The sequence below is a fragment of the Eleutherodactylus coqui genome, chromosome 6, assembly GCF_035609145.1.
Source record: "Eleutherodactylus coqui strain aEleCoq1 chromosome 6, aEleCoq1.hap1, whole genome shotgun sequence".
Classification (NCBI taxonomy): Eukaryota; Metazoa; Chordata; class Amphibia; order Anura; family Eleutherodactylidae; genus Eleutherodactylus; species Eleutherodactylus coqui.
The window spans coordinates 177,230,951-177,303,039 of NC_089842.1; the positions used below are offsets into that span (position 1 = coordinate 177,230,951).

At 44.2% G+C, this 72,089-nt stretch overlaps 1 protein-coding gene across 1 annotated transcript; it reads left to right on the forward strand.

Moving 5' to 3' along the window:
* Positions 1-21,611: 21,611 nt before the first annotated feature.
* On the forward strand, positions 21,612-44,647 carry LOC136631551 (transmembrane protein 151B). The gene is made up of 2 exons (XM_066605832.1): positions 21,612-21,710; positions 43,214-44,647. Exons 1-2 carry the CDS (start codon positions 21,612-21,614, stop codon positions 44,645-44,647), a joined length of 1,533 nt encoding a protein of 510 aa, XP_066461929.1.
* Positions 44,648-72,089: the final 27,442 nt, after the last annotated feature.

Below are 72,089 nucleotides of genomic sequence, written 5' to 3' on the forward strand. Positions count from 1 at the left end.
CTCTTTGGTTCTGCAAGAGAGGAGAGGGGAGGAGGCGCTGCTGCGGGCACACACACTTCGGCCGGTGGAACAGCGGCGCTATGAATACTGGGAGGAGTGTAAATATGTGGGTCTTAGGGGAGCGCAATACTATTGGGGCTACTGTGAGGGGTCACTACAATTGCTGGGGCTGGTATAGGAGAGTACTAATACTACTTGGGCCCCTGTGGGGTCACTATTATTGCTGAGGCTGGTATAGGGGAAACGATTACTAGTGAGGCTACTCTGCACGTGGCAGCGTACCTTAAACTTAGAGTATGTTTACACATGGCGATAATGCTGCAGAATGTAAAAAAATCTCCACCACTGGTACAGATATTTGCAGCTAATTTCACACTATGTGGCGCTCCCCTCACCTCCTCCGAGGGCTTCCCACTGTCAGCGCTCCCGGGCTTCCGGTTCCCTACAGCCTGCCTAGGTGTGGCGCCACTAGGCCATTGGGAACCACAAGCCGGGGAGCGCCGACAGTGGGAACCCTACGGAGGCGGCGAGGGGAGTGCCGCATAGTATGAAATCAGCTGCGGATATGTGGCTGATTTCCAGTCAATATCTGCAGCAACAGTACGTATTTTGACAGTTTTTTGGATGTAGAAATGTTGCAGAATTTGCTCCCAGTCTTTTTTTGATCCAGCCCTGTACTTTTTATAACAACGGAGGTAAAATCATACGCCGTGATAAGCCCCGCCCTTGGCCACACCTCTTTGTCCCGCTTTGACCCTGGGAAAATCTGGTCACCTTACTTTCATTCATCCATTCCCACTTGTGTATATATTTTGCGTATAATACACACGTAAAATAGAACGCAGTATTTCTATATTACCATGTATTGCGCACAATAGAGCTCTATTGTTCTTAATAGGAGCGTAATAAACACGAAAACACACAATTACATCGCGCATGTGCAGCGTTTATACGTAACGTCGCTAAGTGACAGAGCAGTAAATTTTTTTTAAAAGTCAGACTATGCATGACAGCGTGTGCACAGTGCCACACTCAGCCCATCTGTGGTCCCTACTGGCAAAGTGTATTTGAAAATCTGCAGCTTGACTTACGTTTAAGATTTTTTTAACTGTAAGGGCTTATTCACACGACCGTATTTACGTATGTATGTAGCCGCGTAAACATTCACCCAAAAATCGCAACCATGCGAACCATTGGATTTCAATACATTCAGAAGAACATTTAAAAAATTGCGCTAGTAAACATAGCACATACACGACCGTTTTCAGTCGATGATTTTATACGCCGTGTGAAAAGATAGGTTTGCAGAAATACACAGGAAGCTCCCATAGACTTCAATGAAAACTGGAAAAAAGGAAGGGAGAGGGAATTACCCTGATTACAATGCTGGGAAAAGAAGACAGCTGGCCCGATTTCAGTATTAGGGTGACTACCCACTAGCGTTTTTTTCACTGCGAAATGCGCAGCGTTTTTGTTTTTCTACAGGGGGTCTATGGGACTTGTAATGTTAAAATCGCGATCGTGCAAAATCGCGATTTACCGTGAAATCGCGATTTTAGCTTTACAAGTCCCATAGCCTAAAGACCCCTGCAGAAAATAAAAATGCTGCAAATTTCGCAGTAAAAAAAATGCTAGTGGGTAGTCACCCTTATTGGTCATTCCGAGCATTTTACAGCGATCGATGGTTTTCATAATTTCTGCGCATTTTTTTGCCGATACGCAGCAGCCGTCCATGTGAATGGCTGAAAATCTGTGAATGAAGATCGGGACTCGATCGTGGGAAATTCTTCATTTATGCGATTGTACGGTGCGTACGCGTGAAATATAAATGCATACGGTCGTGTGAAGGAGGCCTAGGGCCCAATATCACGCTCACTTAGATGCGATTTCCCCATGGACGTGAAGCGTTTTTATATCAAAACTGCCTCGCATCACTTCGAAGAAGTAGCGATCCTCAGCCATCTTTAGCCAAGCACGCACATTTGCGCATATCCATTGATTTCTATGGGGACTTTTGGTGTGCAAATCCACCGGAAAGTAGAGCAGGCTGCATTTCTTTTTTGTGTGTGACTGAAATGTACAGGAAAATAGACACATGTGAACGAATCAATTGAAATCACACACACACAAATACCTGTGTGAATCCGGACTTAGGGCTCATTCATACCTGCACTTGGGCTCTGTTAAGACTTCCCATCTCTATCCCATTTGTGGAGCACAGAAACTGAATTAAAACGAAATTAAATGCTTCCGTTTATTTTCGCCATTGATTTCAATGCTGTTTTTTTTAAACAAAAACAAAAAAAACAAGGAAAGCCAATAGAAAGCTCTCAGTTGGCTTCTGTTGCATTGGAGTTCTGACTGCCCTATTTGTGCTGTTAAAAAAAATAGAAACCTAACAGAACAGAAGCGCACTGAAAGCTTTCTCTTTGCTTTCCATTTTTTTGAAAACTCATTAAAATCAATGGGGGAAAAAATGGAAATGTTTAATTCAATTTTAATTATTTTTCCCTGCTCCAAAAATGGAAGAGAAAGACAGAAAGCCCTCATGCAGGTGTGAACGAGCCCTAATTTACATGCAGCACACGATTTGTTCAAAGTGGTTTTCTTTGGGCTAATTTCACATGGGCAAGTGCGATATTGGCCCGTGATTCACGGCCCGATATCACGCTCGCCAACATGTGATTTCTCATCGGATGCAAGGCATTTTTATATCAAAACTACTGGCCCCATTGAAAGCAACAGACGATGCAATGCAAGGGGACACCCAAAGACAGGACACGTCGCAATTTTTTTCTTGCGCTATAATCTCAGCTGTGTGAAACTGGCCTTAGGGTTCTTTCACATGAGCGGATTATTTCCACAATCTATTCCGACGTGCGTATATCGGCCAGGTTTTCACGCCACTGTTTGTAATGGAGGGGTGGGATGGGGGCAGAGCTAAGTTCCACCCCATCCCGCCCCCTCTTTTTACTTTTTTTTATAGGTAAGGCTGATTTTCAGGGAAGGGCTTATATTTCAAGCCCTTCCCCGAAAATCATCACTGCGGGGTTTGCCTGCAATCCACTGCTTTCAATGGGCCCGCAGTAGGGCCGGCCCCATTGAAAGCAATGGGATAGCATCATGGACTTCTGCCACAGCTGTGACATCTGTGGTAGAGGATTACTTCATCCCTGCGGTCCCCGGTCACAGCTGTGGCAGACGTCCATGATGCTATCCCATTACTTTCAGTGGGGCTGGCAAGGCTGCTGCCAACCCCATTGAAAACAATGAGCGATATTGCAGCGTTTTCTCTGCCCTGTGAAGCATTAGATCTCGCATCGCTAGAAAAAATATCGCTAGTGGATAGGTACCCTCAGTATTAGTGTATCTTGACTCCACCTGAAGCTAGGGGTTTGACAGGAGGAACGCCCCTCTCACACCCCTAGCTTCGGATTGGCTCAAGAGCTGAAGGTCCTAGTACCCTGCATTTGTAGCAGAAGCCGGTGGGGCTCTGTGAAATAGGCTACGTTCTGTTCTCCTCACCCCACCCCCGTCTCTGCTCCCCGCTTGCGATGCTCACCTCCCCCGGCTGCGCTGAGGGTTACAGTGCTGCACTTAAAGGTTCATGTCACCCTGTCTGAGCTCCAAGGGTCGGCGATTGCACTGCTCACCTTACCACCGTCTGCTCTGCAGCCTCCGGGGGTGCACTTACAGGCATTCCTCAGCTCCCCTCTACCTCCACTTGTCTGTGCTGCACCAGTCTCTTGCGGCGGCTCAGCGCCTCCACTCCCCAGTCCTGTGCAGTGTGCCGCTCTGTCACCCGCTGCTCTACACGCTGGACGCTCTGCCGCTGGGTTCCGGACTCTGAGGTGGGGCCGGCTGCAGTCTCCCCTGTGCTCTGCTGCAGCCTCTGCCGTTGGTATGTCCACGGTGCTGCTCCCCACCGCCGCTGTGCCTCCTCGCTCCTCCGGCCCTGCAGTGCCAGCCCTCAGAGAAGGCCCCCATCGCAACAAGAACAGCACCAAATGGAGCCGCGCGGTAACAGAGACCAACGAGGTGGCGGGCTGGTGAGTAACACTGCTGCGGGGGCACGGCCCAACACAGTGACTAACAGCCAATGCGGAGGTAGGGGTGTGACAGGGCCATCGTCTATGTAAGCCCTGTCATACCCATACCTTCCGGTGGCATTAAGATACACTAATACCGGCACCCTCATGGTATAGATGAAACATTAAAACGTATGACTACAAGAGTAACCAACAAACAATACAGGGCTATATCATCTGAGAATTTTCAAAGCGACTGAGTCCATGGGAAATAAGCTCCTATTCATGCTACCCTGGGAATCAGATCTAAATATCTCCCTCTCCTTACCTCGATAGCAACACTGCTGTACTTTCATATCAAAAGACAGCCATCAAGTAACTCTCACTGAAACATCATTAAAAATACTGCATAGAGCATATTTAGTTTCCTTGATAATCCATAAATATTCCCCAAGTACTTCACTTGCTTTAGAGGTTGTAACTCCTTGGGATCGACCTCTCATATTTGGTGGACATGTCCGGTGGTAAGGTCTCTCTGGAGGTGGGTGGCCAGCCTTATATTTAGAGTCCTTGGCAAACCATTCCCCCTCTCTGTCTTCTTGACTCCTGGCCGACAAACCCATGGGGTTCAACATTAACAGTATAAACTTTCACAGTACATTTGTATAGCTGCTGAAATATACATATATTGCCTCTCAATGGCTCTCTCCCATCCTTCTAATTAATCCAATTCTTCCTAGGGTCTCAAGAATGATGCTATATGAAAAACTGTCATCCATGAGAGAGGTTAAAATGGAGTTACTTCTTAAAACTTGGCAACTATTGTCTGCTTTCTTGGAAATACTGGTTTATCTCGACTATTCACTATATAATAGAAAGCAAGTGATGATCGTCAGAAACTAAATTTATGACCCTAGTTTTTCTTTTTGTGTTTTTTTAATGGTATTTTTTATACTCTCCCCAAAAGGAGAGAAGGAAGTTATAAAAGAAAACAATAGAAATACTCAGCAGGTTACTTGTGATCGAAACCTTGTGTAGATGTAAACAGTTCTGTTTATACAATGAAGTACAGTAATACACCACCTGCAATGGGAATTTTTTGGCTGATTAGCCTGTACTGATATGCTTATAGAATCATAGAATGGTAGAGTTAGAAGGGACCTCCATGGTCATCAGGTCCAACCCCCTGCTCAATGCAGGATTCACTAAATTATCCCAGACAGATATTTGTCCAGCCTTTGTTGGAACACTTCCATTGAATAAGAACTCACCACCTCCTGTGGCAACCTGTTCCACTCATTGATCACCCTCAGGACTCCCACACACTGGCGTTTGCGTTTTTTGTTAACGCAATTGTTAATGGGACTTTCTAATGTTAAAAACGCAACGCAGTGCAGCTTGCGCTTTTGGTGCATTGCGTTGCGTTTTTAATATTAGAAAGTCCCATTGACAATCGCGTTAACAAAAAACGCAAATGCAAGTGTGTGGGAGCCCTCACTGTCATATGTAATTTGTGTCTCCTCGCTTTCAGTTTCACCCCATTGCATCTAGCCTTTCCTTGTACAAATGAGAATAGGGCTGATTACTTCACATATTTGTAGACAGCTATTAGGTCTCCTCTCAGCCTTCTTTACTAATGCTGTCACCTCTGTTCTCATCCTTGCTGTCAGTTTCAGAACCTCTCTCAAATGCCCACCTCTGGGGCACTGTATTCACATCAGCCCCTCTCTTCTGTCCTCACCTATGCACAGCTTGCATGCACTCTTTACTTTCTTACTTAGCCTCAAACCCCCTAATGCCACTAACATAACAGTCACCTTCATAAATCTCCTAACCATCTGCTAACCCTTGCTATTTTGCTTCTACTAGCAGCTGGCGATATCTCTCCCAATCCTGGCCTACCCTCCACTGCTCCTAACTATTACCCCCTGCCTGACTCACTAAGAAAACCCTCAAGCCCAACTGCTAGCCCATGCATACCCTCCCCTGACTCTTTTAAATGTGTGCTCTGGAACTGCCAATCAACCTGTAATAAACTCCCCACTGTTAAGGACCGCTGCGCGGCCACATAACCTTTCAAGTCTTGAGGTCCAAATTAGTTCGTACCTGGATGCATCAAGGAAGCCAAAAACTATATAATTTATAGTTATTAGTTCCCACAGATACGTAGAGTTGAGCCGCGGCAGATATACAGCTCACTCTGCTTAAGGCGTGCGTACTCTGAGCGTTTATTGACTTGGTATAGTTCTAATACAGGAAAGGAATACGTCATTAGTCACGGGGTTAATCTTATTGGGTTAGAAAAACATTAAGAATCATATATTGTTCAGCAATCAGCGTAGTGAGAATATATCTGTTATGTTCTCAAGTGTCTGTTTCTCCCAGCGTTATCTGGTCCTCCCTTGTATTCACTTTGTGATTCAGGTGGCTGTAGTACAGTCAGTTCCTTTGTCCAAGTCTCCGAATGGAGGCGTGGGAGGGTTTCTTCTGATAAGAACTGTGTCCAGACTTGTTTCTCATGAAAAAGAACAGAGGCACATCATTAGACATTGTACCGAATCTCATGCTCTAAAGCTATTTCTGCTTGAATTATTGTTTCACTACACACAAGCTTATTTACATCTTATAATGCTCCATTTTGTATCTAAAGGCCATTTTGAGACAGATTTTTCCATTTTATGAGCCTGTACTTTCTCAATTCCCCCTAGAAACTGTCTCAAAATAAACGATACTTTATAACTTCTACAGGGCGGGGTAAGGTTTGCTTTCCCTATCTCTAGCTTATGATCTATGCCCTACCTATCATTGTTGGTCAGCTGTGCAAGGGCTAATCCCTTCCCCGACGACTAATCCTAACTAACTAAACACGAAGACCTGATGGACACAGAAGGGATCTACAACACACATGCTACTCTATTCTAATGGCTGGGAGACTAGAGTGGTCACCCCTGCTTCTGCTGAGACAGCTCCATATGGGGGTAAATCGCTCTATTGTATTATAGGCATATAGCCATTGCCTGGGGTCTGGCCTTGAACTCATCTGGCACCCCCCTTGGCACTCCTATTGCATCTATATATATATATATACATGTGGATCAAACCTGCCACCTGGATCGTCAATTTATCTCTTAGCACGATGCGGTGTTGGATTCTCACCCTCAGTGTAGTCTTATTGTACATTTGATTGTATTAATTTAAAACAGGTGGCTAGTGTACAGCAGTTAAAGGTGTGTGACGCTCGTCTGTAGGACCTGGGAGAAAAGCAGAGACTGCAGAATGCGTTATTGACAATTTTTTGGAGAGACCTATGACAAAATTAACAAGAGAATCATTTCCCAAACTCGGCCACTGTGGCATGTACCCTCCGGAGAAAAAGAAAAACTAATGGAAGACACTCAATTCAAGATTTGCCCGTTTCCTCCATTGCCTTTTGGATTTACTTTCCCACTACTCAGTGGATGGTAGAGTGTGTGAAAAGCCTGGGATATACCCAGAGCAGACATGATGCGTTGCATTATTTCACCTGTGAAGTGTGTACCTTTGTTTGACTCAATCACTTCCGGTGCCCCATATCTGCAGATTACTTCATTCATGAGCTTCTGTGTGGTTACCTGCTTATTTACTTTGGTAACAGAGTAGGTCTCCAACCTGAAAAACATCAACAACAACAAGCACATATTCATACTTCCCAACAAGTGGGAGCTGAGTGTAGCCAATTTGCAATCCCTGAAATGGGTAGAGTAGTCTAGGCAAGTGTTATGTGGCAAATGTACTTCTGCCCTGCTGCTTACGGCAAAGATCATGCAAAATTGGACAAATGATGCAGCAGCTACAGAAAACCCAGGAGCCACCCGTCCTCGTTCAAGCGTCGACATCATTGCTGCTTTGAGAGGTGCGTCTTTCCGGGCATCAGCTGGGCCATCATGGGGCACAGGGACTGTGGTGGGCAAGTTCTGTTGACTGTCCGCCATACGCCGCCCTGTTCTGTTGCTCCCATATTTAGTCCATTTGTCTTTTTTCTTCATTGCTGGCTTGTAACTGTAAAGTCTTTAGCATATCAAAGTCCAAAGTTTTTATCAAAGTCCAAAGTTTTTATCAAAGTCCAAAGTTTTTATCAAAGTCCAAAGTTTTTATCAAATCCTTCTTTTCTTCCACGGCTTGAGGGCCGCTGCCTTTGCTGTGTGGTCTGTGATGGCGTTGCCTCTTGCTTCTCCGGTGTAGGAATCGGTGTGAGCTCTCCATTGCCAGGTAGTAGTAGGGCTTCCATGAGACTCTGCACCGCTGCACCATTCTTAATTGGCTGTCCTGCTGAGGTAAAAAACTGTCTGGCCTTCCATATTGGGCTGTAATCATGAGCTATGCCAAATGCATACCGGGAGTCAGTGTAAATGTTTGCCGTCTTACCTTCTGCCACTCTACACGCCTCAGTGAGGGCCTTCAGTTCCGCTTCTTGTACTGAGACATGCGGAGGCATTCTGCTTTTAGGACATCTTGTTGTGTGACCACTGCATATCCAGTGTGGAGTCGTCCATCCTCACCCTGGGACCATCTATAAAAAACAACTCAAAATATGCATTGTTAATAGGGGCTTCAATAACCTCTTAAAACTTAAATTTTCTTGTTGCATCACTGCTAGACAATCATGCTGATATTCTATTTCAAATAGATCAGAATCTTGTTGGGAAAAAAAAAATTAAAAATAGCTGATCTGCAATATCTAGATCACCTATTTCTCCTCCTCCCCCCTTTGAACCAGGATACTCAATTGGAAGAAGAGTAATCGGGTTCAAAGTAGTAGCAACATTGGAAAGAATGAAAAGAGCACTTTGTAGCCGGATCTGACAGGCCAGAGATAAGTGCTTGGGTTGCACTTGCGTGAGTATGCTCCGAATGACATGAGGGGTGAGGACCACTAAGGAATGGGGTGTAGTCCAATAGCAACTCAGAAGATTTGTCAACCATTGCCTGTACTGTTGCCACCGCACAAACACATGAGGGAGCTCCTCGAGCCATTGGATCCAGCCTCATGGAGTAGTATCCAAATGGCCGTGGTCGTCCTCTGTGCTTTTGTGTCAACACTGTCGTCACATGGCCAGAAAGTTCAGTACAGAAAAGAGTAAAGGGTAAAGTGTAGTTGGGAATACCCAAGACTAGAGAGCTGCTTCAGGGATAAGAGAGAAAAGAATGATTGAAAGACAGTCATAGAGTGGTTGCATGAGAGAGGAAACCGAGTGGATCCATGGGCGGCAGTATGAAACAAGGCCCAGAAAGGTGCAGACTTTGGCAACGGATGTAAGTACAGGTATGGCCGGGACAGCAGCCTTTTGTTCCTATGTCAGATGTCCAGTTCCTTGGGCTAAGCAATGACCCAGGGAAACAACCTTTGTTTTGCAGAACTGAAGTTTGTCTTTAGAAGCTTTACAGACATTGTCTGCAAGAAAAATTAACAGTGAAATTCTGGCTTGTTGGCAGGCTTCCAGATCATCAGCACAGACCACCTACATGCGGGTAGGTGGTTGACTGACACCTCATCAGCACACAGCACCTACATCACACAGCGCCGACAGCACACAGCACCTACATGCGATAGGTGTCTGGCTGACCCTTTAGTGTCTTTTCTGGACTGGAAAAAAAGAGGGGTGTTTGTTGGAGCAGTTAGTTTACAAAACTCTTCTGAACTGGCACCTGAGGTCTCAACCCGTACCGATTCATCCGGTGAGAATTTGATGGATGCAGATAAAGCCTGTAAGATATCAGTGCCAATAACAGAGACATGAATTACATCAGGGCAGAATAATCTACAAACACCTATTAATATTTGCAATGTGACATTCTTCAAGCAAATTCATTATTAATCTGATCCTGCCTGCAATGTCTCATCAAATTTGAGGAAACAAAAAAACTTTTACTAGCTGCTCAAGATTCTCAACCCCTCCCATTACGTACTTTTACATCATCTAGCTCCACCCCTTTGATACTGGCCGATTGCGTCTTTCTTCACACTTTCGTTCAAACTCCACAGTCTGCCCATCCACATCACAAACAAGCAAAGTCCTATGCAGAAGGAGAAAAAAAACAAAAACCACTTTTATCCCCAGTCAATATCTGCATCACACATCTTACATTCATCACAGTCCAAACACGGGGCATTAAAGGGGTTGTCCCGCGCCGAAACGGTTTTTTTTTTTTTTCAATAACCCCCCCGTTCGGCGCGAGACAAACCCGATGCAGGGGCTTAAAAAAAAAAAACGCACAGTACTTACCCGAATCCCCGCGCTCCGGTGACTTCTTACTTACCTTGTGAAGATGGCCGCCGGGATCTTCACCCTCGGTGGACCGCAGGTCTTCTGTGCGGTCCATTGCCGATTCCAGCCTCCTGATTGGCTGGAATCGGCACACGTGACGGGGCGGAGCTACGAGGGCAGCTCTCCAGCACGAGCAGCCCCATTCAAAACGGAGAAGACCGGACTGCGCAAGCGCGTCTAATCGGGCGATTAGACGCTGAAAATTAGACGGCACCATGGAGACGGGGACGCTAGCAACGGAACAGGTAAGTGAATAACTTCTGTATGGCTCATAATTAATGCACGATGTATATTGCAAAGTGCATTAATATGGCCCTACAGAAGTGTATACCCCAACTTTGTTTCGCGGGACAACCCCTTTAACTCTCATCCGTTCATGCGGTCAAATCTGTCTCTCTCATTCAAATGTTAGTAAGAGTTCACACAAGACGTAACGCGTATGATGCAACTGTCCTCATCTTGCAAACAAGTGCATTCAATCACCTCTCCCTGGAATCAGTCAAACTTTAACTGTCTGTAATACTAGAGATGTACACCAGATTCCACAACAACCACTTCATCACTAATATTTTCCATAAAAGGAACACACATTTAGCAATTACACACACGTCCAACCAATCACAGAACTGACATTTACACAAAGAACAGCAAAAATATACCTTAGAATTCCCACCTTTCCTATTGATTCACTAGATTCATTACGGGTTCTATTCTGTTCAAGCAAGCAATCAAAGCTACTGTCCAGGGCTCTCCACTCTAATCTTTGGCCTTGAGAAGCACACATTCCTTCTCTGGGAAGTCAAGGCTTTCACTTCAATCTCATTTAACTCTGAAGGGAAGGGGGGGGGGTGACAAGGGGGAACAGAGCTTTACACAAATCAAGTGTTAACCCTCTATCTATTCCTATATATATATATTATCACGTATTGACCCTCTCCTTCCTTCTGTAAGCTTTTCTACTGCCGTTTGTGATCCTAGCACCTTTCTTCTCAGCAGTATCTGACTTATGAGATATGGACAACACGTACAGCAATGACACAATGTTAGGACATTAAAATATACAGGACAAACAGGACGGTGGTTAATTGCACATAATTGTCTGCAGATTCTGCATGAACTCGCTTCATGTCATAGGGGGACACAGACTAGAGGATACCCTTTCTCCTCCATTTTCCCCCTTGCAAAGTGGAAAAGATTTTTTTTTTTTCAGCAACAACTACATTTGTGGGCAGTTTTAAGCACAAACCTACTTGGGATGGGGGTGCTAAACACAGACTGCAGAACAGATAATCGGGAGAAGGCTGTTTGCAGGCGCCATGCAGGGGATTTGAATATCCCTATGCAAAATTCAGAAAAGGCACTCATCATTGCAGTGCAAAGAATTGGTATGCCGGGTAAAAACATACATAGATGGGAGATGAGAAGCCAGCTCATTTCTGCTGCGGAGCTAAGATGACGTCTGAGCGGTAACTGAAGGTATTATTGCAACAGATGCTAAAATGGCTGCTGGGCCATGGCTGGCACTGAAATGGCCACCAAAGGTGTGGCCTGACTGGGCGATGGTGACGGGAGGGTCCAGGAATACTACATACTAGACACGTATCAAGATATATCGACTGGTATTGGCCCCAATAACAACACGGCCATCTAGGGGCAGAGCAAAGGGGAGAAAAACATCATTCATGACACGGCCGGGGTGGTGCCCTCAGATGGTGAAGAAGGGCTGCCTTCCTTTGTCTTCAACTCAAAGCATATGAATAATCGCCATCTTGAAACTGCAATTATCTTACTTCAACTTTACATTACTTATTGACTCTACATACTACCAACTGGGTATGCCTAGCCCTATGCTCAATGACACATTGGGAAGTATATCTCTAAGTGCCTGAGCCTTTTGCTCAATCACTATACCAACAGTTTCACATAACTTCTTGACTTTCTTCACATACTCCTTCCCTCCTCTACATGACACCAAGTGGACAGGATCAAACAGACCACTGTCAGGTACCTTAATTTAAACATGTTCCGAAACTAAACTCTGAGCCGTCTCTCAACCGGGAGTCCGAAGCCGTATGCTCAATCACGTGATCGTACTTGTCACGTCCGATGCCGTCTGCTCAATCACTCCCTGAGAAGTATGCTCAATCTCGAAGCCGTCTCTCAACCGGGATCTGAAGTCCCTGAGAAGTATGCTCGATAAACTAAACTCTCGAAGCCGTCTCTCAACCGGGATCTGAAGTCCCTGAGAAGTATGCTCTATAATACAATTTATAACGTCCTAAAAGATTCTGTCCCCTGGTGTCATAGACCACTCAAGACCTGAGGTAAACTTATTTACTGATGACAACTATAATACCAAACATCAAACATCCGACTGACATGGGAATCTGTCAATCGACTGAGCCAAACAGACCAACGGCAGACATCATATAATAAATATGACACTTACTGGGCTGTGTGTGAGGTTGATCAGTCCTCTGGTTTGGCACAGTGGATATATGTCCTCCCAGTCCGATGTCGTCGTCCGATGAGTGACACAAGAGTCAATCAGTAAATCCTGCCAACTACGCCAACTGTTAAGGACCGCTGCGTGGCCACATAACCTTTCAAGTCTTGAGGTCCAAATTAGTTCGTACCTGGATGCATCAAGGAGGCCAAAAACTATATAATTTATAGTTATTAGTTCCCACAGATACGTAGAGTTGAGCCGCGGCAGATATACAGCTCACTCTGCTTAAGGCGTGCGTACTCTGAGCGTTTATTGACTTGGTATAGTTCTAATACAGGAAAGGAATACGTCATTAGTCACAGGGTTAATCTTATTGGGTTAGAAAAACATTAAGGATCATATATTGTTCAGCAATCAGCGTAGTGAGAATATATCTGTTATGTTCTCAAGTGTCTGTTTCTCCCAGCGTTATCTGGTCCTCCCTTGTATTCACTTTGTGATTCAGGTGGCTGTAGTACAGTCAGTTCCTTTGTCCAAGTCTCCGAATGGAGGCGTGGGAGGGTTTCTTCTGATAAGAACTGTGTCCAGACTTGTTTCTCATGAAAAAGAACAGAGGCACATTATTAGACATTGTACCGAATCTCATGCTCTAAAGCTATTTCTGCTTGAATTATTCTTTCACTACACACAAGCTTATTTACATCTTATAATGCTCCATTTTGTATCTAGCGGCCATTTTGAGACAGATTCTTCCATTTTATGAGCCTGTACTTTCTCACCACCATCCACGACTTTTTTACTGCTAAATCTCTAAATCTGCTAGCTCTCACAGAAACATGGATACAGCAGTCTGACATGGCCTCCCCTGCTGCACTGTCTTACAATGGCCTGCAGTTCTCCCATACCCCAAGACCAGACGACAGGCGCGGTGGTGGAGTAGGTGCTCTTCTCTCCCCAAAATATACCTACCAGATCATCCCCTCTGTACCCTCACTCACTTTTCCATCATTTTAGGTACATACGCTACGGTTTTTCCGCCCGCTGTCCATGCGAGTACCAGTTATCTACCGCCCCCCAGGTGCTCCTCTCCTGTTTTTGGACCACTTTGCTGCCTGGCTCCCCCACTTCCTATTCTGCGTAATTTCAACCCTCATCTTAGTTGATTTTAACATCCCACTAATGACCCTATCTCTCCATCTGCCTCTCAGCTTCTATCACTCACCTCCTCACTTGGTCTCTCTCAACTCACAGCCTCTCCCACTCACATGGAAGGCAACACTCTTGATCTGGTAATCCTCTGTCTCTGCTCTGCTTCCAACTTCACTAACTCCCCTCTTCTGCTCTCGGACCATAACCTCCTTTCTTTCTCTGTCATGCTCCCTAACATCTCTCCAGACCCACCTACCTACCGTACCTATGGGAACCTTCTGGCCATTCTCACACAGGACTCTGCTGAGTCCCTACAGTCCTCTCTGTCTCCTATCTTTCTCCTCTCCTGCCCCAACCTGGCTGCCGCTCACTACAACACCACTCTCAAACATGCCCTGGATTAAGAGATGCCCCCAAAGACCCGAGCCATCCGATGTAGAACACGGCAACCCTGGCTCACGCCTCAAACACATTTCATCCGGCGGTGCTCTAGAAGTGCTAAAAGGCTGTGGAGGAGATCGCAAAAGTTCGCAGACTTCCTTCAATATAAATTCATGCTCAGAACCTACAACCTCGCCCTCCACCATGCCAAACAAGTCTACTTCCCCTCTCTCGTCTCCTTACTATCGCACAACTCTAAACGGCTCTTTGATGCTTTTCACTCCCTTCTCAACCCTAAACCGCAGCCCCCGGTGATGGATCTCAGTGCTGTAGAGTTGGCTGCCTACTTCAAAAAGAAAATTGGTGACATCCATCAGGAAATAACTTCCAAATCCCAGACTAGCCCTGACCCTAGTCTTGTCAGCACTGCATCTAGCTCCTGCTCACTGTCTGTACTCAGACCAACAACGGAGGAAGAAGTCTCCAAATTGTTTTGCTCTGCTCGCCCCACCACCTGCGCTAGCGACCCTCTCCCCTCACACCTCCTCCGATCCCTTCTCCCCAGTGGTCATCTCCCATCTCACCACTATATTCAACCTCTCTCTGACCTCTGGCATCTTTCCCTCTTCTTTCAAACACGCCATCATATCCCAACTGCTAAACAAGACTCTTGACGCGACTGATGCTGCAAACTACCGACCCTTCTCTAATCTCCCCTTCATCTCCAAACTACTAGAACAACTAGTTTACTCCCGCCTTGTAAGCTATCTATCAGAGAACTCTCTCCTAGACCCCCTGCAGTCTGGCTTCAGACCCAAACACTCGACAGAAACTGCCCTTACATCAAACGACCTCCTGACAGCTGAATCGAGGGGCGATTATTCCCTAAAGGACACTGCTCTCTCCTGGTTTTCCTCCTACCTACCTGACCACTCATTCAGCGTCTCCTTTGCTGGCTCCACCTCCCCTCCTCTTCCTCTTGCTGTTGGGGTCCCCCAGGGCTCGGTCCTTGGCCCCCTCCTCTTCTCCATCTACACAGCCCCTTTTGGACAAACCATCAGGAGTTTTGGCATCTAATACCATCTCTACACTGACAACACCCAGCTATATACTTCTTCCCATGACATCTCTGCACCTTTCCTCCAAAACATCACCGACTGTCTGTCCGCTGTCTCTAACACTATGTCCTCTCTCTACCTAAAACAAAACCTCTCTAAAACTAGCCTACTGGTATTTCCACCCTCCACTAACCGACCTCATCCTGACATCTCCATTGCAGTGTGTGGCGCTACCATAACTCCCAGACAACACGCCCGCTGCCTTGGGGTCATATTTGACTCCAATCACTCCTTTACCCCCTACATCCAATCTTTTGCCAGAACATGTCAGCTGCACCTCAATAATGTAGCAAGAATCCGCTCTTTTCTCACCATAGACACGCTAAAAACGCTTATTGTTGCCCTCATAAACTCTCGGCTTGATTATTGCAACTCGTTGCTGACTGGCCTCCCCTGCACCAGACTCTACCCTCTCCTATCCATCCTGAATGCGGCAGCCAGGCTCATCTTCCTGTCCAGCTGTTACTCAGACGCCTCTGCCCTGTGCCAATCACTGCACTGGCTGCCCGTTAAGTACCCGGGCAATCCAGGACTCACAAAACTTCAGGCGTGCTCTAAAAACGCACCTCTTCGGGGAGGCATACCGCATACCCTAAACTAACTCCTCTGTACGCCGCCTGATAACATGCTCCCTGGGCTACTGACTGCAATACTTGGCAGCCACCATCAACTGCCCTTGCAGTCATACCGATCCTGCCATCACACGGCTAAATGTTTGACCATTGTCTATGTGTATAGCATCCCTCACTCTCCACCTCGCCATACCGTGCACATCTCCAGCCCCTTTACCTTCTGTATCACCCCATTACTTGTAGTATGTAAGTTCGTTGGAGCAGGACCCTCACCCCTATTGTTTCCATCAACTGATTACTATATGTAACCGTGGTTCTGTAATTTTTGTACTTTTGTCTTTCTCTATTCCCCCTGTCTATTTAATCTTTATACAAATAAAGATTATTATTATTCTTTATGGCAAGCTAACCATTCCCAGATCCTTTAACCGTTCCTCGTAGGACATGATTTGCAGACCGCTCACCATCTTGGTAGCTCTTCTCTGACTTTGCTCCAGTTTGTCTATGTCTTTTTTTAAAGTGGGGTGCCCAGAACTGGACGCAGTATACCAGATGAGGTCTGACTAAGGAAGAGTAGAGGGGGATAATGACCTAACATGATCTAGACTCTATGCCTCTCTTAATACATCCCAGAGTTGGGTCTGTCTTTTGCCTGCTGCATCACATTGTTTACTCATGTTCAGTCTACGATCTATTAGTATTAATTAGTCTTTTTCACATGTGCTGCTGCTTAGCTCAATTCCTCCCATTCTGTCTGTGCGTATTTCATTTTTCTTGCCCAGATGTAGAACTTTGCATTTCTCCTTGTTAAATACCATATCTTTCAATAAAACCATTTGAGACCAAAAAAATTGATTCATGCGCTAGGTTTCATGTATGAGGTTGTCTGCTGTATATATAAATATTAGCAAGACAAATAGTATGCAAAGTTAGGAGGATGCATCGCAGTAATCCAGGGTGACCACAACCTATCAAAAAGATATCTAGTGTCTGTAACAATAGCTAGATTTTTTTTCAAATAACACAATCTAATTTATTTGATTTACAACCACCATGTCGGACAAAGTGGTGAACCTCTACTTATGGCAAAATGAATGTGAACAGCCAGAATAAATTGTGTGAGCTTATAGTGTAGATTTCTAAGGCCCTACAGTCTCTCTACAAGAATATAAACTGGGGGATAAAAGGGATGACTTGACCTTTGTAATTAGCCAGCTAACATCCCACAATAATAGGTCTACTCTCCCGCATGTCCACCAAATATGTAAGGTAGAGTCCTGCAGTGTGCTTTGTCTAAAACAACACAGGAAATACTGTATAGGTGTATAGTGGTTAGGTTGTATAGTGGTTACATCACCTATGGGATCCTGCCAGGCAGACAGATGTGGGTCCACTTTGCCACACACTGGTGACGGCACTCTGTGCACTAACTGAGATGGCAGAACTTTGGGAACCCCGATTTTCACACTTAACCCCTCCAAGCAGGATACTTGCTTAGCTGTGGGTTTCCTAAGCCATTACACAGTCTTGGTTGTGTGGCTGCTGATGCTGCGCTGGGTCAAGGTGCGGTACCTAAAGGTATGAACAGGTGCATAGTGGAAAGACAGGCCTGAGTCATGGCTAGCAGCAGAGGTGCACAAACAAAATCCAGCTATAGGTCAGGGCAAGCAGCAGACAAAAGCAGAGTCCAAAATAAAGAGCTGAGGTCAGGGAGCACAGAAGTCAAAATTGTCAGAAATATCATGGACCAAAACCAGAAACACATAAATTGAGGCTTTGTCACAATGGTAGGAGTCCAACTGCTTAGGCATTCACCCTTGGTTGTAGATGCCTAATATAGGCGGTGTGGGGACAGGATTGAAGGGCGAAGAGTAATGGAAGTGTACTTCAAGAGGCTGGGTGGGAGCATGCATGAGCCATACGGGCAGAATTCAGGGAGTGAGCAGGGGAAGGAGCAGCTGTACAGCGGCGACCCCTAAAGGCGGCAGGAGTAGATGAGCCATGACAGAAGCATGCTGTGACCAGTCACATTGTAAAAAAAAATGTAGAGCATTAGGCATATTCACAATATACCTTCCTATGGAATAGCTCAGTCTACTATGCATTTCCATACCTTTTCTTGCTGTATAATTACATAGGTTAAGCATATATCATCAAGATGATGTGAACACGTCCTTCAATACAGGGTAGGATGAGTTTCCTTTTCCTACTATTTTTTATTATTCAAGTGTATCTTAAATAACAAATAGACTGTTAGGTTGTGCTGGCTGGGATCTGTTGTTCTATGGTTTCTAGCAGCACAACCCCACAGGTGCAGCATGATTCTGCTGGCTGGGTGTGAAGATCTCCTGCTAGCCAATCTCCTGGGTCTTTGCTCACATATAAACCCAGCTCCTGTCAGTGTCTGCTTGATGCTCAGAGTGAGGAGTCATGTATCCTTGTCTGTTGCAGCCTGCTGGGAGTCCGTTTGTATGTTTTTTTTCTGTCAGCTTTGTGTCAGTTTCTTCTGCTGTGTTTGTTTGCTATTTCTGTGTTAGGTGGCTTCTAGGGTCCTCTAGTAGATGTGTCTTGCTAGTGTAGGGACCGCAAGATATGAGGAGCCTTGTCGTGACCTTGCGGCTCAAGTTTATTAGCCAATGTACGAACCAATACCTCATACTTTTATAGCTATATTATCTGCTTATGTGTACAAGTTTGCAAGGTGAGTGTTTTGATCATTTGTCAGGCCCTATGTTATGTCTGTCCGTTAGTCCAGTCCGCAGCATGCAGTTCTCTGTCCTGTTGGTGTTTTCTTCACCACGTCCAGTCTGAATTCCGTTTCAGCTTCCTTGTGTCTGTGATATACCCGTCTTTTGGGGCACGTTCGTGTGGACCCTGTGCTTATTTGCCCACATGAACGTAACGTAAAGCAGCTTGGCCGAACTAGATGGATATATGCTTTGTTATAGTACATAAGCTATAGTCATGGAGAAAATAAGGTTTGCTTATGAAGGGGCTTTATATACTGTGGGTGGTAGTATAGTGATTTAGGATACAATGTAGCAGATGGAGTAACTAGAATTTACAGTACTTACAGCACTGTCCCCTTTTTGGCACTTCTATGTGCATGAATCTTCTGTTGTGGATGTGACACAGAGCTCTCCCCCACTCTTCTCCTTTCCCCACTGCCTGTCCGAAGGGGGGCTGGAGCTTAACATGGCCACTAGTCAGAATGCCCGAGCCAGTACAATAAGAGAGGGGAGCGGGGTACTGCTCACCCCTCTTACCTAGACACAAAAACCCCTGAAGATTTTGAAATAAGAGCAGGAATGTGGTCTCACTAACACTGTGCCAGACTTTTATTTAGCACTGTTGCACAACAAAATAAACAGAAACAAATGAAAAACCTCGCTGTTCAGCACTATTACATGAAGATTCCCCTCTTATCATTTCACAAAAGTCACAGGGTTTTATCAACTGCACTATAAACCCCTGCATATGGTAAACGTCCACAAGCATAAAACACTCTCTCTCCTCAGGTAGAGCAGCCCCCTGACCTGCTGGTTGTTCCCTAAGTATCGACCTACTGGCTTGCCTGATTAATTAGCCAGCAGATGGTACTCCTCCTCCATACAGCAGCAAGTGCCAATGATGGCCAGTAGTCTGAATTACCATTAGAGAGGATTTCTAGCAATGTTCTGGAAATTGCCATATATGCAGTTCTATAATAAATATTCATGCAGGTAAACCTACACTTTAAGGGAACCTGTCAGCATGATTTTGCTGTTGAAACTGTAATTGGTTCATCGAGCGCTGCATTGATTGGCTGAGCAGTGCTTGAAGAACCAATCATAGCCATCGCATTGGTTCATCGAGCGCTTCATTGAATTGGCTGAGCAGCACTCAAAGAACAAATCACAGCCATCGGATTGTGGAGGGGGGATTTATGAATTGGCTGAACCACAGCTCAGCCAATTCATAAATCCCTGCTCCATGACATGGTGGTTGTGATTGGTTCTTCGAGCATTGAGGCTCAGCCAATCAATGCAGCACTCAATGAACCAATCACAGTCATCACTTCATGGAGGCAGGATTTATGAATCCCATAACCAGGAAATGATCCTGTGTGGGTGGCCGAGGACTGCAGGAACTCTGAACGGCCTCGATAGAGCAGCGGGAGGAACCTGGACCGAAACTGCTAGGTATGTAAAATTACAGATCCTCAAAAATAAGCCCTTTTGGGGCAAAAATTAATATGACAGTGTCTTATTTTTAGGTAAAACATGGTACATTAGCTTAGACTGGTTTATGAGAACAGTGACAAGTTCCCTTTAAAGTGCTCTAGTTTTAAAAGTCAAGGTATGCCTTGATATGCACCCTTGGATAATAATATATATAACATTTATTAATGCAGCAGCTAAAGAAGCACTTATCGCCTGCATCTGATTTATTAAAACCCCATAATGCAAACATTACAGATAGGTTTTGTTAACCTTGCAAAAGTGCCAAATATCTATAATTATATGCAGTGACTTTCTATTCCCAATAGATCTGTACCAAGATTTGTTCTTCATCTCACCTTCAAAGCCTGCATCTCCTGATATCACTGATGTGATCTCCAATTATGCCATTGCTTGATTTTAACACAGTTTATAGAGGTCTACTAATCCTCCTTCCCCATTATCTCCACTGATCTTACATGATACATCTCTCCCAGGCTATGACCTGCTGCTAGGAAGCACAAGCCTTCAGTTCCAGCCCTTAATTCCCACCTGCAACTCCCAACAGGATTTTCTCATTGATGGTATATCATCAGAGCCAAAAATAGAACTGGCAGATAGCAATAATTGGTCAGGGCTAATGCAGACTAGGAAAGTTTCAGCTTTCATCGCCAAAGAGAGCAGGAAAACAGGCACCTTCTAAAAGAAATATGAGGGTAATTTAGAAGAGCCAACAGAACTGTGCCCCAACCAACTAATGTGCTTGGCAGGAGTCCATGGACCTCAGTGCAGCAAAAGGGGATGTGCAAGTGTATGACATCACTGATGGTGGAGAATGGGTATTCTTAAGCAGGTAAACACCAAAGTGTCTAAGGACAGTGGGTTTAGTGTGGCTCTGTGTGTACTGATGTCTCCTGCTCTCTGATTTATTGCTGAGGAAGAAGGGGGTGTGCACACAACTGAGACATCAGAAGCAGAAAAAGAAAGCTGGACTCCACACTGTCACATCTCCAGTAGTCTACTATCATTTACTGCCTGCTGCATTCACTTGAAGTTGCCTTCTTCCCTGCAGTACACAGCAGGGTGCCAGCTACTTCGTCCAATGTACCATTTCTGGTCCTGCAGATAAGGTGACCCTTAGATCTCCAGTGGAGGTTGCAGTAATGGGGGGGTTTAGGATTTCTCCTTCCTCTCTTCTACATATGGGCTGCTGAAGAGGGTGAATAGGGAGGGGAGAGAATGTGTAAATCCTGCTTCATATATGGGACTGAAGAACTGTGGGAGAGATGGGGTGCAGTCTGCAGCATTAGCTGAGTGCTCTCTACTCCAAGTGATGCTGGCTTCTTCTCCTGGGCAACAGGATTTCCTCACACTGCATCAGGGTGACCTGGAGAAATAGAATGGCAAAGGATGTCTTCTGAAGTAGAAAGTGAAGCAGCTGCTGAAACCCCAGCAGATACCCCAGGTGCAGATAATATAACTACACCAGAGGTGGATGTGAGAGAGGAGGTGAGCAATGAAGGTTATTTATAATATTGCTACATATAAGTATACAATGTCATTCCTTGCAAAACATTAACACAGTAGCCAATATCCTACATAGATAGATACATGTGCAAATGTGTGTTCATGTATTTGTGTATATGTTTACAAACACCTATGCTCTTATGGATTTCCATAGCGCCATCATCTATCATAGCGTTGTACACTGTAGCAAATTACACATAATACTATAGTGTCAGATAATAATGTCATAATATATTATTTTATGCTTTGATTTAATTTCTTTAACACTGTTATTAACTCAGTCTTTTGCTAAAAAAAAAAAACACAAAAATTTGTCAATGACAAGAATATTTCAGACTCCAGCATCCTAGGGGTTACGTTACTGGTAGTAAGGCACTCAGGCTGCAGTGCTAAGCATCCTCCTTGTTACTGCTGTGCACACTGATGAGAGATGTGAAGTAGCAATGTGCTGCTATGAGATAAGGCAGACATCCAGGGAATACTACAGACAGCACATTAAATAGAGGCGAGCAGCACACAGATCCGAAGGACATGTTCAATGCAGAACCTTGCAGGTCATATTATTTTTCCTGCAGGCTTCCCGCCCCTATGTGCTTAAACACAATGCAACGGGGAAAAGCTATGCTAAGTCTAATGACAACAGTACTTATCTCTTTGTCAATGCTGCATTGAACGCTTTGCAGGCATGAAGCAAAAACACTGCAGTTCTGCCCTTCTGTTGTTTTTTTTCACTTATTGTCAGTGAGTTTGCAGGGAAGTGTGATGCAGACCTCTGCGATTACAATAAAAACCTTAAGTGATACCTGTCCAGACTGCATAATCTTAATATCGAAGACCAGGAGACTTGGCTTTTGCACAAAAAGCATATAGGAGAAACTATTTAACTGTTCTGCACGAATGTTAATCTTGAACCTGTGGAAGATAAAATGAAAAGTTTAGAGGTGTTTGTGATTTGTACAAGGTTATTTTGGTGTCGTCTTGGAACCCAGATAATAATGATGCAAGTCGCATCTATTTACATAGGCATGTATGATGTAACACTGCTGATGCATACAGCAAATTTACTGGGTTTCTACTTAAAGAAAGGATCACTACTCCAAGACTATGTCATGTCAGATATATGTTATTATAGATACTACTTATGTTTCATGTGTTAACAATGGGCTAAATATTTACATTTCGGAGATGGTATATTTGCAGAACTAAGACTTAGCTAATAGGAGGGGATTCCATCATTTTAATACATGTTCCCGAAAGATATATGAAATATGATTGAAAGCAGGCTACCCCTTATAAAAAATTAAGACCAGATTTGTATCCAGTCATACTAGTGAATGTGGCAGCTATAGCAACCTTGAAAGGGGTTTTCCTATGACAGATCTATTCGGCATATCTATGTGGTGTCTTACTGATGGAAAACCAACTGTTGAATGGCCATTTCTTCTCCGGATCCCCATTCCCAGAGGAAAAGTGGCTACCCACATGTAGTCATTCTTCTCCTTCTCTAAGAGATATCATGAAATAGACGAGTGAGTGTTCTTCACTTTTCCTGCATATCTCATATATACCATGCTGGAAAGCGGCTGTGTATGCACCACCACTTTTCTGCCCGATAGGGGGAATGGCTAACCCAATTTTCATGATGGGTAGGGGTCCCAGTAGATAGAGCCCTACTAATTAGTAATTTACAGCACATCAAATTAATAATTCAGAAAGGTCTTGCATGGGTAAAAACTTTAATTTGATAAGCATAGAATCTTGAAGGACATGACTAATATTTTCCACCTAATCTACCAAGTAAGTAATATGACATCTTATTGCATCAACAGCTTTGTGTGAGGAAAGATTGAATATAAAAGACAAAGTAGCTAAGAAATTACCATTTTATTGAAATGTTAAACAAATGGAGGAAAGTTTGTAAACTTAAAGTCTTTGTCCGCTCTCACACAGCCCGCTTTTTACCGCATTAAGGCCGCCTGCAGACAGACGGGTCGGATCCGGCGGCGAGGATTCTCGCCACGGGACCCGACCCGAGCGCCTGCAGAGAGCGGCGCATACTTACCTGCGCCTGCAGCTCAGGCTGTTTGATGTGCCGGCTCGCCGGGCAGCCTGCGCATGCGCAGACCGGAGCCGGCGGCCGGGCAGTGACGTTTCTGTGCGGGGCTCGCCACAGAAATAGAGCATGCCGCGATTTGTTTGCCGTGCGAGATTTCGCATGGCCAAATCGCGGCCGTCTGCATAGGATTGCGTTTGCCGCTTCCAGCGGCGGAAATTCCGCGGGAAATCCCGCCGCCGAAATTCCGCTTGTGTGCAGGCGCCCTTAGTGTGGAGTTTCAAATGCGGCACTAAATGTGTTACAACGCCTCAATTGATTTCGATGGTGCTTTACAAACTAGCGTTTAAACGCTGTCTGCTCTATTTTCGTGCGTTTTAACACTTTTTAATGCACCTCATTACAATGATGGGGTGCATTAAAAATGCTGTCAAACACAGTTGAATGCGTTTGAAAGTGCTGCTGTTTCGAATACGGCATTTTGGTAACACATGTGAGAGTAGACATGAGTATTATAAATAATACATGGTTGGCGGGTCCTTCTTTCAGATTTTGCATTGGGATCCAGGATCTTCAAGTTACACCTTCACATGTATAAGTAAATATTTCCCAAGGTTCTTAGAACTAGAAATACACTATGTTAACAAAAGTACTGGGACACACATAGAAGGTGATGAAATTTGATTTTATTCCAATTTTTTAATACAGTATTGGGCTGCCTTTGGCTACAATGACTGCAGTGACCCTCCTAGGCTGTTTTCCACCAAAATCTGATAGTTGTGTGGAGGGATTTGCCTTCATTCCTTGAAGAGAGCTTCAGATAGTGATACGAGGGATGATGGACACATTTGGCGTGCACAGATACAGTGTTCTAGTTCTTCCGAAAGATGCTCGATGCGATTGAGATCTGGACTTTGGGCAGGCCAATGACGTTTATAGACGTTCTGCTCTTCAAACCAAGCCTTAACATTGTGTGCTATATGACATGGTGCTTGGTTATTTCAGTAGTGAAACAGAGCTGTACCAAAGTATTGCCACAGAGTAGGTAATGCCACATTGTACAAAAAGTCTCTGTACCCATTGGCATTGATGGTGGACTTCATTGTCCATGTTTTGTCCGTTTATGAGGTCTCCCTGAATGTGACTGCACACACACCAAGTGTTTTCCATCTCCACAGTGCCAAGAGTGGACTTTGGAAGGTCCAAAAGCGCTGCAACATCCTGCACTGATTAGTTGCTCAGGGGACATCCCACCACCATAGCCCGTTGGACATCTGTCCACTCTACATCTGTTGACATTCTGATGGTTTCTGTACTGGGATATGCCTGTGTGATAGCTTTTCTTTATAATTTACATATACAATTTGCATATCCCCTTTGCCTGATGGCACAGGTTTGGTGTGTGTGTGTGTGTGTGTGGGGGGGGGGGGGGAATACTTTTGTTTACATAGTGTATGTGAGACAAAAGAGTGGTCATGCGCAGATTGGTTTTGGGGATTTTTTTGTCAGCATTTATATTGAGCAACACTAAAATGCTACTGGGGACAGTACAAATTCTATGTGTCTTTAATTGGTTGACTGTAATATAGATTTTAGGTTGGGTGTCCCTTTCTGCTGCGTGCAATCAACAAGCGCAATAATTTTTTTTAAAATGTTGACATTAAAGAATATGGCTGCCTAATTGTATGTCTGTTGTCTCTTTAAGAAAACCTCCTACTCCCAAGCTTTTAATCTGGCCATCAACATTACATTAAAGGGGTTGTACCAAGTTATTCCCTGATCTCAAGAACAGAGGTCTCATGTTCCTCTGCCTGTCACTGTGAGGGTCGCTTCTCTCTTCGCACTGATGTCAGAATGAATGGAGTGCTGGCTGAGCACTGTAACCACTCAAAACATGAAGCACACAGTATATCCATGCACTGTATATATATGTATACTGAGCTGACCATCCTCACTTTAGGCTGAAGATCTGTCCTTGGTGCTTAACCACCAGTTTTTATGCTTCATCTACAGTACCAGGCAGTATTGACCATTACTGAGTGTCCAATGTTTAATAAAGGTTAACTGAATTATACTGCATATACACAGGGTGTCCCAGTTAATTATATGACAGAGCATCATTGCTTTGCTGATGCCAATGAGTTGTCAAATTCAAGTAGTTTAAAGCACTATTTTCTTTGTTGCATGATGAGCTTCATTCTTGCCTCTCCTGAAATTCAATCAAGTTCCCCTGCTGCCTATTTAAAAGGAACCTGTGAACCTGTAAACTAAGTTATGGTGCTCATAGGAGCACAAGGTGTACAAGTTGTTCCAGTACCATTCCAGAAACCTTCCAAGACTGTGACAGCAATGATGTAGCTGTGCAGTTGCAGAGGTCACAGTTTTGACTTTCTTCAAGCTAAATCCCATGACCGGAGTCCGGGCAGCAGTGTGGCACACTAGTTTTTCAAAATCCAAAGCGCCTCAGATTCTGAAGAGTAGCAATCTCTATCTGTATCATAAAATCTCACTGTTATGGAAGGCAGCACAGGATCTGGATTTTACAACCTTCATTATATGGACTGATGAGTTAGCCCAAATTCAACTGAGATGGGATATTCAACATGCATAATCAACATTTTTGGGCAAGATGGAACCCATGGACCATTACGGCATGTCGCAACCAGTGACAGTTCAGCATTTACGTTGGGCTAGGCGTGTTTGGCCAACAGCTAATTGGTCCACTCCTTTATGAGGAAAACCTCAATGGAGAATATTTGCAGCTCATTCTGCAACATGATGATGCATTTATTATAGAATTACCCCTTGCACAGTTTTGTAGGACACACTCTAATCACAATGGTGCCCCAGTTGCAACCAATTTGAGACTGAGGGAAGCTGAAGAAGACAATTCATGCTACACCTGTGAATGACATGATCAGGGCGCAGTTGGACAATTAATGCCAGATAAATTAAAGGGGTTTTCTGGGAACAAAATGTAAATTGTGAAAATGCTAAAATCTAGGAGGTTCAGCTAAGTAGCGGCAACCTGTACCTTTTATCTCCCACTGTAGTCCCTCTTCTTCATGCTGTGCAGCTGCCTATCTGCCGCTGTGTTTACAGCCATCACTTCTGCAGCAAACACAGCAACAGATGCTTACCCACAACTCCCAGCATGCATAGAGCTTGTAGCTCCACCCACATCTCACGGGTCCTACAACTTACTAGCACAAACCTCCCTCTTACTTGGAGTGCCAGAGAAAGCTGCACTCTAAACTGCACATGAGCAATACAGTGCAGTGCCTCCGCTCCTGTCCTCCCATCATGCACTACTCACAGGATTTTGGAGGCTATGGACAGGGGAGGAAGTAATGAGGACAAGATGTGAGAGAAAGTGGAGATGTTTTTCGGGCAGAGGCTCACATAGCATGGAAAATGAAAAAAGTAGCTAGACCAGGTAGAGCGAACCTACTACTACAAAGTGACTTATTGTGGTGATGTTCATTAAATTTTAAAATAGTAGTTCCCGGAATAGCCCTTTAATTGCCGCTGAGTTCCAATGCATGCTTCAACACAGCTTTAAATTTTAGCAGAAGGAGAGCACTTTGAAGAACTTGTTGATGTAAACTATTTGCTTTTCCTGCACTTAAATCATGCAATTACAACTAAAAGAAGTATTTAAAAAAAAAGTCACTGGACCAGAAAAGTCTAGAATTCAAGGGAAAAAGCCCCTCACAAAAAGTAATGGCTTTCTAAAAGTAATTTTTATTGGTAAATCATTAAAATTAGGGCTATGGGACTAATAACACATATGAAGTCGAAAGTTTAAACTGCAGTATCCAGTTTCGTATTCAGTGGCATCGGAGGGTTTGAGAGACTTGTGTTTAATTGCTTTCCGTAGTTGTTTAGTCTCCTCACCCACCCTTACTTTGTCTTCTAATTTTTGGTCACTGATTCCATTATTTTCCTAATATAATTCATTCATTTAATATGTCTCTCCGGGCTGTGTTTTTGGAAATTTTAATGGTGCTGGTGAAGTAGTTCATTTTGGAACATTTATACCAATTCTCCGTCCATGCTTTTCTCGTATTCTAATTCATCCTCTACATTAAGCAGTCCATAGGGAACCAACAAGTATTTAATCATTTTATTAAGGGCACATCTTCTGTTGCGCAAGGGCATTGACGCCTGTGCCTCCAAGATGCGTTGTCCTGATCACATGCTGTGCCATGGTGTCCCCATTGTGAACTCTGTATCTTTATGCCACGCCCAGCATCCTTATGTCTTGACGGCTGTGGAAACTAGCCCCTCCCCTACAGGGTTCAGACTACTGCGGTGTGCATCATGACGCTGCAGGTCCTTTCTCCCAGGATGATTGTGGGTGTGTTTGTGCTACATTGAATTCCTCAATGTGTTATTATAGTCCCGGAGTGTCTGATCTATTACTTTGATCTACACTGGCTGCTACGCTATAATGCCCTACTCCTCTCCATTTTTGTTTCTACACACACTAATATCCAGTGGAGATGACTGTATGGATTGAAGATAGGCTGTATGTCACCATCCTCTGGAGGTGTGATCTATATTGATGATTAGACCCTGTGATAAGCCTCTTAGGGGGATGTACAAGCTTGGGCTATATAAACCTGAACACATAGACCCGGTTCAGATGCTACTCTGTCAGTCCACCAGCAGGGCTGACAGCTACATTGCTTGGTATTTTCCTTTCTTTGTCACCTCACCATCAGGGCTGACAACATGGTGTTAGTAGTTAAGGGAGGGGTATCTGGCCCCCTTGGATTATCCCTGTGTGTCCATCTTAATGGGGGTTTTACCTGGACTTATATCTACCTTGTTAATGGATATACCCCTTAGGCTGCATTCAGATGAACGTATATCGGCTCGGTTTTCACGCCGAGCCGATATACGTCGTCTCTCTCTGCGGGGGGGGGGGGGATGGAAGAGCCAAGAGCAGGAACTGAGCTCCCACCCCCTCTCTGCCTCCTCTCCGCCCCTCTGCACTATTTGCAATGGGGAGAGGCGGGGTGGGGCAAATTCTCGGAACTTAGCCCCGCCCCTGTTCCACCTCCTTTCATTGCAAATAGTACAGAGGGGCGGAGAGGAGGCAGAGAGGGGGCGGGAGCTCAGTTCCTGCTCCTGGCTCTTCCATCCTCCCCCCACTGGAGATGAGGACGACGTATATCGGCTCGGCGTGAAAACCGAGCCAATATACGTTCGTGTGAATGCAGCCTTAGCCCAATTGCACACATCTGCACTAGCTGGGGCTGTCCACTGCAGGTGCATTTTTATTTAGGCTGGATTATTTCCATTTATATTTATTGGGTTCCTGATGAATCGGCGTCATCCCGAAGAAATGCGTTTAATCTAGAACCTATAATCACACCTTGAATACGAATACTGAGTCTTAGGACATTGTGGAACTTGTGTCCCATTTTCTAGAGCATTTAGGACTTTTTTGTCCCATCCTCTAGCGTATTTATTATCTGTGATACGCATACATTGAACCTATAGACCTTTTAGTCACACCTTCAATACGAATACTGAGTCTTAGGGCATAGTAGACTTTGTGTCCCATCTTCTAGCGCATTTAGGACTTAATTGTCCCATTGCCTAGTGCATTTATTATTGGTGGTGTGCATACATTCAGGGGATATCTTTCCATGAATGTGGATGTGTCTCCTGAATCCGCTGCTCTCCCAATATAGGCGTCACATTTTATCCCTAGTGTGTATGTCCTAGGAGACTGGCCAATATGACTTGACATCCCATCCAATGTTAATTGCCAAAGGACTGCGGGTCGGACGGCTTCCATTGACTTCAATGGAAGCCATCTGAGCAAAATCCGCTCAAAAATAGAGCATGCTGCAACTTTTCCTCCACAAGCGGAAAATCACACTTGATTTCCGTTCATGTGTAGGAAAATGCGCTTTTCCATTGCATACTATGGATGGTATTTGCTGTAGAACTCGAAGATGGACAACCTATCCAGATTCCACAATGCAAATATGTCCATGTGCTTCCAGCCTATGTCATACATAACAGAGCTGGAAAACGGAATCCTCTAATGCAGATGTAAACATAGCCTAAAAGGGGAGACTAGCCAAATATTTCAATGGAGGATAAGGAAAAGTGTGGAAGAGTCTTCTGTGGCATGCCCAGGTTAGAGTTAAGGGAGCAATGAGTGAATGATCACTCCCCCACTCCCCCACTCCCACACTCGTGTTAGTGTTGACATGAGCATAGTAGCTTAAGTAGAAAGCATTCTGATCTTAGCTTTAAGTCATATCAAATATTTTGCAATACTCATTGATTTCAGTGAAAAGGGAACCATGTGTGCCCAGGTCCCAGAACCCCACCAAATTTTGCTAATTCATGTACATTACCAATATCCAGCACTACCATAAATGGCATATGAGGTTTTTAGCTCCTCTAACAGAACTTGCATCTGGGCCCCAGAGTTTCATTTTAAGCCCTCGTCTTGAACAATCCTTAAGCCATATGTTTTGGTAATCCATAATAGGGGTGTAGATATAGGGGGTGCAGGGGTAGCAGTTGCTACCAGGCCCTGGAGCTTTAGGGGGTTCAAAGACCCTCCATCACATAAGACACCAGTATTATAAACAGCACATGGTATTTAGGGCACTGTTAAAGATTTTGCATTAGGGCCCATGAGCTTCTAGTTACGCCTCTGATAAACACCCTTTCAGAAAACAATTTTCCTAAATTACAGTCCGAGCAAGCAGCAGAATGATCAATTACAACAAATGAGTAGACCATAAAGGCAATTCAAAATCAATAAGGTTTTATTTGTTTAACACTGCAGAGTAACACTCAGGATGGAATCCACCACTAGATCTTAATATCAGGCGGAAATCAATGATAGAGTAGTTGTCCCTTTTTACTCTATAAACTCTACACTCAGAGGCTCTTATGATATAAAGGATTCTCAGTCTAGTTATTCTCAAGGCTACAATTTAGAAAGTACTTTGCTTAGTAAAGTATGAGCTTGTAGATAAAGAGGTCAACTAACTTTTTATGATCTCCTCATCAGCACAGAAGTTTAAGCATCTCACCCCAACTGACTTACTGATCATAAGTTGAGCACTCATCTGCCACTGATTACCTTGCCTGGAATAATTAGCACTATAGTAGGTACTGTATCAAATACAATAAATATTACCAATCCGTACATCACTTTGTTACTGCAAGTTACTGTGCAGTATTGTGCTAGGAATGCCAAAATATTGAGCTTTTTTTATACGTTCAAATAAGACACCATAATTGCATGCTGTATGTTCTCTGCACAATACATGGTAGGGGTAGCCATTATGTGCAAAGTCACAGCTGCAGCCATTCATGGGGACATTTGGGACATTTTTAACTGAAAGCAAAGTTATTTTTGAGGGCCACACTAAACGCTGTACAACGCTATTTATTCAGGCATTTTCGGCCCTGCGTCGCCCATTTAAATGAATGGACAGCTGTTTTAGTGCTGCCTAAAATGCCACACAACTTGGCACCATGTTTTGGGCAGCACTAAATGTCCTAGCTACACTACCTCTAAACTCACCTTTCAGGTGCCGTCAGGGTCCCCACCGCTTGTTTCGAAGCTTCTGGACAGTGCTTGTCAAGCTGGCAAAGCATCTGTTGCTAGTGACGGGGATTGAATTCCCCGCCTCCCAGCAAGAGATTGCTCTGATTGGCTGAGTTGGCTGAGTGACAGCCCGCTTAGCCAATCACAGCCAGCGCTGGATGCTCCAATCACAGCCATTCATCCATGAATGGCTAAACTACAAGCAGGCAACATAAGTAGAAATGCAATTCTGCACTGAAGAATCAGAGAAACTGGAAACTGGCGAAAGAAGAAGGCGACAAAAGTAGAGGTATGACTTACAATACTGTACAAAAATAGAAGTGTTAATATTTTATTATAGTCAATTATCAAAATGCAAAGTGAATGAACAAAAGAGAAATCTAAATCACATCAATATTTGGGGTGACCAGAATTTGATTTTAAAGCAGCATCAATTCTTCTACGAACACTTACACATGGTTTTTGAAGGTACTCAGCAGGGACGTTGTTCAAAACATCGTAGAGAATTAACCCCCACATCTTCTGTGGATGTAGGCTTGCCAAAACCTCCTGTCTCTTCATGTAATCCCAGACAGACTGGATGATGTTGAGATCATGGCTCTGTGGGGCCGTATAATCACTTCCAGTGCTCCTTATTCTTCATTACACTTAAGATAGTTTGTAGTGACATTGGCTGGATGTTTGGGGTTGTTGTCCTGCTGTACAATACATTTAAAGCCAATCAGATGCCTTCTATTTTTGAAAAAAAATCCTTACTTTGCATCAACTTTTCCACACTTGCCCAAAACGTTTTGCACAGTATTGTTTATGACAGGAACCACGCATATAGTAATTCTTCAAATGCATGTTATTAGGAATATTCCTGGAATTTCAGAAGCATTTTACTGAATCTTCTGGTCTGTGAATGCAATCGAAACTATAGGCCAGCATAAAATAGTCTGTGCCCACTCAAAAGTAAATTCATAGGATTTGAAACTGCAGCATTCTGTTCTCCTACAGCTAAATGCATGATTTGGACAAAAACATTGCGGGAGATTATTATTGGAGCAATGCACACGTTGCACCAGTCTCTCCTCCAGAGCAGTGTTCTGCATATTCATCAGCAGGACATTGCTTTTTGCAAGTGTTTTCTTGTTAAGGGAGGAAACCTGTCCAACAAAACATGCAGCCACAATCAGGCTTTGTGTTGGCGACTATGGCTAGTAACACCTGGGGACCGCAAGTTTTCACCCTTAACCCCTTCAAGCAAGGCTTGGTCTTTAACTAGGTCACCCTAGGGCAGTGGTGGCGAACCTATGGCACGCGTGCCAGAGGCGGCACGCAGCGCCCTCCCTGCTGGCACGCCTCACCATCGGCCGCTCACCACATTAGTGAATGCCTGCAGGGGCCGCAGCTCCCCTGCCGACATTCACTCAGCGCTGCTATCTTTGCTGATCCCGGCGCACACTATATCTCCTACTTGGTTCCGCAAGAGCAGGGGGAGGAGGCATCCAACAGCAGCACACTGCTGTCAGTGTGCACCTAGGATCAGGCAGGAGAGAAACGGCGCAAGAGCAGGGGGAGGAGGCATCCAACAGCAGCACACTGCTGTCAGTGTGCACCTGGGATCAGGCAGGAGAGAAACGGTGCTCCTACGAGGAGGAGGGTTAAGTATATGGGGCTGTGGGCAGGCATTCTGACTGCTGGGGGGGAGGGGAGGGATTATGACTGCTGGGAGAATCGCTGGGGAGGGGGAGGGGAGGAATTATGACTGCTGGGAGAATCGCTGGGGGAAAGGGGAGGCATGACTACTGGAAGAATCGCTGGGGGGAGGGGAGGCATTATGACCACTGGGAGAATCGCTGGGGGGAGGGGAGGCATTATGACCACTGGGAGAATCGCTGGGGTGGGAGGGGAGGCATTATGACTACTGGGAGAATCGCTGGGGGGGGGAGGGAGGCATTATGACTACTGGGAGAATCGCTGGGGGGGGGAGGCATTATGACTGCTGGGAGAATCGCTGGGGGGAAGGGGGGGCATAATGACTACTGGGAGAATCGCTGGGGGGCATTATTACTGCTGGGGGAACGCTGGGGGGGTGTCACTCTTATTACTGCTGGGGGTCCGCTGGGGTATGTCACTATTATTACTGCTGGGGGTCCGCTGGGGGGGGTGTCACTCTTATTACTGCTGGGGGTCCGCTGGTGTATGTCACTATTATTACTGCTGGGCGGCCGCTGGGGGGTGTCACTATTATTACTGCTGGGGGGCTGCTGGGGGGTGTCACTATTACCGCTGGAGTATGTTTACATGTGGCAGAAATGGGTAGGGCTGTTTCAAAATAGACCGGGTGCAGATTTTGACAGCTTTTTGGATGCGGAAATGCTGCAGAATTTTCCACAGAAATTTCCGCTGAGGACATTCTGCAGCATTTCCGCATCTAAAAAGCAGTTAGAATCTGTACGCTGTCTATTTGAGGCGGCCCTGTCCTTTTTAGAACAACGGGAGTAAAATCATACGTTGTGATAAGCCCCGCCCCCTGGCGTGTTGGCACTTTGCGGTAAATAAGTGGGTTTTGGGTTGCAGTTTGGGCACTAAAAGGTTCGTCATCACTGCCCTAGGGTGTGACATCAGAGAAGCCAATGATTAGTGGTACAAACAGGTGACAGAGCAAGCCTAGAGTCATTACCAAGTAGGTCATAGTCCCGTTGATCACACTGATTAACATGTTAGAGGAGCAAGGAAACACATAGAAGAATGAAAGAAACACCGGAATAGAGCTCCAAATACCACTACCAGTAGGGTCAAAGTGACACAAAGGTTTGACAGTAAGAACACAGCTGTAAATACTGTGATAATTATTCCCCATTATATTAATGGGGTATTCTCATCTCTGAAATCCTATTCCATTGTGTTCAAAACCACAAAACAATGCACTCACCCATAAGATGTCTATTTCCAAAGTGGTCCGTTCTCCAGATATTGCAGAGATTGACCCTTATTTGTGTATGTGTTTACAGCAAATTTATGTTGCAACTGCGGCAGAATTATGACGCACAGATTTGTAGACAAATTTATGAATAGTTTGTGAAAAAAATCTGACAAGCTTGTCAAGTATTTTTTTTTCTTCTCTTTTTCGAAAGTGGGCATGGCAAACTTCTGTCTGTGTTTCCGACACATTTAGAAAGCTTTACTACAAGAAAGTGGTAATAAAGGTTGGTGTAAATGAAGAGGCATTTGGTGCAAATTTTGGGCGCACGCTCTTTTTGGCACAAATCTAACTGCTTGATAGTTTTGTGAAAGCTTTTTCCTGATTTTGCCCCAATTTTTTGACTGTTGATTAAGTACTTAATATTATTAGATGATTCAGAATAACATTTTTGGAGAGAACGATATTTCCGAATGCAAACTGGTGCAATTTTGTGCCACATTTAATAAATCAGTGTACGACGCTTCTAGAGATGAGCGAACGTACTCGGTAAGGCCGATTTCGCAATCGAGCACTGCGATTTTCAAGTACTTCACTACTCGGGTGAAAAGTACTCGGGGGCGCTGTGGGGCGGGGCGTGGTGTGGTGGAGCGGGGGGTAGCAGCGCGGAACAGGTGGGAGCTCTCTCTCTCTCCCTCTCCCCCCCACTCCCCTCTGCAACCCCCCGCTCACCCACAGCACCCCCGAATACTTTTCACCCGAGTAGTGAAGTACTCGAAAATCGCGGTGCTCGATTGCAAAATCGGCCTTACCGAGTACGTTCGCTCATCTCTACACTCTTCCTGAAATCCCAGTCACTAGATTTTGATAAAAGGAGTGCAGAAGTGCCGGACTACTCTTCTCCTCTGATATTTCTTTCCATAGAAGAGGTGGTTTGTTTCCTTGGCAACAACCAGAGGAATCAAAATCTGCAAAATCTGGAGAACGGAGAATCTTTGGAACTAAACGTCTTATGGGTCAATGCATTATTTTATGATTTCAAATATATTGAAATAGGATTCCTGAGATTGGAATACCCCTTTAAATAATCACTAATGACCTTGATTCCTGAGCAGCTGTAAGAAGGTGTTCTAAGACAACTTCTCCCCGGGTATTGCATCAGTCCAAGGATTGGCTGATCATTGCCTTACAAACTCTAGGGGAAGCTCTAACTGGCAGTACCTTTTCCCTGTATGTAAAAAGTGGAGTGTTAAGTGCCAGCCATTAAAATTAACAGATGACCATGTAGTCCATGAAAGGGCCAAATCCACTAGAGAAGTCAGTCTTACTTAGCTCCCCACTTTAGCTCTTTGGGTGCCCACTCTATGATGTCTATATGCCCTAAAATATTTTCTGAGACATCCCCTTTTCACTTGAACCCATTTGAGGCATATAGGATGGTGTATATTTTTGCTTCTTCTTTTATAGAGAGTTTTCTTCTAGTTGACATCTAATCAATATGGCTGGCCTGTGCTTTGATTTATGCGTATATAAAGTGAATGCATAGATACATCTCATTCTTTTTACAGCATCTTTAAGGGAAGAGGAGAATCCTTAATTTAGCTTATGTTACTCTTCAAATGTGTCATTATGATGAACAGGAACACTACTGTACAAGGTGTTGTCTGCTTCCTATTATATATAATACATAGTAGTGGCATAAATTGGTGTAAACCGCAAGAAATGGTGCTCATGATTGATATAATTGCTATAAACATTACATGATATCTTAATGTTCATTATGCCATTCACGTGGCTTTTACTCATTTACCTTATAGACAAGTAAGAAAGAGGTCAGCATGCACATAATAGATTTTCCCACTATTGTCACTTACAATTTACATCAGAATTTCCTGAGGACTAAATAGAGATGAAGTCAGAAAGATGGCAATGGCATATAAATATATGATTAGCTCATTTATATTGCAGGCTTTTTTGAGCAGGGACCTTTAACACTTTCACCGTGAATTGCTACCGGTATGTCCACCGTTGCAACCAATGTACAAATTAGTAGTAATTAAAAATCTCATACCATTTTTCAGTCTACAGTTCATGTGTAAGAGGCTAAATCTTGCCAATTTTGGCACGGCAGAACTTAGTATGTCTAAAGGACACAGGTTGATTATCTGAGTTACACAAATAAGGACTCCTTCACATGGGCGATGCATTTTTACACTGGCCGCTATTGTGTCCAAAAATCGTGTAAATGGGAAAAAGCCACTATCGGCTAAAATTAGCCTTTTCTTGTCCATTTACATGGCCGGATGTAGCTTACATATGCCACAGCACGAAATTCGCTTGGTCGGCATAAATCCTCGGAAATACTTCTAATGCCTAAATAGGGGCATCTGTCATGTTTTAGCAGTGCTGGCTGCTGTTAAACTCCCTCCCCCTCCCTTTTCGTTCGGCTCCCATAGGAGTCTAATGGAACCGCCAGCGTATATCAGCCTGATAAGGATGATATGAGATACTTCGTCAAAAGCTGTACTAAAGTCATGGTATACTATATCTACCACATTTACGTGATCAACCCAGTCAGTAATTCTGTCATAGAAGGAAATTAGATTTGTCTGGCATGACTTGTTTGCTGCAAACCCATGTTGGCTCTGGTTAATTGCTCCATTCTCATCCAAGTACTTGCATACATGCTGTTTTAATAATTTGTTCAAAGATCTTTTCCGATATAGAAGTTAGGCTCACAGGCATGTAGTTTCCTGGATCCACCTTCTTCCCTTTTTTGAAGATAGGCACAACATTTGCCATTTTCCAAACTTCTAAGACTACGCCTGTTCTCCAGGAATTTTCAAAGATTATGGCGAGTGGTTCAGCAATTACCTCTGCTGCTTCCTTTAGTATCCTAGGATGTAATTCATCTGGACCTGGAGACTTGAATTTATTTACATTAGCTAAGTGTTCCCTCACCATCCCTCTGTTTATAGATAGCCTGCATTCTTTTATTCCCCCAATAGCACAGGGAAGATCAGTTGATGTTACATCTACTGTCTGAGAGAAAACAGATACAAAACAGGAACTTAAACGTTCAGCCTTCTCAACATCATTCTTAACCAATTCCCCATTTTGATCATGTAAAGATCCTATAGCATCTTTGACTTTTCTTTTGCTTTTGACATGATCCCAAAATCCTTTTTTTATTGCTTTTGGCCTCTGTTGCAAGCCTCAATTCATTATTAGCCCTAACTTTTCTAACACTTGCCCTACAGATTCTGCAGACTGCATTATATTTTTCTTTAGATATTCCCCCCTCTGTCAATTTGATAAGCATATTTTTTTCCTTTTTAACATGTGTGCAAGTTCTGTGTTCATCCATCCTGGTCTCTTTAAATGCTTCCCATTCTTCCTTCTTTTAGGGATTGTTAACGATTGTGCTTTGAGAATGTCATTTCACAATATTTCCCAACATTCTTGGACATTTCTGTCCTTAAGAACATCCAGCCATTGGATTCTTCCTACCCTCTTTCTGAGTTCATTAAAATCTGCCTTTCTGAAATCCAACCTTGACGTTTGAGTCTTCTCAGGTCTTCTTCCCCTTGTTATCCAAAATTCAAGGATAGCATGATCACTGCCTCCTAAGGTCCCAGCCACCCTTACTTCTTCAACCATTCCCTCCCTGTTGGTAAGAATTAGGTCCATGATAGCAGATCCCCTTGTTTTATCTTCAACCTTTTGGAAGATAAAGTTATCAGCAAGAGCGGATAAGAATTTGTTGGACCCATTGCAAAGGTGGTCCTATTCTTTAACATTTTTTATGATAAAAAAAGCATAATCTAAAAATCAGAGATGTAACTTGAAGCTACTGGAAGATCAGTAACAGGGCCTCCTCCAACTATAATGCTTTATTTGTAGTACTGGTCTCTTCATATGGGAAGGAGAGAACTTATGAGCCACTTAAGGGCTCCTGTCCACAAGCAATAGTTCATTGCGTTATCTGCAGCGATAATCCGGCCACGCAGTGAATGCTTTCCATAGCGTTGCTATGGAAAGCGCAGCCCCAATGTCCACGGGTAGAGAATCATAGCGATTCTCCATGGTGAGCCTATCTGTCAGATAGGCTCAGCGTATAGACATGACAGCTCTCCCCCCTCGTACCTCGCAGCGGAATATTGCAGGACTGTGGGCAGGGGGGGCTAAGGCTCCCGGGGCCTGTTGCAACCACATCCCCTGCATCCATTATGGTTACACCCTTGATAAAACATATAAACTAAAAGAGCAGTACATATAAGAAATTGAATGGTCCACTAATACCAGCTCTGGTAGAAGGTGAACCTGAGCAGGATTTCCCATTTTAGTGAAACACTAATAGAGTGTTATAAAAAGTGGTTATTATAAACATTACCCCTTTGAAAACATATTTCTGCAGTCTGCTACTGTATTGGTTTAGGATGCCCATTGTCTATTTAATGTAATAATAAATAAACATGGCAGATATTACGTGGCATAGTGAATTCCAGATTTTCCCATAGAGATTGAAGACTCAGCACTAACCAGTGTGGCCAGCTGCTCAACACCTGCAAGCATCGTCCACTGTACATGTTCTGTCAGCAATAGCTATAACCCTGTCAGCATTAGCTATGCCACTGTGACAAAATTAATGCTGTCTGCTAGCTGTTATATGTATGCTATGTCACTTTTAGTTTACAAACAGAGCTCAAGAAATCAGATTACAGAATCCAATATTTGCACTTATAAGGCTTGTTTCTTTTCATTCCTCTAAGAAATGTCAACTCTTCTTCAGCATTAGGCCTCGTTCACATGACCATAATCAGCATCAGAAAAATTTGACACGGATCTCCCACATAATCCGCAACAGAAATACAAGGTGAAAACTTATCTAACCACGGATTACTGTAGACCCAGGTGTTTAGCAATGCTTGGGCTTCATTGAGGGGTTTCCAAGCCTTTACTTGCACAGATAGTCCCTGCTGCACAGGGCCGAGGCACAGTACCTGATGGTGTGAACAGGTGCATATCCAAAAGACTGACTGTGGTCATGGCTAACAGTACAGGTGCAATAATGAAGTTCAGACAGATGGTCAGGGCAGGCTGCACGCAACAACAAAATACAGAATATGAAGCCGAGTTCAGAGTGCTGATGTCAGAATCATCAAAAACACGGGCAAAGGTCAGAACTGAAATATACAAATTGTGGCTTCATCACATATGGCTGATAGGAAATATTGTTCAGAAATCCTCCCTATGGGGAGGATGCCTATTATAGCAGGATATGATTAATGGGGGCTAGTCTACGGTGCGCACACTGGACATTAAGAGAAGGGGCAGGATCATGTACATGTCCTATGGGTAGATAGCAGGAAAATACAAGGTGCACAGCATTACCTGACCACAGCCCCAGTAGCAGGTGATCGAGGAGAGCGGCAGCAGCTGTTTTGCCTTATATAAAGATTACAACTTACATCGCATCACTGCAACATTTTCCTTAACAGAGAACCTTCTCTAGGAATTTACCTTGTATCACTGAGAGGTAGCATCATCTGACATGTACACCCACAGCCCAAGAAGCCCACTTTCAAATGGCGCCAAGACAGAGAAATTTTCCAGGAAACTGGACAAGTAGAGCATCCCCACACTTGTCTGAATGGCTTCTGTCTTGGTTCCAGAAAGTAAAACTTCTATACTACCTTAACAAAAAATGCTAACCTATTGATTTCCTAGTCTTCATGACAGAATGACGTCATTTTCTGCCATGAGACATAAAAACAAACCTATTGCGCGGAGTCTTTATCTAAAACATACACCACTGCTCTTCCCCCACAATAACAGGATAGACACACAATAACAGGACTCTTTTTTGTGTGCTAACTTACTCTTAAAACATATATATCTTCATTTTATTACACAGCCATAAATGCCACTTTTCTTAAACACTCCTTAAACATTGACTTTACCTCTCTGTCTAGCACAGAAAATAACTCTTTAGTTCATGTATGTACTCTAAATAATCATACATTCAGCATATTCCTGACAGCGGCACACCATGAAACATGTCTTCTGAGGTTTTCTGAAAATTGTTTGCATCCAGGCATGCTCACATTAGTCAATGTTTCTTAAGAACCGATTTGTCACTAACCAGGTTTTGTGTGCATTAATTTAATGGGCAAGCTTCCTTTAAAAAAAGCATACTTTGAATCTCACCTCCTTAATTTAAAGAACATTTGTCAATTAGTTCTTGGAAAAGTCATTGACATAGATCCGCTTACTTTTTCTCCTGCATTATGGATGTTCACTCAATGTGTTCAATAAAAGACATGAATGTTGCAACTGTTTGTATGTTATTAGTTTAGTTACAGTGTGACATAGAACAATTAGACCACATTTTATTAGTAATCAAAGCAGAAGTCCAGATAATTCCAAAGGGTTAGGTTATTTTTTTTCGCAACTGTATTTACTTAAAAGTGTTTCTTTTTGTTTTCTGTAATTCCAGGTTTTTATTGTTTGGTGGATGTGACAAAAGCTGTCATAGAGCCCTTCTGTGTGATTGTGAAACGTGTTCAGGATTAGCTTCGCAAGTGCCGTTGTTCATGCTGTGTCAGTGACAGGACACATAACTGTTTCACAACTGCCTTCACAAATTTCAGCCACAGAGGAGCCAGTTTATATCACCAGCTCCCATACTATTTATAATAAAGCGCATGCTTTATATCATCAACCACGTATATAATGTAGACTATACAGTACCACAAAATGTAAATATAATTAAAGAGAATGGCTGATGGAGACACCCCCATTCCCAATGTCCTATTACATCATATGGACATCAGAGAGGGCATTTCCTAGCGATATGCCATAGCGCTATGAGATGGGAATACTTCTGTAAACTGCTCGGCAGTCAGCATTTTATCTGAACATGTTGGCCTGAAAAATAGCTGTCTTTCCAATTCCTTCAGGTATGTGCAGTCATTTTTCACTGATTGACCTGGAGTATAAAACCTATTTGCTGGTCAGGCAGGTAAAGCATTGAATTCAGAAAGAGACATTCTACAAATCGTGAGGTACAAACAATAAACAACTCTTTTTATGAAACTATAAAAATGGAGTTGTAAAAGATCTGAATGAAGAAACCAAATATCATAAGTAGTAATAGAGGTAAACATATAATAATTCCTTAAGCAGAATGTGCTTAAGTCTGCATAAAAACAAGTTTATTCACTTTAGACACCTAATACAACTGGTAGAAATTGAAAGGGTTACACCCAGAAGAGATTGGTGTAATTTCATGACACATGGTAGATAATGGACATGAGTCATACCCAGAATAAACTATAGCAAATTGGAATTACAAAGTTTATTACTGTTCAGTACAGGTTTCAGTAAGAAATGTGTCCACCATGAGTACCTATGCACTCTTGGATCCTTAAAGGCATTGAATCAATAGGTTTTGGATATCTTGTTGGGGTATGTCTCTCCATGCTTGCATGACTTGAGCAGTCAGTTGTTGTACAGTTTGTGATGGGTGGCCATGTGATGTAATGTTTTTACCTATGTCATCCCAGACATATTCTATTGGGGTTAAATCTGGGGACTGCATAGGTCAAAGTGACATCTTGCGTGATGGCTGCAGTACGTGGATGGTCATTATGCTGTTGGAGGATACCATTTTTAATGGTGGTCATGAAGATTATGACAACAGGGTGTACTGCTTTGTCCACATATTGGCAGGTAGCCATTGTGCCTTAAACAAACACCAACTCAGTCCTGCTATCATAAGTAATTGACCCCCTCCGCAAGCCATGACTCCAGGTGTTGGACCTGTGTGGAGCTCTGAAATCAAAGCAGGACGGTCCCTTTTTCAAAAACTCCGACAGATACATTAATGATTATCACTTTAGAGAATCAGGACTTGTCACTAAACATAACTGTTTTACATTCATTTGTCCAGTTGCGTCTAGCAGCACACCAGGCTAGTTGTTGCTGGCAGTGAAATTAGTTTAATGGAACACACTGCATGGGAGTCCAAGAATGCAACTTAGTTTCAAGCAATTGGTTTTACAATTGCACACGGGGTGACTGACTACTAGGATCTGTGCTACATTCGCCAATTTATTACCAACTGCCATCTGCATAATTTGGCGGTCTTCACATGGCATGGTCCTGCGTGGACCTATGCCAGGTCTGCAAGTACTGGACCCTTCCTGTGTTCACTGATTAACCACTCTCTGTACCAACACTGCACTACAGCCAGTGCTTTGGAAAATCTCACAATATGATGTCCCCATTTCAAACATGACAATTATCCGACCTCTCTCTAAGTCAGACATTTGGGTGTACGGAGTTTGAATTCTACGATTTGGCATATGTAGTCCCCGGCAATCTGTGGACAAAAAAGGACCTTCTTACATAACACACTTCACAAGTTATAAACTAAAACAATGTAGCATTTTGCATAACAAAGGGCGCCATAATTTGCATGCTACTACACATACTTCAGCCATTTTTTAAATATTCAATACCCTTCAAATTAGGAAACTTTGATACCTTTTATATGAAGGGTATTGAATAATTATAAATTGGCTGAAGTATGTGTGGAAGCATGCAAATTTCATAAATTTTCTGCAACTCTGTCTTGGTGTAACACTTATAAATTCCACTAGTGTACACACTCTCGTTCTTTAACTTATAGTATATACTGTTGTTGTTACCAATCACAGCAGAAAGGTCTTGCCTTATAGAACTCAATATCAATTAGTAAAGGGGTTGAGATCATGCCCCTCTTATATAGTAAAACAACATATACTTACAAGTGATTTTACCTGAAAACTTAGACTATTGTATACTTTTATATTTTTTTTATACTTTTCTAATAATGATTTGATGGTCTAATCTCACTTGTGCTTTTCTATTTTTGCCTCTTGCAGCAACGTCCTGAGAAGCAATCATTGAGTGCCTCTATGTGTCGGGAGTCTCACTGGAAATGTCTCCTTCTCTCTATCCTTATGCTTGTTTGCCTTTGTGCTGTTACCTGGTGCCAGGTTACAAGCGTTACCAAGCTCAGTTTTGACAGCTCACTAAAGGGAAGGTCCATGATCTACCATGGTAGTCCTTGCTCAGATGGCTATGTCTATATTCCCTTGGCCTTCCTAGCAATGCTGTATGTGGTCTACCTGGTGGAATGCTGGCACTGTCATGCCAAAAGTGAACTTCAACATAAAGCTGATGCTAGCAGTGTTTATGATCAGATACAGCGTATGCGCCATGCTACACCTTGCATATGGTGGAAGGCCATTAGTTACCACTTTGTTAGACGCACTAGACAAGTCACTCGCTACCGCCATGGTGATGCCTATACAACTACTCAGGTCTACCATGAGCGGGTTAACACTCATGTGGCTGAAGCAGAGTTTGAATACTCACACTGTGGGATAAAAGACATTTCCAAAGAGTTGTTGGATCTGGATCGCCATCCGGCCACCAAATTACAGTTCACCAAGTGCTTCAGCTTTGCCAACCTGGAGTCAGAAAACTCATATCTCACGCAGCGTGCCAGGTTCTTCACAGAGATTGAAGGCCTAGATGACTATATGGAAGCACGTGAAGGAATGCAATTAAAAAATGTGGATTTCAAAGAGCTGGTAATTGCCTATGTCAACCTAGAACGACTACCATGGTATGTTTCACACTATGCTTTCTGGGCCGCTGCCTTGCTTATGTTGTCATGGCCACTAAGAGTTTTTATTGAATATAGGACTGCCCATGTTCATTATCATATTGAAAAACTCCTAGGTATGGATTACACACCTCAAGCAGTGGCAGAGGAGCCTATATACCGATTCAGAATGCCACGTGTCAGCACCTTTGACAGTACAGAACTGGAATGGCATATTTGTACCAACCGTCAACTGATTCCTAGCTATTCTGAGGCAGTGCTGATGGACTTAACAGATGCGTCACTATGCAATGGCTACTCTGCTTGTGGCTACAGTGATGTCTTGCGTGGGTGTGAAGGCTGCAACAGGGCATCTAGCAGTTCATCGATCTTTTCTCGCCATGCTATGCATAGCTGCAGTGGAGGGCGATCTCACCTCTCACTCAGCACCAGCCGCTTTTCTCTATGCCAGCTACATGGATCTCACAGGACAGGCCTTTGGAGGAGCCGCAGCAGTAGCTTAGCAGAGCGTGTTTGCCAGGAAGACCGATGCTGCTCATATTCTAGTCAACTGGCAATCAACGAAAATCCACCCACTTACCACGATGCCCGTTTTTTCCCAGTGCTCATAGTACATCGTCAGGAAGGATGCAGAACAAGAAACTTCTGTATACACCGCTCTTCCTGCATGGAAACCTCCTTGTGAAGGGTTTGTCAAGGATCTTAGTGGTTCAATTCAATCTCAATAAAGGGACCTTTAGAAAGTATGGTAAAATATTGTTCACAATTACATACAGTACTCACAACATTATACTAACAGTACATGGAAAACATTCTTAACTAAAGGAAGACACAAACTAACTAGGTTTAGGTATGCACTTCGTCATAGTTCTTGACTATGGGCAAATGAAGGTCTTGGATATCATTACATTTCGATAGGAGGAACATACTGCACTGACATTATTTTTCATATGAGTTTTAGCTTCTAAAATAATAAAATGCAATAATTAGTTGGTGTTAGAGAAGTAGTAAACCACAAGCTTACCAGGAAATATTTTGGAGGGGAAGGTGCTTGTTAAGTTGCAAAAGAATCCACATAGAATACACCATGAATAGACAACCTAGCAAATCCTGCATTGCAGAACAAGGGGGCCCAGTTTTCTAGTCGGTACAGGTTCCACGTGTGAGATCCACCAAACAGTAACTTATGCCACCGCTTATGGATAAATTATAAGTGTCTTATAATGTTCTATATATATTGTTTGTTGACTGATTTGATTTCTTCTGAATCCTTGTTCGCTTATGTTTCTGATGCAAGACAGAAGATCAAATAAAATAAATATAGAAGAAAGCCTTGACATGACAAAATACTACAAGGATAATTCAAATGTCAGGGCCACCGGAATGTCTTCTGAACGAAAAGAGATACAAGTAGGAAACCTTGTAGAATATTTAGATGGGTAGAGGAAATTTTTTGGCACTATGATCGTGCGTGTTGGCCATCTTGGATTCAACCCAAGAAATTTCAATGGAAAGAGGGTCACGGGATACATAATTTAGGGGGAGAACATCATAAGAAATTCATAAGTGCAGTCATTTTTCAATACCTGCAACAATTTTGGAATTATGGATGATGTTATGTTGAGTATTAATAAAGTTGTTATATTAAATAATGTGGTATTGAAAACAGTAATTGCATGTCTTTTCAGGTACCAGAAAACACCATTAACAATCCAGGACAGAATTGAGATCATCCTGATGGTCAGTAACAAATGTTCACATGAGGTGGCCAAGGTTTTCAATCAAGACCAACTAGGAAGACAGCCAGTGAGTGCACAAACTGTCAAGAAACTGATTTAGAAGTTCAGGGAAACTGGTAGTGTCCGGGACAAACCAAGAAATGGTCGTCATAGTAGTTTATGATCCCGAGGTCTCAATAGCTGTGCTGTTTTCACAAAGAATGCATAGAAAAGTACCAGGAAGTTGATATTGGAGCATGGTATGAGTCAACCAACTGTTGTAAGGCTCCTCAAGACACATAAGTGGCACCCGCGCAAATGACCCCATGCTTTGTTTGTTCTGGACACTACCAGTTTACTTGAATTTCTAAATTTCAATTTTGGCCTGGATTAACAGCATCTACTGGTACCTGAAAAGACTTGCAATTAGCATTTTCCATACCACATAATTCAACATAACAGCTTTTATTAATGCTTAACATGACATCCTCCATAACTCGAAAATAACTGCAGGTATTGAAATGACCACTCCTATCAATTTCTGATGAAATTCTACTCTTAAATCATGTATCCCTTGATGCCTTTTCCATTGAGGTTTCTTGGGCTGAATCCAAGATGACTGCCACCAAGATAGCCGAAAGGCACCACCATAGTTAGAAAAGGTTCTCTCACACCCAGCTACAAAGTTTCCTAGGTGTATCTGTTTTCATTCAGGGGATATTCTGAGTGGCCCCAACTTTTGACTCAACCTGTTTTGAGGACGGCTTCAGATATGGCAGACATACACACAAGGCCTCTCACATAATGTGTCTTAAAGAACATGCTTAAATGCAAGTTTTTCTTGATATGGTCAAAGTTTTGAAGGGACAAATTCATACCTCTGTTATGTAACTTGACAAATTAGTAATGCATTTGAATAGGTGCTAAGTTGTATTATTATTAATTTATGCAAATTTTATGTCAACTCCATTTTACAACAATGACCTCATTTTATATATAATTTATCATATAGTGTAGTTTGAGAAGTGAATGAAGATTGATGGTTGTGGTAGATATACAGCCAACATATTATACAAAGAGCAGCAAATAAAACAGATATGCTGAAATACATTAAAATTTTATGTATGTGGTATCACTCTGCACATGTGTAAGTGGTTTGATAATAATCTAGTTCTGTGAACCCTTTCTGCTAAACGGGATTGTTATGATAGTTTGGGGGTCAGAAACGCTATCTTTTCTCTTAGGGAGAGCAACTATATACTATAAACTGAGTGAGGAGACTCAAATGGCCATGCACACTCCTCTGGGTAATATGCAAATAAGGGAGATGGAATAAATCCTCCACAGTGCCACCTATTGAAAGGCAGCATTCCTTCAAGTCAAAGCCAGACTTTTTATACAAGCCTTGTTACAATGACCAGGAATTAAAAGCAAAGCCAGACTCCATGTACAGACAGCTGTTTCAGGGTTTTTGCCCTTCATCAGTGTACAGTAGGAGTCTAGCTTTGCTAGGGAGAGGCCTAGGACGGAGGTCAGAAACGCTATCTTTTCTCTTTAGGAAGAGCAACTAAATACTATAAATTAAGTGAGGAGACTCAAATGGCAATGCACGTTCCTCTGGGTAATATGCAAATAAGGGAGATGTCTCCACAGAGAGAGCATGTATTCCGAACAGCCCACAAGCATTGACACCCTAATTTGGGTATCATGGCAGTGCGGACCTTGTGAAGGCCCCCTAGGCTGGCATGTATTTCTGTCTATTAAGATGTGCCTGAGGCATGTCTTAATACAATGCCTGTAGAAACATAATATAGGTTTCTCAGTAGCAGGAAGAACACCTGGATGTATACTTAATTCGTCACAGTGAGGGTTCTAAAGTAATCTCTAAAACGTAACCTTTATTCAAAGTCTAGAATAAAAAAAGCTACCTGCCTACCACTGAGGCTGGTTGCTGCCATTTTTTATTTTGTTCCTGCAACTCTATTCTGGGGGAAACTGGGCTTATTTATCTTTACCTAGTGATAGGATCGTCTATCTCCTCCTAGTGGATGTAGGGTACCTCCCTACCGGGGACTTACCTCTTTACCTTATTTGCTGCAACTTTATTCTGGGGGAAACTGGGTTATCTTTCTTTACTTAGTGATAGGATCGTCTATCTCCTCTTATCTAAAGTAGGGTACCTCCCGTCTTTGGGATTTACCGGTTATTTTGTAGCTGACCTATTGAATTACAACTCTGGTGGTCCCTGATGAGGCTACTTTATCTGTAGCGGAAACGCGTTGAACCCAACTAAGAACCCATATAGCAGCCATTTGTACTGCACGTGTTGGCCTATGTTTTCCATAGGCTCACAAAGATTCTGTGTTGAGCCGTAATGATTGACTATTGTCAGCTCTACATCTATTTTTTCTTCAACCAGCCGTAAAAAGTGTGCCATTATACAATCTGGATACACAGCCACGGCCTGTTGATGAAATAGACAGCTTTCATCTATAGTAGGAATGATGCACCCGCTCTGTGTTGGAGCTGGTGACTGATCACCTACATATTGAATAGCTGCAGTATTTGTTCACGGAAGTGGGAACATTACTTTTAGTTCCATTGAGCCAAACTTTAATTTATTCTCAATCTCAAGTTTCAGAGACTAGTACTTGAAAATAATTGGGAACTTTGATATCCCGGTACCACTGTTACCAGACACTTTTTCAAAGGCGGCTCATTGGTTGTTCTTTCCCCATCAGTCGACAAGGGTTAGATTTTACACTTTCTTTTTTTTGTTCGTGTGTCTACAAGCTAGGATTTTGATTAAACAAATCCTTTTTATTCTAGACTTTGAATAAAGGTTACGTTTTAGAGATTACTTTAAAATAAGTTGAATGAATGATTTTTAATTATTACAAAAAATAAAAAATATTAAAAGTTTTCAAATAAAAACCTTTTCCCATTTTAATTTAAAAGTAAAAAACAAAAAATAAACATATATGATATCAATGCATTAAAATAATGTATTATATATCATGCACAGTAATCACCATCAGAAAAAAATAGAGCATAAAAATTGTACGTTTTTGCTCACCCTATTTCCAAGAAAAAATATTATAAAAGTAATCAAGTAGTCGTATGTACCCCAAAATGGTGTTAATAGAAGCTACACGTTATCCCGCGACGGAAAAATAAAAAAGTAATAGTAGTCAGAAGATGGTGACAGAAAACAATTAAAAAAATTTTTTTTTTCTAAAGTAGTGCAGCATAAAACTATCTATCTATCTATCTATCTATCTATCTATCTATCTATCTATCTATCTATCTATCTATCTATCTATCTATCTATCTATCTCTCGGCTTTCCATAAGCACACTGACTAAATAAAGTTAACATGTCATTTTTGCCATAGAAACAAGATCCCCCCCCCCCAAAACAAATGTCCAATTTATCGCACTTAAAAAATTTTAAAAAGTTTTGCAGTACATTTTTATGGTACATTAAATGGTACCATTGAAATGTACAGCTGCTCCTGCAAAAAGTAAGCCCTCAGACAGCCTATGTCAACAGAAAAATAAAGAACTTATGCAGGGAGAAAAAAACAAAGATAGAAAAATAAAAACCGGCCTCATCCTTAAAGGGAACCTTTTATCTCTGAACAGCACCATAAGCAAACTTATAGCTAGAGATGAGCGAGCATACTCGCTAAGGACAATTACTCGATCGAGCATTGTCCTTAGCGAGTATCTCCCCGCTCGGAAAAGGTTCGGCTGCCGGCGCGGGTGAGAGGTGAGTTGCGTCAGTGAGCAGGGGGGAGAGAGGGAGAGAGAGATCTCCCCTCCGTTCCTCCCCGCTCTCCCCAGCCGCTCCCCGCCCGCCGCCGGCAGCCGAATCTTTTCTTCCGAGCGGGCCGGTACTCGCTAAGGGCAATGCTCGCTCGAGTAATTGCTCTTAGCGAGTATGATCGCTCATCTCTACCTATAGCCAATGTTCGGGGAGGTAAGTGGGAGCCAGGAGATGTTTTTTTATACTTATCCGCTCCCCCTTTCTAATGGTGTCTCCTGGTGAGAGCTGTACACAGTCCAAAAATCCGTATCTTTTCAGACTGCTGTGTGTGCACTCTCTCATAAACTGCTATGGAAGTTAGCATGAACGGGGAAGTGGGTGAGTATAAAAAAATACATCCCCCAACTACCTGTCACCTCCCCGAACAGTGCAATAACTTAGTTCATGTTTAAACTGTTTTGTTAAATTTTTGCAAGTTAACTATACCATATCAAAAAGATCTTGCAGGACCGTATAATAAGGTAGAACATGTGACAAAACATTTACTAAATTAACTTTAAACCATCACTAGTAGGTTACTACCTTCTTGCTTGCTGATGTATAGTGTTGAACTGATTATTACCATATAATACTATGTGTATACCATATACTGTGTTCAAAATTATAGCACTAATTCAACATTTATGTATGCAGCAGGCAGGAGTGCTCTCAGCACCTTTGGATAAATGAGAGTGATTAAGGGATAGTCCCTTAATTGTGAGCTTCTCTGAGCTGGAACCCTAGAAGGAGACCTCTTGGGAGCTCTCCACTGTTTACGGTACTAGTATCGAAGCAGTCTCACTGTCCATTGCCTTGTGTCAAATCAATATGGCACTTATTAATATCGAATACTCTAATATTTTCAGCAATGGTCTGTCTGTGTAGAAATAAAGATATAGAAGAGAGAGAAACATAGCAATAGAAAGAAAGAGGTTAGGGGGGAGAGAGGGAGGGAAGGTAAGAGAAGGAGGAATGGGGTATGAGGGGAAGAGGAAAACTCCTGAGAGAGAGGGCGCCCGCTCGCCCCCAGGTTTATATCCACATTTGCAGGCCTATTCCAAGAATTCCTAGAACTCTGTTGACTCTAGGAAGAGGGACCAGGTCATCCACTTTCCCATAGAGTCCCTGTGTTCTGGGTGGTCTTCTCCCATCAGTTACTCCATATGTCTCAGGTGGTCCAATTCCTGTACAGATTCTACTATTGAGGGGGGGAAGTGCTTCTCCAGTGTCTGGGAATCATGGCCCTTGCTGCTGTCAGGAAATGATGCACAAGGCCCTTTTTTATTGTTGACAAGCTCCCAGAGCCAGCTGTGGTGTTCGAGTGACCGTGCCATGCGTCACCCTCTCATACATGGAGAACACGTCTTTCCTGAAGGGCTTCTGGTCCGGGCATTCCCACCAAATGTGTAGCATCATCCCCATCGCAGAATTGCATTACCAGTAGTGGTCTGAAATTGCTGGGTATATTCGGTAGATTAGGACTGGACACCTGTACCATATGGAAAGAATTTTGAAGTTTTTCTCCTGGTCCACGCATGCCACCGGCAGTTTGTGTGAGAGCAGATATGCCCTATCCCAATATAGAGCCTGATGTCAGAGTGGCCAGCTCTCTCCCCCGCCCGAGGACTGAAGAGGGGGCGTCTGAAGTGGCGCTACCCAACAGTATACTGTATACTCTTAAGAGGCCATGAAGAGGAAGGGATTCCTGTAGAAACAGATTTTCAATCGCTATGTGGGCTTTCCCCAGCTGAGAGAGTTCTTTTTGGGAGCCGATAGCTGCCTATATTCATAACTTAGTTTATAGTGCTGTTTGGAGATGACAGATTCTGATTAAGGGGTTAGTCACCACTATCTGGGATTTGGATGGGTGGATGATCTGCTTATCTGCAATAATCTGACCATATAAAACGCCACTTAGTATCCCAGTTTTGGTTTTGTTGATTAAGGCTGGGTCCACATGAGGGCTGATTTGCATTGGAATGTCTGCAGCAGGCACTCCGCTACAGATCATCAGCGGAAAGCCTGCCTCCAAACCCGTACCATTTGGTGTGGGTTTTATTGCATATTCCTGTGTGGAATTCATCCGCTCATTCAGAGGAGGTGAATTCCGCAGCGGAAGCAGTGATAAAATTGATAAGCTGCAGAACTGAATTCCAGACCACATGTTAATTTCCGCACAGGTTTTGTGCCGGTTATTTCCACAGCTTGTGGACGAGATTTTCAAAATGTCATTCACTTTGCTGCTACTGTAAATGTTGCAGAATTTGCATCCGCCTGGAAATTCTACGGCAAGTCTGCAACATCTAGATTCCCGCCTAGATTCCAGTAGTTTTGTCCAGTGTCTAAAGGCCTTTTCACATGGACTGATTATTGGACACAAAGATTTGTTAGAATTTTCATCTGTCCAATCGTCAGCTCATGTAAATGGGACAATGAGCAGCCAATACTCGTTTGTTGGCTGTTGATTTTCAGAAAGCCTAAAAATTCTTTCTGGCTCTACATCTTCTACTAATAAACGTTCATTCCCATAGCAGCGACACAAAAGTAATGAGCACCAATCGACATGTTTGTCCGTCGGCATTCAATTATATTGGGTTGAGAATCGACACACAAAAAGGACTAATATTCAGTGGTTTGGCATTACAGTCCCCAGAGAATAACGACAGGGCCAACCCCCATCCAGTGTTCATTTACCGACCTCCTCATTCCCACACTATATCACACCTGTTATTTGCATATAGACATATCAGTTCTGTTCCCTCTACTGAGAAAATAAATGAATGAGATCAACCTATGACACATCCATATCAAAGGCATTTTCAGATGTTTTTCACCCTGGATCAGCCTTGGAGTGGAACCACTTAGGTTTTTAAGTGATCAAAGAGGTGTGAGGACCACTGAGCATATTCCCATATTAGGATTCCAAAGTGTAAGGCATAAATCCATTTGGCTATACTAAATTATAGGTAACCTATTAATAATGGCAACATTAGTGCTTTGGCTGAAAATATGCTGTTTCATTCACAAGTAGGTGGATTGTAGATCTTTGATGAAAGTAGGTGTGGACCTCTACTTGCATATATGAATGTTGTTAGTAGCTCCTTTATAGAGGTATATATGTGTAAAGATTACTGTAAAGTGCCTATAAATGCTTTAACTTCATGCGGATGACTGCGGATATCAGGCAACATGTGGACTTGCCGTTAAAGAGGTTTTCTGAAACAAATTATGAATTGTGTTAAAGCTGCCCATGTTAAAGGGGTTTTCTGGGCAGCTTCTATTGATGACCTATCCTGTAGATAGGTCCTTTATAGTTGATCAGCTGGTGTCTGCTTCTCAGGACCTAGGCCGATCACTAGTTCAGGCACAAGAACACAGTCTATGGAGCAGAAGCAGATTGCGCCAACCCCTGTGCTTTGGATAGCTCTGGTAGTTGGAGGTGTAGCTCTCATTAGAATCAACAGGAGCTGCACCTGTAATTACCAGTGCTGGCCACTACACAGGGGTCAGAGCTTTCTGCTTCTGCTCCATACACTGTTTTGTGGCACTGACAGCGGGCATGGAGACAGCTGATCGGCTGGGGTCCCGAGTGGGCATTCTTAGCTGATCAATTATTAAAGATAGTTCATCAATAGAAATTGGCCAGAAAACACTTTTAAGAACAATGATCTATCCTACACTCACTCGATTACAAGTGAGTATAGTCTATTTTATTATTTAAGATGGGCAGCTTAAAAAATAATAATTTACTTTGGAAAAGCCCTTTAAGTTCAGTTGCAACCCAGTAATCAAGGATGATCTGCATGCAGTTAACACAGACGTCTGCAGCATGTATGGGCACCCTTATATGCGCAAATCAATAACTAATAATTGTGGACATCTGCAAAGACATGTTGGAGCATGCAGCAAAGATTTCCATACTATTCCAAATATGCGCAGATCCGTTCTGTTTGCTGCAAACTTTGTTTTAGCTGCAAACTTGGTTCCACTAAACCAAAAGACACCTACATAAAACATCCATCAACTCTGTATAATGGACACAAGTATGAAGAACTGCTAAGAAATACACTATGCTTGGATACTGAAGATTTGTATATAATATAATGTACACAAAAACTATGCAGAGGACAGCACTGACTTGTATGTCACAAATCTTGTTATGTCATCTGGTCCAGTTGTAACTCCTTGTGACTGTATCGAGATAGATTGTGAACAATGATACTTTATTTTTCTAGAGCAATGTTAGAATATATGGTGCTGTTGTTACATGTTACAATATACTGACTCACTGCTAGAATGGCAATACAGTGCCACAGAATTGCATGTATACTGTCTTTGGATTTCTAAATACCCCCATATGACTTTGAGATTTCCAAACATATACAATACATGAGCTTCAAAGAAATCAGGAGATACTTAATGAATGTCCTAATGAATGAAGGTCTTGAGTAATCTAAGCATGGAATACTATCCTGAGCTGGATGTACGCTATGAAATTCTATTACGACTATATGGATAGGCTATACAGTACATCCATCAATAGGGGGTACAGGTATGACAGGAAAACAGAACTGAATTTACTTAGGCACAAACATATGAGGTACAAGGGACCGTATTCTAGTACATCGAAGTCAATGCCTATTAGTAAATTTGGTCCTGTAAATAAATCCATGTGGACTTAGCATGTCGGTGATTGTATGTAAATTATTGTATGTTACAGAATAGTTTCTTATGGCTTTGACTGTTGCACCATAAAGTATGCTTTTTAAATATTCGTGTTTGTGTGCTTTTTTTTTTAAATTAATATATGAGTAGACAACTGATCCCATCCTAAGAGCAATATCATGATGGTTACACTTGGCTACAAGTGCCATGGTTGGATGGAACCAAGTAGACTTGTGAGAGGTATAAAAGATAGCCTTTGGCCAGGCTCACATGACTGAATGTGTCGGCATGCCACGCGCGAGCAAGTTAGCAATGACGTGTATTTGCTGAATGCCACCAGTGCTTGCATAGATGCGAGCATAATACATGCCAAGATAGAACATGCTGTGATGTTTCTCGCGCACACAAAAAAAAAATGCAGGTGTGAGTAACCTAATACAGATCATGGGGCTATTGGCAAAATTGCATGCGACGCACAATGACATTACGCCCGTGTGCGACCGGCCATTGGTTACCGGAGGTAGTCGACATCCTAGAGTTGTCATCCCGGGCTGCAGGCCTTCTCCTTCCACCCCGGTCACACGATCGCCAGTATCCACCGGATACTGGTGATCACGTTAAAGTCAATGAGAAGAATATAAAAGATAAAGTTTCAGCTTCCCTTATGGATAGGATCCATAAGCAGAGCTGAGAATACTCACCCCTGTCCTCCGCGATGTCCAGTGGCGTTCTCGTCCTCCCCGGACCCGACGCGGGAGGCCCGGAAACTTTTAAAACTTCCGGCTAGTATGAGTAGTCAAGAGCAGGGAGCTGTCACCGTGAGCGGCTATATGCGGTTCCCGGTGACATGATCACTGCTATCCAATGGATAACAGCGATCATGTAACGGTTAAAGATGAGCGAGCACCAAAATGCTCGGGTGCTCGTTACTCGGGATGAAATTTTCGCGATGCTCGAGGGTTCGTTTCGAATAACGAACCCCATTGAAGTCAATGGGCGACCCGAGCATTTTTGTATATCGCCGATGCTCGCTAAGGTTTCCATTTGTGAAAATCTGGGCAATTCAAGAAAGTGATGGGAACGACATAGAAACGGATAGGGCAGGCGAGGGGCTACATGTTGGGCTGCATCTCAAGTTCCCAGGTCCCACTAGTAAGCCACAATAGGGGCAAGAGTTGCCCCCCCCCCAACAATTTTTACTTCTGAAAAGCCCTCATTAGCAATGCATACCTTAGCTAAGCACCACCCTACCTCCAACAAAGCACAATCACTGCCTGCATGACACTCCACTGCCACTTCTCCTGGGTTACATGCTGCCCAACCCCCCCCCCCCCCCCGCACGACCCAGTGTCCACAGCGCACACCAAATTGTCCCTGCGCAGCCTTCAGCTGCCCTCATGCCACACCACCCTCATGTCTATTTATAAGTGCGTCTGCCATGAGGAGGAACCGCAGGCACACACTGCAGAGGGTTGGCACGGCTAGGCAGCGACCCTCTTTAAAAGGGGCGATAGCCCACAATGCTGTACAGAAGCAATGAGAAATCCAATCCTGTGCCACCTCCATCTGGAGCTGCACATGTGGGCATAGCAATGGGGAACCTATGTGCCACACACTATTCATTCTGTCAAGGTGTCTGCATGCCCCAGTCAGACCGCGTTATTTTATAAATAGTCACAGGCAGGTACAACTCCGCAATGGGAATTCCGTGTACACCCACAGCATGGGTGGCTCCCTGGAACCCACCGGCTGTACATAAATGTATCCCATTGCAGTGCCCTGGACAGCAGAGCTAACGTCAGATTAAATGCAGGTGGGCTTCGGCCCACACTGCATACCCCAACCTGACCGGGGTTTTTAATTCATAGACACAGGCAGGTACAACTCCCTATTGTGAAGTCCCTGTGGACCCACAGCATGGGTGGCTCCCTGGAACCCACCGGCGGTACATAAATATATCCCATTGCAGTGCCCAGCACAGCTGAGGTAATGTCATGTTTAATGCAGGTGGGCTTCGGCCCACACTGCATGCCCCAGTCAGACTGGGGTTCTTTAGAAGTGGACACATGCAGTTACAACTCCGTGTGGACCGAAAGCATGGGTGGCTCCCTGGAACCCACCGGCGGTACATAAATATATCCCATTGCATTGCCCATCACAGCTGAGGTAATGTCATGTTAAATGCAGGTGGGCTTCGTATCACACTGCATGCCCCAGTCAGACTGGGGTTCTTTAGAAGTGGACACATGCAGTTACAACTCCGTGTGGACCAACAGCATGGGTGGGTGCCAGGAAGCCACCGGCGGTACATAAATATATCCCATTGCAGTGCCCAGCACAGCTGAGGTAATGTCATGTTTAATGCAGGTGGGCTTCGGCCCACACTGCATGCCCCAGTCAGACGGGTTCTTTAGAAGTGGACACATGCAGTTACAACTCCGTGTGGACCGACAGCATGGGTGGCTCCCTGGAACCCACCGGCGGTACATAAATATATCCCATTGCAGTGCCCAGCACAGCTGATGTAACATCAGCTTTAATGCAGGTTGGCAAAAAATTTATTGGATTACACTGTAGGCGAGGGCCCCAAAAAATTGGTGTACCAACAGTACTAATGTACCTCAGAAAAATTGCCCATGCCCAACCAAGAGGGCAGGTGAAACCCATTAATCGCTTTGGTTAATGTGGCTTAATTTGTAACTAGGCCTGGAGGCAGCCCAGTTAAAATAAAAATTGGTTCAGGTGCAAGTTTCAACGCTTTAATGAGCATTGAAACGTATAAAAATTGTTTACAAAAATTATATGACTGAGCCTTGTGGGCCTAAGAAAAATTGCCCGTTCGACGTGATTACGTGAGGTTTCAGGAGGAGGAGCAGGAGGAGGAGGATGAATATAATACACAGATTGATGAAGCTAAAAGGTCCCCGTTTTTGATGGTGATAGAGAATGATGCTTCCATCCGCGGGTGCAGCCTACGTATTGTTTAGGTATCGCTGCTGTCCGCTGGTGGAGAAGAAAAGTCTGGGGAAATCCAGGCTTTGTTCATCTTTATGAGTGTAAGCCTGTCGGCACTGTCGGTTGACAGGCGGGTACGCTTATCCGTGATGATTCCCCCAGCCGCACTAAACACCCTCTCTGACAAGACGCTAGCCGCAGGACAAGCAAGCACCTCCAGGGCATAGAGCGCGAGTTCAGGCCACGTGTCCAGCTTCGACACCCAGTAGTTGTAGGGGGCAGAGGCGTCACGGAGGACGGTCGTGCGATCGGCTACGTACTCCCTCACCATCCTTTTACAGTGCTCCCGCCGACCCAGCCTTGACTGGGGAGCGGTGACACAGCCTTGCTGGGGAGCCAGAAAGCTGTCAAAGGCCTTAGAGAGTGTTCCCCTGCCTGTGCTGTACATGCTGCCTGATCTCCGTGCCTCCCCTGCTACCTGGCCCTCGGAACTGCGCCTTCGGCCACTAGCGCTGTCGGATGGGAATTTTACCATCAGCTTGTCCACCAGGGTCCTGTGGTATAGCATCATTCTCGAACCACTTTCCTCTTTGGGTATGAGAGTGGAAAGGTTCTCCTTATACCGTGGGTCGAGCAGTGTGTACACCCAGTAATCCATAGTGGCCAGAATGCATGTAACGCGAGTGTCACGAGAAAGGCATCCTAACATGAAGTCAGCCATGTGTGCCAGGGTACCTGTACGCAACACATGTCTGTCCTCACTAGGAAGATCACTTTCAGGATCCTCCTCCTCCTCAGGCGATACACGCTGAAAGGATGACAGGCAAGCAGCATGGGTACACTCAGCAGTGGGCCAAGCTGTCTCTTCCCCCTCCTCCTCATGCTCCTCCACCTCCTCCTCCTCCTCCTCCACGCGCTGAGATATAGACAGGAGGGTGCTCTGACTATCCAGCGACATACTGTCTTCCCCGCCTCCGTTTCCGAGCGCAAAGCGTCTGCCTTTATGCTTTGCAGGGAACTTCTCAAGAGGCATAGCAGAGGAATGGTGACGCTAATGATTGCAGCATCGCCGCTCACCATCTGGGTAGACTCCTCAAAGTTTCCAAAGACCTGGCAGATATCTGCCAACCAGGCCCACTCTTCTGTAAAGAATTGAGAAGGCTGACTCCCACTGCGCCGCCCATGTTGGAGTTGGTATTCCACTATAGCTCTACACTGCTCATAGAGCCTGGCCAACATGTGGAGCGTAGAGTTCCACCGTGTGGGCACGTCGCACAGCAGTCGGTGCACTGGCAGCTTAAAGTGATGTTGCAGGGTGCGCAGGGTGGCAGCGTCCGTGTGGGACTTGCGGAAATGTGCGCAGAGCCGGCGCACCTTTCTGAGCAGGTCTGACAAGCGTGGGTAGCTTTTCAGAAAGCGCTGAACCACCAAATTAAAGACGTGGGCCAGGCATGGCACGTGCGTGAGGCTGCCGAGCTGCAGAGCCGCCACCAGGTTACGGCCGTTGTCACACACGACCATGCCCGGTTGGAGGCTCAGCGGCGCAAGCCAGCGGTTGGTCTGCTCTGTCAGACCCTGCAGCAGTTCGTGGGCCGTGTGCCTCTTCTCTCCTACCCACCGCTGTGCTGCCACGCCGCGCGACACCGACTGCTGGCAACGTGCTGCTGCTGACACATCTTGATTGCGAGACAGACGTTGCGTAGGAGGAGGAGGGTGGTTTAGTGGAGGAAGCATACACCGCCGCAGATACCACCACCGAGCTGGGGCCCGCAATTCTGGGGGTGCGTAGGACGTGAGCGGTCCCAGGCTCTGACTCTGTCCCAGCCTCCACTAAATTCACCCAATGTGCCGTCAGGGAGATATAGTGCCCCTGCCCACCTGTGCTTGTCCACGTGTCCGTTGTTAAGTGGACCTTGGCAGTAACTGCGTTGGTGAGGGCGCGTACAATGTTGCGGGGGACGTGGTCGTGCAGGGCTGGGACAGCACATCGGGAAAAGTAGTGGCAACTGGGAACCGAGTAGCGAGGAGCCGCCGCCGCCATCATGCTTTTGAAAGCCTCCGTTTCCACAAGCCTATACGGCAGCATCTCCAGGACGATCAATTTGGCTATGTGCACGTTTAACGCTTGAGCGTGCGGGTGCGTGGCGGCGTACTTGCGCTTGCGCTCAAACACTTGCGCTAGTGACGGCTGGACGGTGCGCTGAGAGACATTGGTGGATGGGGCTGAGGACAGCGGAGGTGAGGGTGTGGGTGCAGGCCAGGAGACGGTAGTGCCTGTGTCCTGAGAGGGGGGTTGGATCTCAGTGGCAGGTTGGGGCACAGGGGGAGAGGCAGTGGTGCAAACCGGAGGTGGTGAACGGCCTTCGTCCCACCTTGTGGGGTGCTTGGCCATCATATGTCTGTGCATGCTGGTGGTGGTGAGGCTGGTGGTGGTGGCTCCCCGGCTGATCTTGGCGCGACAAAGGTTGCACACCACTGTTCGTTGGTCGTCTGCACTCTCAGTGAAAAACTGCCAGACCTTTGAGCACCTCGGCCTCTGCAGAGTGGCATGGCGCGAGGGGGCACTTGGGGAAACAGTTGGTGGATTATTCGGTCTGGCCCTGCCTCTACCCCTGGCCACCGCACTGGCTCTTCCAACCTGCCCTGCTGCTGCACTTGCCTCCCCCTCTGAAGACCTGTCCTCAGTAGGCTTAGCAAACCAGGTGGGGTCAGTCACCTCATCGTCCTGCTGCTCTTCCTCCGAATCCTCTGTGCGCTCCTCCCTCGGACTTACTCCAATTACTACTACCTGAGTGATAGACAACTGTGTCTCATCGTCATCGTCCTCCTCACCCACTGAAAGCTCTTGAGACAGTTGCCGGAAGTCCCCAGCCTCATCCCCCGGACCCTGGGAACTTTCCAAAGGTTGGGCATCGGTCACGACAAACTCCTCCGGTGGGAGAGGAACCATTGCTGCCCATTCTGGGCAGGGGCCCGAGAACAGTTCCTGGGAGTCTGCCTGCTCCTCAGAATGTGTCATTGTAATGGAGTGAGGAGGCTGGGAGGAAGGAGGAGCAGCAGCCAGAGGATTCAGAGTTGCAGCAGTGGACGGCGCAGAACTCTGGGTGGTCGATAGATTGCTGGATGCACTTTCTGCCATCCACGACAGGACCTGCTCACGCTGCTCATTTTTTAATAAAGGTCTACCGCGTGGACCCATTAATTGTGAGATGAATGTGGGGACTCTAGGCCTACCCCTCAGCATGGTGTATTACCAGTAGTGCAGAAACAGAACGCTGTAATTAAATGTGCCGCTTATTGGCCTGTGGTTGGAGGCTGACTTCGCTTACGGAACGCACAGCAGAGGAAGGAAAGAATTTTGCACAAGCCTGCTGTAACACTTAGCTGGCTGCGTATTAATTAGGACTACTAGCCCCAGCAAAGACGCAGTACACTGAGGACGGTCACAGGCAGCCCAAATAGATTTTTTTGTCCCAAATTTTTTGGGAAAAGCCCACTGCCTATATAGACAGTATATGTCTTTCACCTTTTTCACTGTCCCTGCCTCAGCGCTACTGGCCCTATACTATGTAAAATTACTGCAGACTGTTTCCCTCTGGACAGGATGACAGCGGTGATGTAACGGGCAACGCAGAGCCAGGAATGAATTTTGCGCAAGCCTGCTGTAACACTTAGCTGGCTGCGTATTAATTAGGACTACTATCCCCAGCAGAGACGCAGTACACTCAGGACGGTCACAGGCAGCCCAAATAGATTTTTTTGTCCCAAATTTTTTTGGAAAAGCCCACTGCCTATATAGGCAGTATATGTCTTTCACCTTTTTCACTGTCCCTGCCTCAGCACTACTGGCCCTATACTATGTAAAATTACTGCAGACTGAGGACGCAATGCTCTGCACGGCCGATATACAAAAAAAAAAATGTGCAACACTGCAAAAAGCAGCCTCAACAGTACTGCACACGGTCAGATGTGGCCCTAAGAAGGACCGTTGGCGTTCTTGAAGCCTAAAATCACTCCTAACACTCTCCCTATAGCAGCTCCAGCATCAGCAGCACTTTCCCTGAGCTATGTCAGAATGCATCTGTGGCGAGCCGCTGGAGGGGCCGATTTATATACTCGGGTGACACCTGATCTCGCCAGCCACTCACTGCAGGGGGCTGTTATAGGGCTGGAACATCACAGGAGGAAGTTGTAATGCCTTCCCTGTCTTTCTATTGGCCAGAAAAGGGCGCTAACGTCTCAGAGATGAAAATGAAAGTAACTCGAACATCGCGTGGTGCTTGCCTCTAGTAACGAGCATCTCGAACACGCTAATACTTGAACGAGTATCAAGCTCGGACGAGTACGTTCGCATATCTCTAGTAACTGTTAAAAAAAAATTTTAAAAAGTGTAAAAAACTAAGAAAAAAAGTTTGTTTCATTGATAAAATGAGGTGCCCTAGGCCTTACCCCGGCTTTTGCACACGCGCCCGTCGCCAGAATGTCGGACGCATGCGCAAAAGCCAAATATTGCTGGGGTAATTTAAAAATCTCCCCACACCTGGCTACTAAATGTAGGTGAGAGCCTAGAGATCTCATGGGGGGGCCGCATTATGCGGTTCTTGGTCCCGTGATCACCGTTATCCAATGGATAATGGCGATCATGTAAAAGTTTTAAAAAAGTTTCACCTCGTCACAGATCCAAGCCGTGAGGGGAGGTGAAATTACTTACCTAAGGCCTGCGGCGATGTCCCTCGATGGGATCCTTATCCGTGGACCCTTCTCCAGCTTTGGCGAATGCGCCTGTCGCTAAAATGTCGGACGCAAGTGCAGAAGCTGGGGAGGGCCTGGGAAATGTAAAATCTCCTTACTCCTGGCTATTAAAAGTAGCCGAGAGCTTGGAGCAATAACCAGTCCCCGGTCACATGGTCGCCGTTATCCAATGAATAATGGAGATCACGTAAAAGTTAAAAGACGGGGTTTGGGCCCCGTTGTGCATGCAGACAGAAGATTAGGGCCACAATGGGTATATTTCTGAATACGGGACAAATGGGGGGATTCATTTTGGGGTGAAAGTCTTCATTCTTATATGTACTGTACAAAAACAACTGTTTTTAAAATGACATAATTGCTAAAAAAATAAAAATCATAATTTTTTGCTTCCGCTTTATTTAGATTCCTTCGAAAACAGTGGGGTCAAAATATGCAGTACTCTGCTAGATGAATTCACTAAGGGGTCTAGTTTCCAAAATGGGGTTATTTGTAGGGGTTCTCTATCGTTTTGGCTGCTCAAGGGCTCTACAAGTGTGCAATGGGGCCTAAAACGCCTTCAAGCAAAACGTCTGTTCTGAAAGCCACCGGCTGCTCCTTTCATTTTGGGCCCCGTGTGCATACGGACAGAAGATTAGGGCCACAATGGGTATGTTTCTGAACACAAGACAAACGGGGGGATCCATTTTGGGTGCAAATCCTCATTTTCATGTGCATTATAGAAAAAAATCCTGTATTTAATATTTTCTCCTCTAAATTGCATTAATTCCTGAAAAGAACCTGTGGGGTCAAAATACTCATGACCCCCTCAGTGAATACACTAAGGGGTGCAGTTTTTAAAATGGGATCATTTGTGGGGCTATGTATCATTCTGACACCTATGAGCCTTTGCAATCTTGGCTTGGTGCAGGAAAACAAAGTGTTCCTCAAAATATTAATATTTAAATTTAAATTTGTATGTCTCCTAAATGGTTAAGAAAAAACAAAAGTTTTTCCAATGTGCATCCAGAATAAAGTAAACAGATGGAAATATATATATTTTCAAAAATGTATGTATTATGTTTGCACATATTTGAGATATGGCAGTTGAAAATTTGAAAAAAATTACGATTTTTTCAAAATTTTCCCAATTTTGACACTTTGAACCCCTTCCCACTCCAGGACGTACATTTATGCCCTGGAGCGTCAGGGTATGTATGCAGAGAGGTCGCAGGGCAACCTCTCTGCATACCGCGTGGGCGTCAGCTGTTTAGTACATGGCTGCCGGGGGCCTTCTAAAAAAAAAAAAAAAAAAAGAACGCCAGAAATGCACTTTTTCAGTCACCCTGGTTCCCAGAAAAAACGCAATAAAAAGCGATCAAAAAGTCGTACATATTCCGAATTAGTACTAACGGAAGATACAGGACATTCCGCAAAAAAAGAGCCATCGCTGAACTACATCGACGGAAGAATAATAAAAGTTATTGCGCGCACAAAATGACCGCAGAAAAGAATTGAAAAAAAATTATTAAATGTCTTTGAAAAAAAAAGGAGTAGTATAGTAAAAAAAAAAAAAACTATACAAGTTTGGTATCGCAGTAATTGCATTGACCCATAGAATAAAGTTATCATATCGCTTTTGTTGCAGTTTGTGCGCTGTAGAAACAAGACGCACTGAAAGATGGCAGAATGTCGGTTTTTTTTTCATTTTACTCCACTTAGAATTTTTAAAAAGTTTTTCAGTACATTATATTGTACTTTAAATAGCACCATTGAAAAATACACCTCGTTCTGCAAAAAACAAGCCCTCATACAGCGACGTCGATGGATAAATAACTTTTACAGTTTTATTCCATGTTAAAATGACACGTCAGATTTCCAAAATTTGGCCTGGTCATTAAGACGCAAACAGGTTTGGTCACTAAAGGGTTAATACCCGCCACCTCCTCCAGTACTAGGACAGAATTTTTTGTTAAAACCAGAGGGTCGCTTTAGGGCTGGATTTACACGAACGTATATCGGCTCGGTTTTCACGCCGAGCCGATATACGTAGTCTCTCTCTGCAGGGGGAGGCTGGAAGAGCCAGGAGCAGTGCTCTGAGCTCCCGCCCCCTTCTCTGCCATCTCTCCGCCCCCTCTGCACTATTTGCAATGGGGAGAGGCGGAGCGGGGCTAAATCTCAGTATTTAGTCCCGCCCCCGCCTCCTTTCATTGCAAATAGTGCAGAGGGGCGGAGAGGGAGTGGAGAAGAGGCAGAGAGGGGGCGGGAGCTCAGTTCCTGTTGCTCGGCGTGAAAACCGAGCCGATATACGTTCGTGTGAATCCAGCCTCAGGACCATTTTAGTAATAATAATCCTATAAGGTTGGCAAAGAATGAATTTCCTATGCTATTATTTTTTCCTGGATTCCAAGCAGCAGCTTATAGATATGGTGATTTATCACATGCTTTTGACAAGTTACATGAAGAGTTTATTCAACTTTTGAACAAACCCTATAAAAAGACCTTTAGTTCTTACCACTTGTGTAACGTTAAAGGAGTTTTCCAGGAAAATACTATCATTAGTTTATCGGCTGGGGTCCTCTATTTGGGATTAGCAGATCGGATGCCCGCTGTCAGCACTGCAATACACCAACATACAAAGCGGAAGCTGCTGCTCTAACCCTTGTGTAGTGGCCGGTGCTTGAAACTGCAGGCTGGGGTCTCATTAAAATTAGTTGGAGTTGTGACTTTAGTTTCAAGTGCTGACTTTCTAACGCACATCAGGGGAATGCTAGTGTATAGAAAGATGAAGTTAGCAATTGCTATTAGCACAGTCTTTGTCCAATTTGCAGATGCTACAAGAACACATCAAACAAACTTTTCCCCTAATCTTAATGAACAGATTTAATCTTAATGATCTTTACAGAACGAGCCTAAAACAGACAAAGAAGTTTTCTTCATTGAAATAACATATATCTTAAAGTAGACAAGGAATTAGCAACGAGTATTTAAAAACCTTGCCCAGAGCTCTCTCTTTTCTACACTTGAAAGCTCGATCTGCTCATATGTACATTGATGTTGCCATAGGAAAAGCTGGAGATGGTAATCTTGCTACTGCTTAAATAGGAACAGATTACAAACACCCAAGGCAACTTTACCAAATGTCTGATTACATGATGACTTAACTACATACAAGGGCTTTATCTACTATGGGTATAACTACAGTTGACCTACGGGGCTGGCCCAGTGCTACCTTATAAAAATGGGGCAATGTGGACACACTTTCTAACTACATAGAAGGAAAGTAGCATACAGTCTGCTCTTGTAAATGTGATGCAGATAAGCACATAATTGGCACAAAGGCTCTGCAGTAAGCACTGCAACAGCATGAAGACCATGGGTTATTAAAGGGGTATTCACAATTTAGATATTTATGGCATATCTATAGGATATACCATAAATGTTTGTTAGATGGGATTCCCACCTTTGAGACCGTGCCTAATACTAGAATGAGGGTCCCCTTGCTCCAACCTGCCTCACTAGAGTGGCTACTGATGGTTGGAAGTGTGGAAACAGTCAGACTGGTATTCTACGCTGTTTCCCTAATTCTTGTAGAAGTCAACAGCAGTTCCAGAAGTAGTGCTACACTGATTTCATAACTCATAATTTCCATTCATTCTATGGGCGTTACTTAAACAGCATGGAATAGCCTCTTCAGCTGTTTCTGTACTCCTAACCACAGCTGATGGCATACAGGCTGTATACCCATCTCAGCTATGTTTGGCTAAGGTGGGAATACGCCTTTAAAAATACATTTAAATACATACAAAGAAAGGCATCCAAGAGGTAATCTGGTTGCAACAAGTTATCCCTATCTACAAGATAGGAGATAATGAGCTGATCGGTGAGAATCCAAGCGCTGGGACCGCCATCTTTCCTGAGAATGGGGTCTGGTCAGTTCCCAAATGAACAGAGTGGAGGTCATGCAGGTGAATCGTTGCTGTATTCATTTCTATGGAGGGCTGTGGTGCACCTCCGCTTCATCCATTTGGGGACCAACCAGAGATCCACTCTAGGGATTGGTGGGGGTCCCAACAGTCAAACCCCTACCGATCAGCTGGTTATTCCTTATCTCGTGGGTAGCAGATACATTGTTGTAACTGGAATAGCTTGAGAAAGACTGTGTTTTTTGTGAGTCGAAACGTCGCTGTAATTTGGTCGTTTGGGAATAAAGATATTATGCACTAAAGACACACGAGCTGTGCCAGGTATATCTTTGATATCCACAATATAACATCGATTGGTGCTGCTTCCCTACTACACTGCATCTCTGGATTTGTTGAGGACGTTGGTCCAGTCCTTTTAGAAGGCTGCATCTATGTGCTTTTCCAGCAAGAAAACCCCTCCTGAGTAGGATTTTGTCGGTGAGTGCTGCTGCGTATAAATAGCTTGTTTTATTGGGAATGCACGCATTGTTTCCAATGGAGCCGCGGCTGCTGCCGCCGGCTCCATTGGAAACAATGGTCTGCCTGCACCCCTGCATTATTTACATATGAGCCCTTCCCTGAAAAAGAAACATTTTAGTGTAAAGAAAATAGTAAAAAAGAAACTTACCTCTCTGCCGCTGCTATGTCCCACGGGTATGCAGAACACATCTGCCGCGTGCAGCAGATGTTTCCTGCATCCCCGCAAGGAAAAATAATTCCCTGCTGCACCTGCCACATCTGTGACAGATGCAGCAGAGGAATTCTAAATCCCTGCGGGGAATAAAGGATTCCCTACCGCAGCTGTCACACATGACAGCTGCGGTGGAGGATCTTGCTGCCGGCACCCCTGAAATGTTTTTCAGGGAAGGGAATCCCCGCTTGCTGGTAGCTCTTATTGTGATTGGCTGAAGCGCTCAGCCAATCACAATCAGAGCTACCAGCAGGCAGGGATTTCAAATCCACGGCTGCTGATAGCTCAGAACTACAGAGCCTGGCATAGCGGCAGAAGTCGCCGCTGAGCCCCGGCAACCGAAGGAAGGCGAGTATTTTTTTTCTTACACTATTTTAAATGGCTTTTCAGGGAAGGGCTTATGAAGCCCTTCCCTGAAAAGCAATTGACTGGGATGCCGGCAGCAGGATTCTCTACCGCAGCTGTCATGTGTGACAGCTGCGGTTGAGAATTGCAGAATTCCTCTGCTGCATCTGTCACAGATGTGGCAGATGTAACAGCAGGAAATTCTTTTAACTAGCGGCAGATGTGTTATTCGTGCAGCTGCGGCTCCATTGACCACAAGCACGCAGCTGCATACACACGTGTTTTTGCTCGTACATAGATGCGCACCTATGTACGTGCGAAAACATGCTTGTGTGACCCCACCCTTTTACTGCACTTTTTAGCACCCACCTAGTGCTAGGTTCAGTTTATGAAGATACTATTTTCTGACAGTGTTTCTTTAAAGTAAAGTTTCCCAATATTCACTTTACTTGGTGCTTCTGAGCTTTATTTCGTAGAAGCGTCTCTCTTGCAACAAACTATCACAGAGCTCACAACAACCTGCAGAAAATCCGGACTGTTCAAAGTGACACCAGAGTGCAGATCTGCTGACCAACAGTCTGCTGCCACCTGCTGGAAACCAGCCAAAGTACCAGATGCGAGGTGTTTTTTTCATCACAGTAAGGGCTTATTCACACAAACACATTTGCGCTGCATATTACATGTGCAAAATTTGTACGCACAATACGCAGGGAACAGAGCTGATTGATTTCAATGGGTTCGGTCACATATCTGTTTTTCAGACGTCCACTTCAGTTGCGAAAAAAAAAAACGTAGCATGTCCTATTTTGGTGCGTTTTACACACCAATTAGCCTAAGGGAACATGCTTGTATTTTTTTTTTGCTGGCCCACATACACTGGGCAAGCACGCACAAAAAATACAGGAAGAGCTTCTTCATACGGTCATATTTGCACTTGTTTTTGCACACATAAAATATGTACGCACACACAGCACAAAGAATAGAACTGAGGGATTCGCCCTCATGAGCGTGTTCTGCACACACAGAAAAAAAGGACCTACTTTATCTTTCTGCGTATTGCGCAGTAAAGCTCCCATAGAAGTTTGCAATACTGTGATGAAAAACTGCAATACTGTGAGGAAAAAAAACACATGTGGGCCTTATTAGGCTAAATAGCCTTTTATTCCATGGAAGGGGTATGTCGCATGTGCGTGTGAACTGGCCCTACATGCGCAAAAAGTACAGTACTCTGTGCACAAATCAACCTATTCAACCTCGCTCATAGGGCGAATATGTTGCAGTGAGGCAAGCATTTTTGCGCCTACTCTCAGGTGAAGCCGCCCTAAAATATACACAGACGCGCACAAAAATTCAACGCCCATCGCACAAATATGCAGCGCATATGTTCATATGAATACATTTACGCCTGTATGCATCTGACTTAAGGGCTCACTTACAGGAGTGTATTTTGGCTGCATATTTTTTACGCGCATATGGGCTTAAACACACGGGTGCATGCGCAAATATGCTTGCCGCAACAGAGCGTATTTGCACATGAATACGTGAAAAGCTTTGTGCTATTGCGCAAGTTAAAAAAATCTGAAAGTTAGGTCCTGCCCTATCTTTTCTCACACGTAGTAATATCGCACGAGAATAATGCTCATGAAAACAAAACCCTTAAAATAAATGGTTACATTTCATCACGTTTTACGGGTGCGATTTTCACGTCCACAAAACATGACGAAAACATGGTCGTGTGTTTAAGCCCTGATATGCAGCGATTTACTTAGGTCATTCAGATTTGGGTTTTTCCCACATACACGTATTATGCATATGAAAAAAACACAGAATATTCTATTTTGGTGCGTATTGTGCACGTAATACGCACCATCATAGTGTACAGGCCCATAAAATACACAGTGGATATGCATATTACATGCATAGTACGCACATAAAAAATATGGACTTAATGCAAAGCCAAAATACGCCCGTGTGAGTGAGCCCTGAGGGCAAGATTTCAGCGTTAATGTGAGGAGCTTTTGTATCAAACTGTCTTTCATCACTTTGGGGAAGTAGCGATCCTCCGGCGTGGCTGTTAGCCGAGGTGGGAGATCGCGGAGTATCTCCAATTGTCTTCAATGGGGAAACCTTACATTGAAAACAATGGGCGATGTGATGCGAGGGCCTGCTCAAAGATAGGATATGCTGTGATTTTTTTTCCGTATCGCGGTGCAATGTGGAGAAAAAAAGAATCGCTCATGTGTATGACCCCATTCAAAAGAATTGGGTTCATATTCATGCGAAATTTGTGGGTTTTGCAACGCACATATCTCACACACTTTTCTCGGCCGTGTGAAAACGTCCTAAGTGATTGTATACAAGTTTTTACTATTTCTACAAACATGATGACTTTCACTAGTAGAAAGGCTTCAATATTACCACTAAGGCCTCATGTCCACGGGCAAAAGAAGAATTAAAATCCGCAGCGGATTTTATCTCTTCTCCCGCCCGCGGATCCACACCCCATAGGGATGCATTGACCACCCGCGGGTAGATAAATACCCGTGGATGGTCAATAAAAGGGAATTTTTTAAAAATGGAGCATGAAATAAAACGTGACATGCTCCATTTTCATGCGGGTCTCCCGCGGGGACGGCTCCCGCAGGCTTCTATTGAGGCCTATGGAAGCCGTCCGGATCCGCGGGAGACCTAAAATAAGAATAACTTACCCGCAGCGGACCGGGCAGGTCTTCTCTTCTTCACGTCCGGATCATCTTGCTTCGGCCTGGCGGATGTGCCCGGAGCATGCGCGCGGCACGCCGCCGACGTGCCGAGTACATCCGCCGGCCAAAGAAAGAAGATCCGGCCGTGAAGAAGAGAAGACGTGCCCGGTCCGCTGCGGGTAAGTTAATTCTTATTAATTGTTATTTTCAGCACTCATGTCCGCGGGGCAGGAGGGACCCGCTACGGATTCTCCATGGAGAATCCGTAGCGGGCCCGATTTTCCCCGTGGACATGAGGCCTAAGGACTGACACCAACAACAGAGGCCCCAGTGGCAGGGCAATTTTAATAATAGGGTATATAGTGCAGCTGATCTAATGCCCCCAAATCAGCCCAGGACTTATATAGTGCAGCTACTATAGTGCCCCCGAATCAGCCCCGGACTAATAGTATGGAGGCACATTTCTCTTCACCACTCTTTCATCAGAAGGACTGGAAAGGGGAGCTGAGATTGAGCAACTGAATCCCTGCCTATAGGAGGCAGAACCTAGTTGTACGCTACAGAGGAGCCTGGAAGGATTGTAGTGGTAGGAAACTACTGTGTGCATTATCTGTCTATTTATCTACCTATCTAGTATAGTCTCTATATACAGTATGGGGTGTATATGTAAGCGCACATTGATCAAAATCCGCACCAATTTGGAGTGAATGACATGATTAAGGTCTACATAGTTCTTTATGAAATCTAATGCCAGAAGGAGATTAATAGGCAATCAATTACGGCAGCCCTGGGGGCATTCAGAAGGTCCCTGACTGCCATGACACTTGGACAGCAACCCGCAATCTCATCGTAGGAGGGCTGTTTGGGACATCCCAGTTGCACTCGAAACATTTAACTGCTGCAGTCAGAATTAATAGCGAAATGTCAAGGATTAAAAGACAAGGCTTAATAGGCTAGAATCCATGGCAGGCTACCCTAGGCTACCCATCTGCACTCCACAAACTTGTCAAGCAGGGGCTGATGAGGCACCAGAGAGTATTCCCCTGCTTTGGCTAGCTGCTTAGATGTCAGCATTGACCATGTAATTTAAGCAGTTATAAGGCTATTTTGGAGGAGAGACTTTTTTCATCTACTGGATTGGTGAAAACTGAGGGTCCAACCACTGGGATTTCCATTAATCCTGAGAATGGGGTCTTATTACCTTCTATTTTCTGGCTGGCTTCTCCTACCTGCAGTGACACAGGTACAAGCCTCTCACCCAGCCAGTAACCTACTGTACACAGATGAGGGGCAGAGACTCGAATCAGTCTGTCTGTACATGGGTTTCTTTTCCTTCTCGAGAAGAGTCTGGCTTTGGCTTATATTTGCAAACATTGTTATAAGGCTTGTTAAAAGGTCTGATGTTGACTTGCAGGAGTGCTGCCTTCTGATTGGTGGCGCTGTCATGGCATCGTTCCCTTTTTCACATTAGTTTCTTGGTGGCACAGTGAAGTAGCCAAAAGGTCAGTGCCCATAATGGGATGATGGGAATTGGGAAAGAACCAGTTTGGATCCTTTACCATCAGTATGTAAATATGATGCCTTTTCCTGATTAACATAGTGTATTATTTTTGTGCTCCTACAACTGGGGACGTTAATTGCTTTATTTCCATTGCCTTCTGTATCTCGTTACAATAATTTTCCATTTCTTCCCTCAGACATGGATCCTTTCCTGTGTACTTCATGTAACTGAATATAGGGAATTATATCAAGAGCATCTCTTTCTACAGCCACTGAATAGTCTATTGCTGGGAGACAGTGCTATATACAATATATGCCCCGGGGCTCTGATATCAGATGATTATAGATGGATGACATGTAACAAAATACAGGAGACATTTAAAAATATGGAAACATGGAAAAACAGAAGACCCATTTTTCTAGCTTCGGACAAACACCTTTAACTTCATAATATTAAAAATAGTATCTGAATGTTATCAGCTAAAAACTTGATTATTGTCAAAGGTTATTCCGTAAATTGACATTTATCTCCTATCCACAGGATAGGTGATAAAAGTCTGATAGGTGGTGGTCTCACTGCTGAAACCCCAAGTGATCTGTGAAAAGGGGGTCTTGTGTCTTCCTCTTCTCCTCACATTGGGCTCATTGTATTCCCCCTGTAGTAATGTGGAGACTGAATAAAGCTGCAGACGAGCATGTCTGGTGCCACTCCACACATGCTTTTATCGCCCCTTCAGTGATGGAAACTGTCAAATGCTTTGCACTAAGATAAGGGGACCAGATTTTCCCAGGGTCAAAGCAGGACAAAGGGGTGTAGTAAGGGGTGGGGCTTATCATAACGTATGATTTTACCTCAACCATTATAATAAGTGCAGGGCCAATTTAAAAAAGAGACAGGGAGCAAATTCCATAGCATTTCTGCATCCAAAAAGCAGTCAAAATGCGTTGGGCGGATGTTGACTGGAAATCAGTGGGAAAGCACTGTCAGCGGGAAGTCTGTGGAGGAGGTGAGGGGGATTGCTGCATAGTATGAAAGCAGCTGTGGATATGC

Bases quoted from the DNA above. Each gene is read 5' to 3' on its own strand.
- LOC136631551 (XM_066605832.1), top strand. From the start codon at position 21,612: ATGTCTTCTGAAGTAGAAAGTGAAGCAGCTGCTGAAACCCCAGCAGAT. The intron at 21,711-43,213 runs GTGAGCAATGAA...TGCCTCTTGCAG, and splicing joins AGGTGGATGTGAGAGAGGAG to CAACGTCCTGAGAAGCAATC.